This window comes from Helianthus annuus, chromosome 5 (assembly GCF_002127325.2).
Source record: "Helianthus annuus cultivar XRQ/B chromosome 5, HanXRQr2.0-SUNRISE, whole genome shotgun sequence".
NCBI classification, from domain to species: Eukaryota; Viridiplantae; Streptophyta; class Magnoliopsida; order Asterales; family Asteraceae; genus Helianthus; species Helianthus annuus.
In genome coordinates this window covers 164,669,532-164,741,620 of record NC_035437.2, presented here as the reverse complement: position 1 = coordinate 164,741,620, position 72,089 = coordinate 164,669,532, and the positions used below count along the sequence as shown (strand labels likewise).

Genomic DNA, 72,089 nt, shown 5'->3' with positions numbered 1-72,089 from the left:
GTGAAATGATAAGATTGCCCTCATGTGCAAGGCACATGATCAGATTTAACCAAAAAATCTAACTGGGTTTGGCCTAAAGGACAAAACGTGCAAGATTTTGAAAGGTAAAGGACAGCGCCTGTCAACTTTTGCGCTAAAGGACAGCGCTTGAAATTTGATGTAAACATAAAGGACAAAACTTGTAATTTACTCTTTTAATAATAAAAAAAAGGTAATCTGTCAAAAGAGTTAATAGCTAAAATGGTCTATCAGGTTTGCTCACTTTTGCCACTTTAGTCTAAAATCCAAAATTTTTAAATCTAGGTCCCTGAGGTTTGCATTTTGTTGTCATTTTAGTCCAAATTTCAAAAACTCCCTTTTTTGACTGTTGCAACCAGCCTATTTTTGTCCTTTTGTGCAGGGTATTTTCGTCATTTTTATGAGTTATTATAACAAACTCAGATCAAGAACCCAGAATACCCTACGCAAAAGGACAAAATAGGCTGGTTGCAACAGTCAAAAAAGGGGGTTTTTAAAATTTAGACTAAAATGGCAACAAAATGCAAACCCTAGGGACCCAGATTTAAAAATTTTGGATTTTGGACTAAAGTGGCAAAAGTGAGCAAACCTCAGGGACCATTTTGGCTATTAACTCCTGTCCAAAATGTCTGGTTTGATCACTTTTGTCACTTTGTTTCAAAACTCAAATCATTTCTGTCACTTTATTCCAAAACTCAAATCTTTTTAACTGAGTCTATGTAGTTTCAATTTTGTTGTCATTTTCATCAAAATCAAAATCTGATCAGATTTTTCTGTTAAAATCATGTTTTTTTTTGTCTTTTTTCTCCATTTTAATGAATGGCAAAATGGTCTTTTAACATTTTATTATTACAAATTAAAAAATCTGACAATTTTGCCCTTTATTAAAAAAAGGAAAAAGACAAAAAAACTGGATGTTAACTGAAAAATCTAATCAGATTTTACTTTTGAATGAAAATGACAACTAAATTGAAACCAATGAACCCAGATTCAAAAGATTTAAGTTTTGTACTAAAGTGAAAAAATGACCGAACCTTATAGACCTGGGACCATTTTTGCAATTTACTCTAAAAAAATCACTAAACTTAATTTCATTTTGCCCCAGTCTATACTTTATACAACCTAAATAATAATTCAAAAACCACCAAACCAAAATTACATTTCATAAAGTCGTTATATATATCTCTTCTCTTTTCTTTTCTTCTGCTACACGACACTCTCTCCAAATCTCAGTCATGGAAGAATCTGTCAATTTCGTCAAAGGCTACGGCAAAATCGATCCTTCCGACGACGATACAACCGCCGTTCACCGTCAATCTCCGTCACCTAACCGCCGTAAAACCCTCACCATCGCCGTTACCGTCACTCTACTCCTTTTCGCTATAATAATCGCCGTAACAATCGCCGCTGCTACAACGGCTCACCACCAACACACGAAACAGTCGCAACCGTCGCAATCGCCGTCGCTCAAGTCATCGGAATCGATCAAAACCGTATGTGCAGTCACGCAACATCCAGACACATGCTTCACCGACGTCGTTTCCGTTAATTCCGGCAACAAAGCCGTCGATCCGGTGGTGATTTTCAACCTAACGCTTCAACTCGCCGTGACGGAGCTAACGAACGTCTCGTCGTTGCCTAAAACCCTAATTTCGAACTCGAACGATTTACGAACCGGATCCGCGTTGCGAGACTGTGCGAATCTGTTTGATGACGCGGTGAGTCAACTGAGTCGGTCGGTTGAGTCGATGCGTGGTGAGTCGGTGTTGACGGTGGAGAAAGTAGGGGATTTGAAGACGTGGATTAGCGCGGCGATGACGGATCAGGAGACGTGTGTGGATGGATTGGAGGAGATGGGATCGACGGCTGTGGATGAGGTGAAGATGAAGGTGCAGAGATCGAGTGTGTGTATGAGCAACAGCTTAGCAATTCTCGGTCATATGGATGAGATACTTGAGAAATTTGGGATGCATTTGCATTGATATTGATGTTAAAATTGATTGTATTTTTGTGTTTGTAATTAGTGAATCAATTAATTAATTAATTACGGTTTTGCGTCATGTAATGTGTTGTATTATTATATTTGGAAAACGTGTTATACAAGTAGTCCATGGAGGACCTGTTATCATTATGTACATAGTAAATATTGATAATATTCATATTTTACTTTTTAATTAATAGTCTTTAGATTTGCGGTCAACACGCATGGGCTTGTTTAAGGGGTTGGTAAGAATTGGCTGTTGGTGCATATAGAAGGCGAGGAACAGGGTGGTTTTCAACAATAAAGAGACAAAGATCGAAGATATTATTAGTAATATAAAAGCTTTGGGTTTTCTTTGATGTAATAGTAGGTTAAAAGGTATATCGTGATCTTGGTAAGATTGGTGTAAATTTGTAATTATGTTGTGTGTTTATTGGGTTGGCTGTCTTGGTTTTGAGGTGTGCTGGTGTTTTAATGAAATTTTCCTTTCAAAAAAAAAAAAAAATTCACATCCTTGTGAAAACCTTGGATTGTATAAAGGAAGTTGGAATTCAAAAGAGTATCGAAGGGTTCCGATGAAAGCTTCGAATGGTTCCGATGAAAGCTTTATCGTGTTTGGTTGCTAAAGTTTTACTGTATAGATCGATTAAAAAGTCAGTAAGGAAAACTAGAAAGAATGAAAACGTTTTTTGTTTTCCTTTGATTTTAGAGAAAATTGCATTTTTCGTCCTTTATGGTTCAACGTTTCCTCAGGCGTTGTGTTTTAGTTATTAAAACTACACTCGTTGCTCTTTACGTTTGCACATCATAACAGGCGGTGTCCTTATCACATAACTTGGTTAATTTAACATCCAACATGTGGTTTGCACATGAGGGTTTTATGATCATCTCCTCTTTATATTATTCGAACCCTTTATTAAAAACATCCACGCTGATAAAACATTGAAACATAAAATTAAAAACATCCACCCCTGATAAAACATTGAAATATAAAGGACGTAAAGTGCAATTTTCTCTTGATTTTAAAATGTACCTTCAATGTGTGAAATGAATTGCCAACGAAAATTGGATTTATTCATTTCATCCGCATTCCTTTTATATCCGCGTTCCTTTTATATTTGAAGTAAACTAAATTTATAATAGGGTTTGTCATCATTCTTACAAATTTTGTGAACCAAACGGACCGATTACTTTACTTTGTTGTTAGTTTCATTGTTTATATACTTAAAAATTTAATTATATATATAATTAGTTTGATATAATTTAAGTTGTCAATATATATTAAAGTTTATAAAATCAGAAATGGTCAAAGTGATAATAATTTGTAAGAAGATGATGATCTAAAGTTTGTTGATAACTAAAAAATCAAAGTTTTGCAAAAGATTATAACTTTATAAAGTTAGAAATAGAGTAAGATTTGAAGCTTTAATTTGTGGCATAGTTTGATTTTTCTACTCCTGTGTTTGTTTATATCCAAGAACTCGCACATAGTTAAATTTAAGTTTGATATTCTAAAAACGTGGTCTCTCCAATATAGTTTAGTGGGGTTTTTTTTTTCTTTTAAATCAGTTTCATATATCCACAAATGAATCCAATGTGTTAATCACAATATCAATATCGTTCAGTGTTACGTAAGTGAATCTGTCAACCAAACATTTCATAGATACAAACACTTGGAAAGTGTTATTTATTTCACTATTTTTTTCTAACAACTCTAAGGTCGGTGGGTGTGGCTTAACGCAACCCCGCCACCTCATCCTCCATAGCGTCCCGGGGGCGCCAAAGACCACACCGAGCAAGTTGGGGGGGGGGAGCGCTATGATGTGTTCGCCAGTGTGTTAACGAGGGTTAAAGGTGTGTGCAGGTGGGGCCCACCTATTTTCAACCAATAATTTTTTTTTTAATTTTGTTTAATAGGGAACTTTATACCACACCATGCAAGTTAAAGTGAGGGGCTTTAACCTCCCCCCCCCCCATATGACGTGACGCCTAGGTGAATCTGACGTGGTGTGATAAAGCCCCTAGGGACTTTATACCACACCCTTCAGCATAAGGGGTATGCCTTACTTCTGACCCCTAGTATATTTAATGGGGCAATAGAACGTGAGCTCAACTTGCCCCGTTTTTGGAATCAAATTACGTCTTTGCACAAAGAGACTTTCAATATCACGGGACCTCTATATTGGAATTGAGTTGGTCATCTCCTTTCATTAGCATAAGACTTTTGCTATTCCTGAACGGCCTTAAGATAGCGCACGAATTTGTTTGATCTCTTCAATGGTAGTTTTCACATTCTATTTACTATCAAGATCACATTGACTGATTTCATCTCAACAACTCGAAGTCTTTATACTTTCTACCATACAACATTTCATAGGAATTCATTCCTATACTCGAATAGTATTTGTTTTGAATTTGATAAGAAAACCCTGCTAAAGATATGTCAGCTACATCCAAAATCAATAATATACACATGACGCATAAAACATGTATTCAAGGGTATAAATTATTCTTTCGTTATGAAAACAAAAATTTGAAATAGTATCATGAAAACAACCGTAATAGTTAAACCGAAATGTATGGAAATTTGAGGCTTAAAACCTATTAACCTAATTAAAGATATCACAAAGCTCTTGTTATTCTACAAATATTATTATTTATTACATTACAAGTTCTTTAAAAAAAGTTTGTGTTTCTTTAATTTAAAGGGAGGTAAGTGGGAAGAAGGTCACTTTTTGCTCCTCGTAAGGATAGCAATCGAGAGGATATCCATTAGTTTGTCAAAAATCACTATTTCAGTTCATTAGTTTAAAAATTGCGATTTCAGTCCCTGTGGTTTCACTTTCGTAACCATTTCAGTCCACCTCGTAACCATTTCAGTTCCTGTAGTTAACAGAATAATGGATTGAAATGGTTACGAAAATGAAACCACATGGACTGAAATGGTTACGAAAGTGAAACCACAGGGACTGAAATCGCAATTTTTAAACTAATGGACTGAAATAGTGATTTTTGACAAACCACAGGGACGAAAACAGTAATTAACTCTATCCATATAGTTTATCATGTCGCGTGCATATAAAGGGCTGGACCCATTTCTAACGGACCTTAAAATCCTATTACATATTTACGATTTAATAATAATAATGATAATAATAATAAATAATAATAATAATAATAACAATAAGAATAATAACAATAATAATAATAATAATAATAATAATAATAATAATAATAATCAAAGTTGAAAGTAAAAAAGTTGTAAGTTTAAATTGTAAAAGATGAAAAGTTTTGAGTTAAAAGTATAAAATCAAATTTTGTCAAGTTAAATTGCAAAAGAAGAAAAATTTTGAGAAAAATACCCAAGCATAAGGTACAACATAATTATACTCAAAAAAAAAAAAAAAACCCATACAAATTAATACTATGTAAATGCTCCTTAGTTAAAAATTTAATAACACTTTAAAAAAAATTAATAACACTTTAAGTTGTACATTTATTTCTTACCAATCTAAAAAGATGACTAACTAATAAAACTATTTCATAAGAATCACATATAAAAAGATAAATATTATATATGAACACTCATATCTATACATATAATAAAAGAAACCACTTTGAATACACTTGTCATCATATTAGGCTATGTCTTATGAATAATTATAATTTTAGTTTAATCTCTTCTAATTAACTATAGATAATCTTCCTACTAAATATTATTTAGTTTAATTATTCCTTTTATATTTACTTCAAATTTCAAACTTAGTTATCTAATTTAATATTAGAGTAAATTACGATTTTGGCCCTTGTGGTTATATCACTTTTACCCTTTTAGCCCAAAAAGGAATTTTTTAACATCTGAGCCATCAACGTCTTTTTTTCTAACCCTTTTGGACCCCAACGTCTTTTTTTCTAACCCTTTTGGTAGAGGTAAAAAAGGTTAGAAAAAAAGACGTTGTGGGCTCAGATGTTAGAAGATTCGTTTTTTGGCTAAAAGGGTAAAAGTGATATCACCACAGGGGCCAAAATCGTAATTTACTCTTGATATTAACTATATATTTGAACGTTTTGTTTAGTTTAATATCAAATAAATTTTACGAAACTTAAAATAAAATTAACTAATATTATTTATCATTTCTACATTTACAAGTTTTAAATAAATGGTTAAATTTATTGAGACTTTGTTGCATTTACAAGTTTTAAATAAAGGGTTAAATTTATTGAGACTTTGTTAACGAATTTACTACAATATAATAATCTATTTATATCAATATAAATATATATTTATACTATACTATATAATAAAACATTAATATGTAACACCTATCATTCATTGTAAGCATTACCTTTTTTATTATTTACTATACAAAATTACATTTATTCGACCCGTGTAATAGATGAGGTTTTTTAAGATATAACTTTTTATTATTTGATATATAAAATTAGATTTATTCAATTTGTACAATACACGGGGTTTTTTAAGGATATATATTTTTTATTATTTAGTAAATGAAATTAGATTTATTCAACCCGTGTAATACACATATTTTTTAAAGATGTAACGTTTTTATTATTTGGTATATAAAATTACATTTATTCAACCCGTGTAATAAATGAGGTTTCTTAAAGATGTATTATTTTATTATTTGGTAAACAATATTACATTTATTCAACTCGTGTAAAACAAGCGGTTTTAAAGATATAACTTTTTTATTTGGTATATAAAATTATATTTATTCAACCCGTACAACATGGTTCTTATAGATATAACTTTTTATTATTTAATATATAAAATTATATTTATTCAACCTGTGCAATAAAAGAGGTTTTAAAAAATATATTGTGTTATTATTTAGTATATAAAATTCATTTATTCGACCCGTGTAATACACGGGTTATAACCTAGTATCTTTATATGGAATAAGACGAAAGTGGATGTCACGTCTTTTAAATCGTGTAAACTTTAATTTATAAATTATTCAAAAGACCCACAAAATGGACTTAGGAATAAACAACACTTGTGACTTGTCCTTCGCAAACCCACATATTTTAATGGGTAGAGGTTCAACTAAGAATTTAATCTTCCCTAAGTTTCCTAAGAAGCAATCTTGAGCTTACATGTGGCAATCTCATTAATTTAGATGAAAGGGTAATATTGGAAAATGCAAATTTCAAACAGATCTGTACTTAGTTTTAATCACACGATTTTCATTGCTTCTTTCATATTTTTCATTCATTCATTCATTGAGCTTCATCATCTGACCAATTTCATCGAGATCGTTTTCATCTAAATCAATCGCAAATCTCAATCTCAATCCTGCTGAATCGTTGATCGTTTTCATCGATTTGCCGGTACCTGCGAGATTGAGATCAATCCTGCTGAATCGTTCATCGTTTTCATCGATTTGCTGGAACCCTAGCTCCTCTGTTCATTCATTGATTTGCTGATTTATCCTCCTCTATTTTAATGATGTCTACTACTGTCGATGGTAAAATACCTTCTAGTTTTAATTTCATCTACTTTTTAGGTTTTTAGTTTTGATCTAAGTTGTGCTGGTTTTTATTTAAAAGTGTAGTTCTGAAGTTGTGCTGGTTTTTTTATATTACATCATATTTTAAAGTGTAGTTTTGTAAAGTTGTGCTGATATCTTTATTTTGTGCTAGTTTGTCTGGTAAAGTTGTGCTTGTTTTTTGTGCTGGTTTATTGTAAAGTTTGTGCTGATATCTTTTATTTGTTCTGGTTTTTTGATTTGTTCAGGAGTTCGTATCTGTCCAACTACTGGTAATCAGTATTATACTCCTATTGTTCCAGATTCTTCCAAACCTGTAGTTGGTATGAATTTCCAGTCAATTGATTCTGCCTTTAATTTCTATAAGAAGTATGCTAAGTTATCTGGGTTTGAGGGTCGAAAGCATACTCAATCTTCAAAAAATGGTGTTGTGATTAGAAAGTACTTTGTTTGTGCGAAAGAGGGTTCAGCGACATCCTGTGCTGTTGACACGGTAAATGATAGTGTTGGTGCTGATAAAAAGTTAAATGACCGAAGGAGGAGACCTTCTAAACGTACCGGATGTAAGGCACACATCCGTATGTCTTTAACTCCAAAAAATACTTATAGAATTTCTCATGTATTTGAGGAGCATAATCATTCTTTTGTTGATGAAGAGGATTATCATCTTTTAGCTTCGTCTAGAAAGTTGACATTCACTGAAGAGCAACTGCTTTCTGTTTTTTCTGAGATGAATATTGGTCCAGTTAGGGCATTCAACCTTATGAGAAAGATTCGTGGTGGATTTGATAAGGTTGGAGTGACGTCTACTGATTGTAAAAATTTTAAAAGAGATATTAATTTGTTCATTGGAGAGTTTGATGTGGACATGGCTGTCCAACGTCTTATGAAGAAGAAGCTGTATTTGCCGAATTTTTCTTGTGAATTTTATTGTGATGAAAAAGGTGCTCTTGCTGGATTATTTTGGGCTGATGAAGAAATGAAACTGAATTATGAGGTCTTTGGGGATGTTATGTCTTTTGATGCTACGTTCCGTACGAACAGGTATTTTATTCACTTTTTGTAGATCATTTATTCATTTTTTTATTAAACTAGCACAATTCAGCAAGCAGTTGTAATATAATCAATTCAATTTTTAGCGATGACTTGGTATTTGTTCCGTTCACTGGAATCGATAATCATCATCACAATGTCACGTTTGCTGGTTCTTTGTTAGCATCTGAAACTGCTGAATCATATAAATGGCTTCTTCAAAGTTTTTTGAAGGCTTTTGGTGTTGCACCTAAGGTGGTTGTGACTGATCAGGACGCTGCAATGAAAATTGCCATCCGAGATGTTTTCCCAGATACCAGACATCGTTTGTGTATGTGGCATATAATGATCAAAGTTTCTGAAAAGGTAACTTTCTTAAACCAGCGCACTTTTAGCATATAAACCAGCACACTTTAAACAATCCATTTAAACCAGCACACTTTAGCATATAAACCAGCACACTTTTAAACCAGCACACTTTGGCATATAACTCAGCACACTTTTAAACCAGCACACTTTCTTTAAACCATCACAGTTTAAGCATCATAGTTTAAGTTTATACATCAACTAGCACACTTTAACCTATAAACCAGCACATTTTAGGATTTGTTTGCTGTTTTAATATACTAATTATTTTTTTTTGTTATAGGTTGGTACTGAGCTATCACAAGATGAGGTTTTTAAAGAAGATATATGTGCTGTTGTATGGACTGATGCTCTTGAACCAGCACAGTTTGAGACACAATGGTGTGATTTAATGATTAAGTACAACCTTACTAGTAACAACTGGCTGTCTGATATGTACAACCTCAGATCAGATTGGATTCCTGCATACTATCGTCATGAACATATGTCCGGTCTTATGCGTACAACATCTAGGTCTGAGAGTGAAAATCATTTTTTTGGTCAATTAACCAACACAAAATTGTCATTAGTTGAGTTTTTGAGCCATTTTGATACTGCAATGGAATCTCAGAGGTTTAAGCGCAGCAAACGTGATCATGATACCAGATACACACAACCTGCCATGAAAACCAATTATGAATTGGAACTGGAAGCTGTAAAGATTTATACTCGGGGGATATTTTTTGATGTTCAAGAAGAAATTCGACTTGCTTGCAAGAATTGTATGTGCAGGCGTGAAGAAGAAGTTGGTGATTCAATTAAGTTTTATATTCTACAGGTCAATCTTCCCGGCCTTCATGAGGTATTTATTTATACCTTTAGTAGCACAAACATGTTCTGCTTTTTACAATACATTTTAAGTAGCACAGTGATTTATATTTACAATTAGAATTTTACATATATAAACCAGCACACTTTGTTATAAACTAGCACAATATAAGCATTTGTTATTTGTGTAGGTTCTTTTTACTCCTAAGGATATGGTAATTAAATGCAGCTGCAACCGATATGAGCAGTATGGTTTGCTATGTAGGCATGCCTTTTGTGTTCTTCGTCTTTGTGGTATAAAGGAGTTCCCTAAAAAATATGTTATGGGGCGTTGGACAAGAGATGTTGTTCCAAAAAAGACAAAAGTTTCGAGTTTTGATCAAAATGCTGTTGGTAATCAAGTTGAGCGTGCTTCCAGCATTGTGCGTGAGATAATGACTGCAACTGAACATATTGTTAACCGTCTTGTTACAAATATGGACCTGTTATCGTTGTATAGAGACCAAGTGATCGAGTCGAAGTTGAAGGTTGATTCTGCTGACCTTCCTGCAGAATCACTTGACAAGAATGCAAGATTAGCTAATATTCTTCATGCTGATCAGCCATGTTCATCGTCTTCTGCTACCATTCTTCCACCTAGTGGTATTAGAAACAAGGGTGTGGTTCAAACAAACGCTTAAAGTCTTTTCGTGAGGTATCATCTTCAAGAATATCAAAGAAAACTAAAACTAGAGGTTGTTTGATATGTGGAGGTCATGGACATAATAGTCGGACTTGTAAGATGAAGACTACTGTTGCTGATTCCCAGAAGAGCAGTTAGTCGTGTGTCTTGGAAATCATGATATTTGGATTTGTTATTTTTTTCATTTCAGTTTGGATTTCTTGTATTCTTATTATGTTTACAACATTCAACCAGCACATTATTAGTTTTTGTTGATTTATAAATGCAATTGTCAAGAATTTGATTTTTCAACATTCAATATACTGTTTAAAACCAGCACAATTTTAAACTTTGTTCTTTAAAACCAGCACAATTATAAAACCAGCACAATTTTAAACTTCTTCTATGAAACCATCACATATTGTCATAGTGAAACCAGCACAATATTAATTGTAAAACCAGCATAAAATTAACTTTCCTAATATAACTGTTAAAGCAGTACAATGTAATTGTTAAACCAGCAGCATATTAATTGTTAAACCAGCACAAAATATTACAGACAACTACCAAACTAATGTTATATTGTTCAACCAACACAATCAATATTTCTTGTTCAATCTGTCATTGATTTTCTTTTCCGCATTTTTCTTGCATTCCTCTTTCTTTTCAGGCTCCATCTTCTCATACTTCTCTAACAGTTCCATCATTTCACCTTTCGCTAAGTTGATGTCGGATAAAAGTATTTTGCTTAAATACTTGTATCTCAGTTCAACCAACTCTTTGTCTTGTTCCGGTGACTCTTTCGACAGCCCACTATCCCATTCCTTCTTGCTCACATGCTTCCCTGTGTATGTCTCCATGTGTCTCATTGCAAAGACACCACAATCTACAAAGTTCTTTTCCGTTTGCCACGACATTTTCATTATTTCTGGTTCCAAGGGCGACATCTTTGGGTGCATTGTTGGGTATTCAACTTCAAGGTAATCACATACAATTTCTTTCTGTAATTTGAAAATTTTCAAAATCAAAATCCCTAAGCATCACAAATATAATTAAAATAAACAGCACAGAATTAATGGGCATCAATATATTACCACTCTTTTAGCACGTGCCATTTTTTGTGCTTTTGCTTTCCCTTTCATGTTGTCTATAATCTTGATGGCTTCTCCCTTGAAATCAAAACATACAATGTAGTAGTGCTTGTTTTGTAGTATTGGAATGAACAACATGTCCACTTTCCTAATAGTTCCAAACTCGGTAGTCATCAATGTCGCGGCAATGTTTTCTCTGAAATTTTGTGTGCATGTCTTTTTGTTCAGTTTTGGTTTGAAATTGTTTTCTCCCTGCACAGAAACCAGCACAATGTGTTATAAACCAGCACCAGCACAATGTGTTATGAACCAGCACAATAATAGCATTTCATATATTAGACTAACCAGCTATTAATAAAACATTAATATTTCAAAACCAGCACAATGTGTAATAATCCAGCACATTTTGTTAAATGTGCTTTTTCTAATCTGTTATTAAAACCAGCACATATTAGAAAACATACCAGCATGTTGCATGGGCAGAAAACTCTTGCCGGTGAACCTTTGCTTCTGTAGACCTCTTCACTGTTTAGTACCAATGACCAAGCTGTTAGGACTTGGACATGTATGTATAAGTTCGGGTGAAGCGACTCCAGAAATACCCTTGAAAGTTTTGTGCTAAATGTTGTCTCAAATATAAACACCCTGCATTGTTGTAATACACATTAGTTTAAATACTTATTTTTATCCAATTAAGATTTTGTTGGTTTTTATACTTACCAGGGGTCGTCAATTGTCGAGAACATCCATTCGGCTATCCTTACTTCAATTTTTTCAGTTTTTGTTTTTATTTGTACAACTCGCTGCATATATGGTGAACATAAAGGTTCGGCAGGGTGAGTTGTACGTTTGCTTTTCTTCTGGTCTCCGGCGTTTAGGTCTTCACCTATGAATTCTTGTTTTTCACTGTCTTTTTTGGTTTCCTTTTCTGGTGTTTTAAAAACCTCTCCTTGCTGTGCTGGTTGACCAGCAGCCTCATTTCCTTCTTTCTTTGCTGGTTGACCAGCAGTGTCACTTTCTCCCTTTGGTGGTTCATTAGCATCTTCACCTCCTTTCTTTGTTGTTTCCCCATCAGGTTTACCATCTTTAGCCTTTTCTCCACCTGCATCCTTTTCTTCTTCACCACCAACTCCATGATCAGCACCATCTTTTTTGCTGCTTGCTACTTGTTCTGCCTTTTCTATTTCTTTTATAACCTCTGGCCACATTGAACTGGTGATTCTGAAAGGAGTTGAATCAAATTGTGAGACCACCATTTTTTTTGTGATTGGGTAAGTTTAACTTCATTCCCTTCTTCCTTTTCATTCCCTCCTTCTGTCTTCTCTCCACTTCCTCCTTTTTTCTTTTCTTCATTCCATGCTTCTGATTCTTGCTTCTCGAAATTGTACTTTTCACCATATACTACCAATCTTTTTCTCCACTCATCCACAGCATCCACAACCTCCTCACCTCTGTACTTTGTTAAACATTTTGTAATCATTTCGTGTGTTTCTTTGACATGCATGTCCAGCTCTTTTGTTTTGGATTTTATCAGACAAATCCATTCCTGAAAAGATAACCAGCACATTCTTTTTATAAAGTAGCACAAATTGTAAAAGTAGCACATTTCAAACTAGCACAGTTTTACAATCCATTTAAACCAGCACACTTTAGCATATAAATCAGCACAATTTCACATTCCAAATTCTAACATTAAACTAACATATACTAGGTATAAACTAGCACAATTTAACATTCCAAACACTAAATGTCATAAAAGTAGCACATTTTTCAACAAATGTCATAAAAGTAGCACATTTTTTCAATAACCATCTAAACCAGCACTTTTTTCAGTAATACTACAGATAAACACAATAAAATAGAATTTACCACTCCACTTGTTGGATTTGTAGGTGGAATTTGTGAGAGTTTTTCCTGGGATTGTGGAATGTCCAAACTTTGTGTAATGTCTAGAGATTCTGGGAAGTCACTAAAGTAATGATTTCTAGCTTCATCAGTTTCCTTTGAGATTTTTTGATATGTGGATAGAGGTTGTTCAGCTGGTGCTTTTTTCTTCATCTTCAGTTTTACCTTCAAATTCTTTCGTTTTTCATTTTCTTCTGTTTCACCAGTTGTTGCTGCTTTCAAACTTGTTTTCTTCTTACTCTTCACCACCTTTTGAGTAGGTGTTTGTGTTGTCAAGGTGAGTTTCTGTGCTGGTTTCCAATCTTTTTCACTTCTCTTTCTTTTATTGCTTTCCACCACCGGACCAAGCTTTTTAATTGTATCATTTTTATGATACATTACAGCTGGTATCATCTTCTGTGTTGGATTTGTTCTTTGGTATGTATCATGAGCATAAACCAACTGATTGATTTACAAGTTAGTTTTTGTTATTATGTTTGATAAAAAACAATAAATATAGATCATTTTTAGATAACTACAACATACCACTAGAAATGTTATCGGTCCGATGTAATGTGCTGCTTTAGATTGGAACCAGCTTGTTGTCTTTCTGTTCAAGCAGTCGATCACGTAGCTGCACCAGTCAACATCCTTAATATCTACATCAGGTTGCAATGTTGTAAGGAATTTCATGTTGACGCTGCCACCGTGTGTGAGCTCTGCCATTATTGAGTTGAACATTACAAGAAAGTTCAGTTGAAATAGCCTTCCACTCTCCTTCTGTTCTTTCACAACATGAATAATATGACGCATTTTTGGCAGTTCATCATCAATTTCAAATTGATTTCTAAACTCTGCAACAACTGGATCACTCATTGATGGTTTAGTCAACTCCTTAACCTTCACTTTACCCATTGGTATGCCAAGAACTTCTTGTACTAGGTTAGGTGTTATCACTACATTATGTGTACCTAGATTCAGTGTGTTGATTGTAGGTTCATAATTGTTAGTGAGCCAGTATCCCAGATCAGTTGGTATATTTGTTATATCAAAGTTCTTCATGCTTTCAAATCCCATGTTATCTACTTCTGCTTTCTGTTCGTCAGATAACACTTGCATGAATTGAGCAAGGTTTTTTGGGCTGTTCCTGATTCTAATTCTTTTTTTCTTATCAAATTCCTTGAAAAGTGTTGATCGTATAGGTTCAACGTTTGTGGCAACAGCTTTTAGTGCTGTTTTTTGTTTCTTTTCCGGTTGTTCGAAGTCACTGTCTGATGAGCCTGCAAGTAATTTCAGAAGAAACATAGTAACCAGCACAAGTTATAAAGTGTACTATATATTAAAAAAACAATAACCAGTACCATTTTGATCATTTAATACATAATAAACCATGATTTTTATAATTCAAAACATCATTGTTACATAAGGTTCAGAAAAACATGATCATAATACATAACAACATTGATAACATTAGAAAACTAAAACAAACAACATAAACATGATGATCATAGCAGGAGCTGGCTAGATTGCTACTTCCTTCCAAAATTCTTGACTAAGATTATAGGTTTTTCCTCATCTTCTTCATGTTTAGGTTGTAGGATGGGGATCTTTTGTTTTTCATCATCTTCTTCTTTTTTGGGTTGTACAACTGAGATTTCAGGTTTCTCATCAATCTCTTCTTTTATGGGATCTGAAGGTTCACCACCAGAAGTAGGATGATTGGTATAGCTTGGCCCCCAGATTGCTACTTCATTCCAAAATTTTGGACTCATATAATATTCCTTTTTTGTTGGTCTTACAACTTTTAGTGGAATGGGATGCAAAGGTTCATTATCAAAAGTAGGGATTGGTTCTCCTGGTTGTACAATTTGTAGTGGTTTGGGATTATACAGCTCTGTTTTCACACACAAAAAAGCAACTGAAACTTATATTACTTATCTCCTGAATTTAAAAGTAGCACAGTCGGTAAACCAGCACAGATTTGGAACCCAAAAAACCACTTGTGCTAGTTTCTTCTAAAACACTAAAGTAGCACAGACGGTAAACCAACTAGAATTTGTGCTAGTTTACTAGAAAACACTAAACCCTTTGTGCTAGTTTCTTCTAAAGCAATAAACTAGCACAGACGGTAAACCAACTAGAACTTTGTGCTAGTTTCTTAAAAAACACTAAACTAGCACGGAAGTTAAACCAGCACCGATTTCAAAATCAGAAAACCAACCACAACTTTGTGCTAGATATTTCTAAAACACTAAACTAGCACATAGGTTAAACCAGCACAGAAAATAAACCAGCACAAAAAATAAACCAGCACTATTTCATTAAAACACAACGATCGATCTGTTTTATAAAATGCAGAACATGAATCAGTTTAGACATATTAAAACCCTAGAAATCTGTTCGTTTACAGATCCTTAACAAACCTTCGAAATCGTCATCAGGTTTTGTTTCTTTATGCTTCTGGCTTCTTGTAGATCTCTTAGAACCTGTGTAATCGATTTGATTTCGAAGAAACTTAGAAAAACCGTACAAAATTGAAACGAATACACCAAAATGCAAAAAAAAATGGAACGTACTCTCTGAATCCATCGTTGATGCTGTTTTTGTTGTTGTTTGTTCGATTTTCGTCTCTCTGATTGTCGATTTTAGGGGACGTTTGTTAGCGATTGGGAAGTTTTGAGAGAGAGTGAAGAAGAACTGTTTTGAATCGTCAATAACTGCTTTCCTTTTTGTCCAGTACTAATTTTTTTGTTTATGGCGAAAATACCCCCGCGCGTTTTATTTGTTTACTTATCTAGTTTAATATTAGGGATTTAATCTGGTCCATTGGTTGTTTAAAAACATGGTGTAGATTGCTTCTTAGGCAACTTAGGCAAAATAGGCTTCTTAGGGGAACCGCCCCCTATTTTAATGTCCCAAATTGATTCCGAATATCTTTTTATATTGTCTTGCAAATCATTATTACCCACCAAATGATTTTTGAGAAAAAGTAAATACTTATTTATTTTCTGTTATTTTTCTTAATCATTTGGCCTAGGTGTTTACTGTTCGATTCGTTTTGATTTTGAGTTAAAACAAATGACGTTAATAATGTTTTGAGTTTTAGGTTTGTGGTAATAATAATCAACTTAGCTAACACTTGAATAGAAAGATCTGTGTTGTGTTCATCACACATTTGTTGATCAATATATTGTGTTTTGTTTTATTGCTTTTGTCTTTCCTTTATTCGTTTATGACCGTTTTGTTACCAATAGTATATTTGGAAAACCGAAAACAATTCAAAAAAAGACCAACTTGATTGCGACCACTCTTAGACCATGCGTAGTGGGCAATATTCACCCTTGGGCGTTTTGCGCCATGTGACAACACAGTCAGCAATGGGCCATTATGGGGCGTTTTCTAAAATGGGTGTAGTGGGGATGTGGGGATTGTGGGGCATTATGTTTGTAATAAAATAAAATAAAAAAAACATTTAAAAAATCTTATTGGCCAAATAATAGAAGTTGAAATGTGATTGGACAACAAAAACCCATTAGGCGTGATTTAAAAAACGCCTCAACAACAAAACTGCCAAACACGCCCATACGTAGTGGGAACAGGGCGAGATTGGGTGTTATTCGTCACAAAAAACGCCCCTTTAGGCAACAACTACAGATGGTCTTAGACGTGGCCCACTAAACTTGGATCCGACAAGCTCCCTATAAAAGGATCACTCAAACCATCCCGCTTAAGTCGAGCCAAAACTGACTAAAATCAATACAATAACTAAACTACTAAAGCATCCTAAAGTATACCGAAACAATCAACTCAATCAAACTTAATATTTTGAAAAAGAATTTCTATGAACTTTTCCCCAAACGACTCCATGCCCACTTTTTTTTTTTTTTTTTTTTTTTTTTTTTGCTTTACTCAATATTTTATTTATAGGCTACTGGATTTTAATAATCCTAAGTTTCACCAGTTGGCCGATAATAATCTCAATTTTAAAATTTTCTTCAACGATCCCAACTTGTGATAACTTGGCACTCATCGATCCTTTCTAACTGCAGTGCACTTGTATCTATTAAGGAGGGTACATGTGCACTTCAATCTATTGAGGAGATCAAATTCTTACAAGTTGGGATCGTTAGAGGAAATTTTTAAAGTTGAGATTATTATCAGCCAACGAGTGAAACTTAGAATTATTAAAATCCAATAACCCTTTATTTATATTAACCATTTATACCTTTAGTACAACGATGAATTTTAGCAACGTTTGATGAAGATTCTTAATATTTATAGCGATAATGTGGAATGTGAAAAAAAGTGTACCTTCGAGTCACTAGTCGGTGGAGGTTTCACTTTTCTCACCCACCAACATGTGTTATATAGGTAAAATGTGAAGTGTGGATGATTGGTTGAGATAACATATACTCTATATGACTAAAAATAGAATACCGTTATCCAAATATTAAAAATTAATTATTCAAACAATTATTTCCAAAAGTCACATACAAACATCATCTACTTCAGAATATGTATAAAGAAGGCAATCTGTATTAGAGATGAGTATTTGGTACCGAACCGTACCGGATATATTTAGTACCGGTTCATATTTTTCCTGTTTTCGGTACTGGTATCGGTATTTACGGGTAAAATACCGGTACCGGTACGACTTTTCCCCGTTTTTCAGTACCGAACTGGTACTGTGCTCATCCCTAATCTGTAGGTATATACAAGTGAAGTGCCGGTTGTGGGTGGGACATAGTGGTTGTGGTGGGTGGGTGGCTGAATTGGAATAACCGAATAACCACGTAAACTTTAAGCAAGTGTAGATTGGGTCAAGATTGGCACAATTTGGTTTTTTAGGTTTTCCCAATTCATTTTTTAATGTTTGATACCACCAACCAATAGACGGTTTTGATCATTACTCAAAGTAACATATGTCTAATAATAAATTAACCTAAAAAACAATATAACTTATTCAATACTCCATACATCTTTGATCTTCTTAGTTTTGGACTCGCAAATCATTTTTATATCTACGCCGGTTTTCATGTTTCGAGTATTTTTGCTTCAAGACTAAACGTTTTGAATCGATATTAGTCCATATGGGCGTGTGCCCACTCGGTATTTTGTTTACGTGACTTAAACTAGCGATCATGAATGTCTTGTATCATTCCAGAATTAAACTAACATAAATTTCAGCAGAACTTGTTATATTTTATAAAAGTCACCCAAAAAACTCATTATATTGCAACTTTAAAAAGCAAAAACGTATTCAACACTAGTACTATGTGTCGTGGGTAAAACGCCTAAAGTTAGAAATTTGGACCCCATACTAAAGTATGAGTGTGACACTCTGGTGTCATTTCCTCTCAGGTTCTATGAAGTCTAGAAAAATAGACGGGTCGAGTCAGTCATGTCACGAGTTAAAATGGTTCTGTTCCAAGTATCAATAGGGCGCATCTAAAGGTTGTATCACTTGTGCATATTTCGTACGTATAGGTTGCAAGTATGGTTCGTATCATGTCTAGGTAATATCGATAGGTTGTGTGTATGTCATATGCATAGCCGCATAGGTTGTATGTATGCTGTAGGTACAGGCCTAATGTACATTAGAGATGGGCATAATAACCGGTTCCAAACCCGACCCGTTGGAACCTACCCGTAACCGGTTCCAGACCCAACCCGGTATAAAGCATACCAGGTTCCGGGTTTAAAAAACCCGACGGTTCCTATCCGGTTCCATATTTAAAAAAAAAAAGTTCCATACCCGGTTCCAACTTGTACCCGGTTCCTACCCGTACCTGGTTTCCATGCGTACCTGGTGCCACTTTAATTATTAAAGTTTAATAAAGCTGGGCTTTGTACTCTCAACTTTACAAACAGAGCCCATCAAGCAAAGCCCACAGACATCACTTAATACCGTTGGAATCGATTTCTTACCGTTGGAATCGATTCTAACGGTCAAATTCAACATTAAATACAAATGTTACCGTTGGAACCGGTTCCGCCTATAAAAACTTTGCCATTTTTCAAGATTATCACACAATTCTCCCTAATCTTCTTCTTCTAGCTTATTCTTCTATCTTATTCTTCTATAATGGCTACCAAAAATTCCAAAGTTACAAACTCCACATCCGTCAACAATGGTGATCAATCCGCTCCATTTGTCTTTGGAACATCGTTGCATGCCATATCTCTTAGCAAGTATGAAACTATGAATTAGAGAGGTTTAATAGTGGGTTTTTGGTAGAGGTTTGAAAGTATGAAACTATGAATTAGAAAGATTGATTTAAATAACACAACCGGTTATAATACGGCAGAACCAGTTCCACTAGTTCCAAATTCCAACATATTGATTTGAAGATTGATTTGACTGGACACGAGGACCCGGTTCCATGCAGTAGTATCAGCCTTTTTTCCTTCACATATACGACAGAACCGGTTCCGACCCGAACCCGGTTCTGTAGATAACCGGTTCCACAATACCCGTAACCGGGTACAACAGGTTCTGGTTTTTTGGGTAAATACCCGGGTATGACCCGGAACCGGTTCTGAGAGGAACCGGGTACCGTCAACTTTGAGGGGAACCGGGTACTAGTAGGAACCGGGTCCGGGTATTAAAAATACCCGATTATGCCCATCTCTAATCTACATGTTGTTTGTATGTATAGATAACATTAACTTGAAATAACAAAAGGCTTGTAGGTGGCACTTGCACATCTTCAGTAATTTATGAACAACCCTCATTCTAAAATGTACACGTGTCCCAATCAGGTCTTATTTAACACAAAAATGGGCCCCCAAAAGACCCTTAATTGGAAAGACCATTAAATTTTGTGGGCCCATAAAGTGCAGTAGAAAGAAACACTTGGGGCCCAGACCAATATCATATTTATCAGCAGCAGACAAAACAGCAATCTGCTGGTATATTATAGTTCTTTTGTAGCTACACATGTCTCCAATCTACAAATTCCACTGGCTTTTTAAGCTAAAACTGGTTACAAAACAAGTGAGAAAAACAAAGGTGAAACCAATCATGTCTAGCAGAAGAACACGAACTCCTAAGAACAGAGAACATGAGATCGATAATCTAGTGTCCAAGTTACAAGCATTACTACCAGCTTCGAGTTCTCGCTGCAGTAAAACAAGGGTACATTAGTAATTTCATTTTTTATCGTATATCTTTGGAACATGTCATTAAGCAACATTCGAAACGGATTCGTGTGGATATGATGAAATAGGTGCCAGCGCCGAAGATTCTTGAAGAGACGTGCAACTACATAAAGAGCTTGAGAACGAAAGGGGACAATCTAGGCGAAAGATTATCTCAACTGTTGGATTCCATGGAACACAATGCGGTTGATGTGAATATAATCAGAGATCTTCTGCAACAATAGGGTGTGTGTAAGTGAACCAAACGTTCAGCGAACTGTTCATGAACAGTTCGGCGGGAAGTTCGTTTGTGTTCGTTCATTTATTTATTAAACAAACGAACGCGAACAAGAAATTTCGTTCGTTTAGTTAAATAAACAAACACAAACAGAAGCCGTGTTCATTCATTTAAATTCGTGAACGTTCGGTAACATGTTCATTTATGTTCGATTGTGTTCGATAGTATATTAGTGTTTTTAGTTTTTATATTTTATTTAAATACTTCAAAATTCCGTCAAATAGTGTTTTTAGTTTTTATATTTTATTTAAATACTTCATAATTCCATCAAATAAAATATTTAAAAAGTGTCAAGTGTATTATATGTTCTATTCATGAACGCTTGTTTGTGTTCGTTTATTTCCATTTGTGTTCATTAACATTAGTTTGTGTTAATTTGTGTTCATCAACGTTCGTTTTCGTTCGTTTCTTGTTCGTGTTCGCGTTTGTGTTTGTTCGGTTCGTTTGCAGCCGTGTGTATAGGACACTGTGCCAAGCAGATGCATATTGTATGTCTTAATGAAACAGATAATATAAGAATTAAAAATAAAGAACATACCTGCGCATTCACAGAGCTTAATTGCTATAAACCCTACTTTTCAAGATTCTTTCCACCTCGGTTACCGTCAGATGCCTTATCATGTTCATCGCGATCCACCTTTCACTACCTTCTAGACCGCCGCGAATCTGTTTATCCTCCATTTTTAATAACTTCAATCCCTCGCTCAATTTTGGGAAAAACCCTTCGGGTCTCAAACACCAAGATTTAAACACGCCAAACAAAACCATCATATCGTTATCGAGTCTTTCTACACCAGCGTCATTAAACTTAGCATTACTCATAAAAATACCATTGAAAAACAAAGAATCTATAGCAGACGCAAGGCTTCTCCAAACCGCAACAAAATCGATCTTGTTTAAATTCGTTTCCAGTATTGACATTTTCGCCTGAAAATAATCGAGAGCCCCGATGAATGATTTCGACACTGCCCAACCTTCTTCCGTCTTTTCCGTCCATTGTTTTTTATTTTTAATATATTCATGACTAGCAGCATCGAAACCTCGGAGAACGACCTTCGATAGCTTCTCGACCCATTCGGTTCTAAACGTTTCCAGTTTACGTATTTCCTCGTCGATTATACCACCGGAGTTATACTCACCGTCTAATCCCATTTCTAGAAAAAATACCTCTTCACACCATTCCTTTAAAACCGACTCGAAGTAGTGCGAACCGTTGATGGATATCGTCACTTTAATCAAAGCATCGTCGTCGGTCAAAGCAGTCAGCCCTTCGGCTTCTTGGCATTTCAAAAGTAAGAAATCCAAAAACCGATGTATAATCGGTGCACCCGCCAATCTAATAAACCTTGATCTCAACTGAACACTCGGAATCGATTTACAACGTTCGATTATAGATGATAAACGCCGAAGAAACGCACTCGAAATCGCAGGTGACCTGTAAGCTTCCGAACCTAAAACAAGCGCAGATTCTTTGACCTCGGTTGACCATTTCTTTTCATCTTCAATTTCGGGTGTCAGCTTATCAATTGCATCACTGAGTTCTATTTCGGCCCATAAATCGAGCCAATCGGGCCTATCACAGAAAACCGATAAAGACGAAATCTTTTGCATGTTATCATCCTCGTCAACGGATAACGTGATTCCCGATTGCGCTACGAGAGTTTTGACTTTCTTATCGAAAGAAATCATTAAGTCAATGAAATGCAACCAAAATACTTTCGCTTGAGAACGATTTTCGTCATCTAGCTGATTTATATAAATGGGAAATAACTCTTCCGCCATATAAGTCGATAAAGATGTAACCATAGCCGAAATCCATTCTTCCCTACAAGAATAACCTGATAGCATCGCTTCATCAACGAGCGGCTGCAACAACTCATCCATCGAATCGACGTAATCCCGGGTTATTTTATGAACTAACGCAAAAATAAGCTCGGGTTTATCAACCCATTTCGCGAAATGTCGTTGAGACGCAATCGAAATAGGGTTCACAAGCTCTTCAATGGCCCAAAGTGGCTGATGCAGAGTAAATGTAAATTGACCGTCATGCCCCTGAAGTTGTCGGGATTTTCGTTGTTTTTGCAGTTCTTGTAGTTTGCATAGTGCGAGAAAACCGTCACAGTATTGTTTTTTTAGCTCACCGTGCATTGTGAAAAGGGGATTTGTGGATTCCGATGATGTTTTTTGTTCCGAATTAGAAGGGTTTAAAGTGGATAGAGGCGGTGGCCAGTTAAGTGAGGTCAAGAGAGATCGGTAATCAGCGATTGTTTGTGGTCGTAAAATGGCTAATGCTCGATCTACTCTGTGATCAACGGCTGAGATTAGGCGGGACCATTGTGGGCGTGTTTTCGAAACTGTGGTTAAAACATTTTCCGCTAGTTTGAGAGCGTTAATAGCAGCAAAATGCACTCCCTCCTACAAGTTATAAAAAAATATTAGTTTTTACCAAAGTAGAATGTAATCCTATTTTTTTTATTACTGTTTTACCGTTGAATTCTGGGCGGATGTTGGCTTCCTTAAGTTTTTATTTACACTAAACGAAACAGCATCTTCGATATCCCCAACCAAGGAGTCAAGTTTCAATGCAGTTTCTGCAAGACGTAATAAAATCACATTAGATGGTTAAAAAAGAAATCGATATGAGAGCCATAAAAATATAAAGAGTAAAATGCCATTTCCGTCCCTAAGGTTTGGCCAATTTTGCAACTTTCATCCAAAGGTTTGTTTTCCGCATCCAAAAGGTTTGAAATCTTGCCAGTTTCATCCGGCTCGTTAACTCCATCCATTTTTCTCCGTTAGTCATCGGTATTTCCGTCTTTTTAGTTAAGTTAAAGAGCAATTCGGCCGTTTTCACTTTATGTAAAAAGACCGAATACTCCCTGAAAAAGACTGAATTGCCCTTCAAGTTAACAAAAAAGACAAAAAATACCCCCTGATGTAACGGAGAAAAATGTACGGAGCGAGCAGAAACAAAATTGGCAAGATTTCAAACCTTTTGGATCCAGATACGTAAAAACAAACCTTACGTTAAAACAAACCTTTGGACGAAAGTCGCAAAACTGGTCAAAACTCAGGAATGAAAATGGCATATTACTCAAATATAAAAACCAATTTTTTTATTAGAAAAAGATTTTAAATAAAACAAATTACCAGCATACACTCGAACTGCCTCAACCCGAGCCACTTCGCGAGCAAGTGCGGGTAACTCCTTCCCCAAGAAAGTTTCTGATCTTTCCTTTTGCTTTCCTTCGTCACCATCTACGCACGTTACAAGTAAATAAAAGCAAAATATCAAAAATACAATGATAATGTGCATGAAATAATGATATATTCAATCTCTATATTAATATGTAGATAACTGACCTGATATAGAAGATCGGAAACTGTTTATTTTGGCGTTTATATTGTTGAAGAGGATGCCTACTTGATCTGAGTGTGTAGAGTAAGCAACCAAACAGGAACCGAGCTTTTTGTTTAAATCTGCGAGGTTTTGATCCAAAAGATGACAGTCATTCTGCAACTCAGAAACAAGTCTAGAAGCTTCTAGAAGATTGTAAGGCGTGTGTAGTTTGTTGTCTAGAAAGGTGAGAACAGAAGGAGAGAGAGACGAAACTAACGGTAGAGGTTCAATCATAGTCTTTGTTAGTCTTGATGACTATATCAGATATCGATAACTTTAATCCTGCAAAATGGATTTAAAATACAATATGTTAAATGGCCGAAAAGCTTGATGAGATAAGCATTAAGTTATGTAAGAAAAATTACATCCATGAAAAAGATATTTACCATATAAGTTATAGAGTTAACTGCCATTTTCGTCCCTGTGGTTTGTTCACTTTTGCCATTTCAGGCCAATTTTCAAAAATGCACCAGTGTCCTCCTTGACATGCTGGAAACGTGCCACTTCAGTCCAAAAATTAAAACCCAGTTAAGTCAGACAGGTTAAATGAAGGGTATTATTGTCAATTCATAAAATAAGGTGAAAATAAAAGATATATGAATTGACAATAATACCCTTCATTTAACCTGTCTGACTTAACTGGGTTTTAATTTTTGGACTGAAGTGGCACATTTCCAATATGTCAGGGAGGAAACTGGTGCATTTTTTAAAATTTGCCTGAAATGGCAAAAGGGAACAAACCACAGGGACGAAAATGGCAGTTAACTCTAAGTTATAAAAGTGGAAGCAATTGCCACTCATTGTGATTTGAATGAAGTACAGAACATATTAGATGATGCAAAGGAGGGTACCAAACTGCTAAGGCTAAAGGGTATGGAGAGCCTCATCCCCAAGGGGATGGGCCGCCACGTCACCGCCACGTAAGCGGGGCTTGAAGGGGATGGACCTAGGGGGGTGGGGGGTGAACCCTTTTATATATATGTATGTGTGTATGTATAGGTGTGTGTGAGTGGGTGAGGCCCGGCTTGGGCGTCGAGCAGGGGACGGCGGCGACGGGGCTGGGGCGGCGACGGGGCTGGGGGGTGGAACTTTTGGGGCGGCGGCGGGAAGACAAGCATGGGGACGGCCCCCATACCCTCCGGTCTAATAGATCAAGGTTCATTTACAGGTTGAATTAACAAGTAAAAAACCAAAACAACAATACTCAAGTACTCAACATCAGTATCAAAGACTACAACATATCAAAATAACTTATTAATAACAAATCTCAACTCATACATAGGAGCCATGAGTGGAAGTGCAGTGAAGGACAAATAAGCTTTTAGATGAAACTAGAAAACGCCTTGGTTTTAAAACTATTTCTAAACTTAAAATGCAAGAAAGAACTCAGTTAGCACTGGACATTTTTCTCAAATTTGCAGGGTATAAATCACTGGTTTTCTCCAACATTTTGAGTCAGTATATACAAACATTGCAATAACTCAATAAATTTTAATATCAACTGCAAATCTGAATACACAAAAGAAATAGCTTTACCCTTTAAAACACAAGAGCTGACACTGCATTAGGAGTTAGGACACATTCAAGGTTATAAAAACTAGTGCATGTTAATAGAATGCTAATATCAAACAAGATAACTAAAATATGAAAAAATAGTAGTAATTAATGGCAAATTTCAGCACTGTAAAACCACAACAAATTTGTATATTTCTTTTTGTTCATGGATGGCACATCAAATTCGTAAACAAAACCCTACTTTCTAGTTTCACATTATCCATTTTGAACCCATATTTGTTTTTAAGGATAACTCAGATTAAATCTTGAAGGGCATTCTGTGAAGACTCAATGAAACAAGAATCAAGCGGAGTGTTGAAATTAAACCTAGTCGATGAAAATTGTTCTGTAAAGACTCAACAAAATCGCTTCTCGTTCTCAGTTCCTTAGTTCAAAAAGTATGCCACTAAAATTAACTACACTATTCGTTGATAGGTGTTTTAGATATTGCATCAAGTTACATAAAGTAGATATAGAAATCCCATGTAACAATAAATAGAAGCCCGTCTTACAGAACTGAACACTTCGATTTCTATGTGTTCTTCTATCAAACTATCGATTTAACCGCCCAGACCGAATCATCTATTTATTTGAACTATACACCTCATCTACATGGGATTCACCAAATACCATACATCTCACCTTCAACTCCAATCCCAAATTACATATCCATAAAAAGAAAACTTAAATTGCTTGTTTCACTCAATCCCTTTGGGTCAACCCTAAGCAAGGAATAGTGGAATATAATTGATGGGTATTAAGTAAAGATTTCAAAGATGATGGCATATCATTCCTACAACCAACACATACTCTTTTAAACTAAAAAACATATTTTTTTCACTCAAGCATTTCATCAAACACTTGGTATGCAAACAAACTATCACCACAACCGTATAACAAGGCAGTTAAATTTCAACCTGAACAAACAAAAGATGGTTTATAACTCAACCATCCACCCAGAAAAAAATCACAAATTTATGAGATTTGTGCTGAGTGAAGTCGACTAATAAGGTTTATGAAAAAGGGGATAGTTACCTGGCACAAAGATTGTGCTAGATTCAGTTCAGATCCCGTTTGATTATGCAATAAAGTATCGAGTACACACAGAAGATTAAAGCCGATGATGGCGTCAGTCGCCAGAGACGATTCCGTTCACGATCCGCTCACTTTCCGGTATCGGATTTGGTGTTTCTGCAGTGAATATACTGGTGGTGTTGTGTTGGTTTTTTTTTTTTTTTTTTTCTAATTCTGTAAAACATAAGTATGGGCCTCAAGGAATGGCCCAAATGGTTAGGTTTGGGTTCCTCTTCTTGAAACTGATTTGAAACCGAACCGAATTGTTAACAAGCAGTTAAAACAACTCAAAACCGGTTTGAACCCAAATCAAACCGGTAAAAAACTTGATAAAAAAGACAAAACCAGTCAACAAACTGAGTGAACCCGAATTGGTTTGAAACCCAAATTGGGGTTGACTTTTTATTGACTAACTCGAACCGGTTTAGGGTTATGAATTGTTTTGTGTACCTATAACGTTAAGTATTCTTTGTTTACATATATTAACGATAAGAAAAAAAAATAGAAATGTAATAATAACTTCCTTCCAAGGTTAAGTTTCGATCTTAATCCTCTTGAGATACGTATGAATTTAGTTGTATCATAAGGTTATCTAATATCTACTATGGTTTCACACATTTTCACTCCACATTACATCATAAAGTAACTGTCGCCTTACTAACACATCCCCACATCACTTTCCGTCACTTTTTTTTAGTTAACTGCCATTTTCGTCCCTGTGGTTTGGTCACTTTGGCCATTTCAGTCCATTTTTAAAAAAATGCGCCATTTTCCTCCCCGACGTTCTGGAAAGGTGCCATTTCAGTCCAAAAATCATAACCCAGTTAAGTCGGTTTGTAAATAAGGACTGATTGTGTAAATTTGTAACATAAAGGACCATTTAAGTAAAATGTATAAATATTAATATAATTATAAAATGTATAATATATATATATATATATATAATGTATACCTGCATATTCACCACCACCGCCGGAACCGGAGCTCCGGTGGTCACCACCACCGCCGCCGGAACCGGAGCTCCGGTGGTCACCACCGCCGCCGCCGGAACCACCACCATCAACGTCATCATCGTCATCATCATCGACCTTCATCATCATCATCGCGATCTTCATCATCAGACAACCACCATCACCTTTACCTCTCTGGCAGAAGTGCAGAACGATTGAAGGAGTGAAGGACGATTGAACGTTTGAAGGTCAATTCGATTGAAGGCGATTCTGCCATTCTGGATTGCTGGGAACGAACAGTCGAACACACTCAGTCACTCAACACAGGTCTGTTAATCTATTGAGTTTTGAAACTTTGATTTCATGATTGAATTTCCGATTTCATCATTATCATATTGCATTATTGTGAAACTTTGATTCTGATAAATTAATCTGATTGAATTTCCGATTTTAGAAGTTCCAGAATTCAGACTTTCAGAAGTCAGAACATAACATCAGGTCTGTTCCGACTGTTCTTTTAATTTTTGAAGGTCGTCGGAGATGATTATGATCGGCAGAGAACGGTGAAGAAGATGATGACAACGATAACAGATGATGGTTCGCCGGTGATACGGTGGTCGGAGGTGATCAGAGGACTCAGTGGTGAGACGATGAATGATGGAGATACAGACCGAGACGAAGAACGACGAGGTTGAACGGTGAGGATGATGACGGAGAAAAACAGAGATGATGACCGGAGATGAAGATGATGTACGGCGTTGAACGGTGAAGAAGATGATGACAACGATAACAGATGATGACGATGATGACGTTGATGGTGGTGGTTCCGGCGGCGGCGGTGGTGACCACCAGAGCTCCGGTTCCGGCTCCGGTTCACCCTCTCCCTCTCTCGTCTGATCTGTATATATATATATATGTATACATTATATATATATTATATATTTTATAATTATATTAATATTTATACATTTTACTTAAATGGTCCTTTATGTTACAAATTTACACAATCAGTCCTTATTAACAAACCGACTTAACTGGGTTATGATTTTTGGACTGAAATGACACCTTTCCAGAACGTCGGGGAGGAAAATGACGCATTTTTGAAAAATGGACTGAAATGGCCAAAATGACCAAACCACAGGGACGAAAATGGCAGTTAACTCCTTTTTTTTTCACTAACACGTGTTATGTTTTCACTAGTTTTCAACTTACCCCAGTCATTTATTAATCATTATCTATTTATTTAAATCTTTTTTATATAAACTAGTATAGTCAAATAATGAAAAACAAATCACACTAATATTAAAATAACTAAAATAAAGATGCATTAAAATTCCTAAATTAAAAAATACATTAAATATAAAAGTCCTAGAATAAAAATACATTGAAATTAAAAGTCATAAAATAAAAATACATTACATAAAATCGTTCGCGAATCATATTTTTTTATGGTCGCGTATTTGTTTGTCCATCTCGTCCATATTGTTGCCTTTCATACCAAGAACAATAAAATCGACGGCATCAGTCTTTTGTTGTTTGAGGGCTAACAATTGTTTGATACTCTCATCGATTTATCCATTTTGGCTTCGAGATCCACTTGACTTGGAGACGAACGCGCACCTCTGTTTTTTTGCTTTTGCGCGATCCCTCCCAATAGGGTAGTTTACATCAACCGGATCATCCAGAATATAAAATTCTTCGTCCGAATCATTTAAATTAAAATGAGGTCATGCATTACGTCGGTGGACGATAGGCTCTTCGATCGTTCGGACCGTGGCTCCCGCATGTCCACAAGCGGGACAAGGTGCCACTTTGTGCTTTTACTTAAAATTTGCCATGGTTGATCATTGTATACGTGAGGGCCTTATTTTGTTTGTAGGTTTTGTGTGCCTCGATAAGCAAATCTACATCATTGCACCGCTCGCTCGACCAACGCATTGGTTAGCGAGGTTGTTGAAGATGGCGTTAAAGGTGGTTACTTTTCTCCGCATTTCTCTCCATTTACTGGAATTTTGATGCGGGTTGCGATAAGGATCGTGTTCCAAGATGTTGTGGAAGGTTTGACAAACACGTTTCTTAGAATCGGTTCCGTTTTTTATGATCCCCTATGAAACATCATGTGTTGCAAAATACTATCATTTATCCACGTTTTTAATCTTTATAGGCTTGTATTATATTATTTGATATTTTATAGGTCCCGGTGTGAAAAGAAAGTAAAAATGAGTTAAAACGGTTATTAAACGAGCATTCAGGAGCTAGACATAGAAGTCAAGGGACTAAATTTGCATATCTTAAAAGTTGTTAAAAACCACATTTTACAGACTTGCACAAAGAAAAAAAAGCAGCGGATCAAGATGTATGGATTTAAGTAATATGCACATGAAATTACACGAATGCCCCTAAAGAATAAATCCAATATTGAACTTGTGCCATCGCCTACATTTTTGTTAATTTGGGTTTTTGGATGCTTTGCGAGGGTGACCCATCTGACTTTAGTGATTCGCTAAATGGGGCCAAAGTCATGAGAGTTGTGTTTTAATCCAAATCAAACACCGTATCATTATTTTTTAATCGGTATATACAATGCGTTACTAGGTAATAACCTGTGTGCAACACAGGTAGAGAAATATATAATTATATCAAATAATGTTTAAATTAAAATAAAGATAAAACAGTATTAAAACGATTTCGTCAAATCGACCCAACAAACAACATGAAAATAATGTGTAAAATTTTTAATCGATTTCGAATAATAATCTAGACAATAAAAACTCACAATTCATAATATTGAATTACTAAAATAATAATCAAATACGACAATACTGAAAATAAGTATTTTATACTGAAAATAAGTATGTTAACGAAAACAAAATACATAATCACATAATTACACATTCACAATACATGTAATAACAACAAAGTGATTTCCCATCATAAGTCATAACCATCATATTCTTCCGACCAACATGATTGTGATATATTGGCAAAGCTCCAACATATTCTAGGTGCAGTAATAGCCATTTGTTAAGTGTTAACAACCTTGTTTCCAATTGTAGAAAGTTTAAGTAGTTTTTTTAAACTAACCTTTAAATCTAGAAACTAATCATGTTTATAGAGTTCAATTGCTTAGAAAACAAAAGGGTGCAAGACCCTACTACGTTTTGTGTTTTATAACTAACTTCAGAACCACCTTAAAGTACTACCAAAGTGAACCCTGTACTACCAAATCTAGCGCAAAAAAAAAAAAAAAAAAGATATCAAATCGATTATTTTGGCTATTTATTTATTTATATATTTATTTGTTGAAAATAGGATGTACCTTTATTCTCAGTAAAGGTATCAAAACGTTGGTTCAAATCGCTTGAAAAGCCATCAAACGTGTAAAGTGCTTGAATAGATTAAAACTAAAAATAAATAAGTAATGAAAAATGAAAAAATGCTCACCAAACTACTATCATCAAAGTACACATCTCCACACGGCTACAACAACCAATTTCAGATGGCTAATTGACAACGTCTAAGAAAAAATAAATGTTAGAGAAAATATAAAATATTTGAAGTGAAAAAACTAAAATGAAATAAGTAGTCAAAATACGTGGGCAATGTGTGTAAATACAAAATCCAAAATTTGCAGTAACTGTTGTCTTTATCTGTGATTATGATAAGTAGTCAAAATAAGTAGTCACACTTTTATTTTTTTTTTATTTCTTTTATCGACACCATCTTTAGTTGTACAAAAACTTAATACGATTTCCAAAGTTAGGTGACCTGAACTGAGTATAATCACGTAAACAATGAAATCAATAAAAAATGAGCTTATGAATCGGCCTCATACCAAGATAAGCAGTGGTCGTTGCGGCTTAGAATGGAGTACGAACAATTAGCTTGGAAACGGAAAACTGAATTGAACCAAGTTTTGTCTCATTTAACCCTTTAGAGAAATCATAATTGTCAACACATTCATAAGTAAATGTTAATTAAATACGAAAAAGTATAAATAAAACACTCCATAATTCTTTCTTTCTGATGTAAAACTACAACAATTTTCTTTGATGGTATTCCAAATCTAAGTTACGTAATTCGATTGACAATACTGAATCGTATTCTATGATATTATTCTATTTTATAGTTGTAAAAGGATATTTGATATTTAAAGGCTGCTAAAAGATATTTTAATGCAATTTTCCTATAGCGGAAGCATGATAATCTTACCAAACTCCTCCTTGAGTTGTTTCTTGTGCTTTTAGTTAATATATAAGGTTTGGTTATGGGTGGGATGAACAACCTAGAGGTGAGCAAAATGCGGATCAACACGAAAATACCCAAGAACCAGACCAAGAATATCCTGAAACCAAACCGATATTATGTGTAACACTTGCTCGTAGGTTCTTATTTTAGCTAAAAAGGGAGTTAGTGTAGGTCCTCGGTTTTGGACCAAAGGTGACCAAAATTTTTAAAAATGGACCGAAGTTTCACCAACTTCGTCTAATTCTGCTCTATATTGACTAACTGACTAAAGCATTAACAATGTGACTTATCCAATTAACCAATTTATAAGCCATTTTGAATCACGATCTACACAGCTTCAGTTCAGGATATTATCATTAAAGAGATATGAGAGAGCAAAATGAACCTTTATGGTGGAAGGAAGGCTCTTTCTTTATAATAAACTCTTCACTGATGAATGGGTCAAAAATGTCCGATGTATTCATTTATTTATTAATACATCCTTAAATTGTTTTGCTAAAAGATTTACATACTAATAACTAATGTAATAATATTGTTTTCATAATCATAACCAACATGATAACAAAATCTACAAAACCAAAAAAAAAAAATTTGTTTTCGGTCAGCCCGGCTGGCTGGTTTCAACACAAAACAAAATGAAGTATCTCAACCTGACTCGTCATGTACCTCCATATCAGCAATTGTTGCATCATTGGCCAAGATGCATGTTTGTCACGTTACTTAGAGAAAAACAAAACACCTAATACAAAATTGAATACATGATCACAACAATATAATAAAGAATCAAAGATCATAAATAGCAGCAACAATTATTTAGTGAATACTAAAAGTAGGTATAAAATAGAATTGGTGCTTACCATAAGCCATAGCATAATCTGGTTTGGGCTTAAGAGCTCGCTAATAACAGATGATAGCTTCAGCAGCCATTCCCAAAGCATGTGAAGTGCAAAAAGACACTTAATTTAGCAAACATCTTCATCAGAACCAGAAATGTTAGAAGGGAGGCCATAGAAACTTCATCTTGTATATATTCCCAAATTCAAATACGCATTAGCTAATGTTGGCTTTAGTTTCACCATGTTCTGAAAGTGTCAACAACAGCCTCGAGAGTAAATTCAAAGATTACAATAAGAAGTTACATGTGATGTGTAGGAGTGTCCACGTATATACAAATACCATCAACATAAAGAACATCAATAGATAAAAGGCGTATGTAAAGCTTCTATTACAACTCATAGTATTATTTAAAAAGCCAAACCAAAGGTGGCAATGTCGGCCGATTTATATATGAATGGGTCAACTCGGGTATGATTTATGTCAAATACGACAGATAGGTCAATCAGGTTAAAAAGTCACCAAAGTGTATTTTTAATGCACAAAGCCTCCTAAAGTATTAAAAGAACTTATATAACTATTGTCGTAAAGTAGTTTCTGTAATCAAATTTAAAGCATCAAATATTTATATTGAAAATACAACCCATTACCCAAATTGCCTGAACTGTTCATTTTGAACCACCTCCAAGCCAAAAACGGTAAGTTTATTTTTAAATTCAAACTTTTATCCAAACTCCCCCTACCTTGTAACTGAAGAGCCCTACAAAGATTGCCAGACTCCATGAAAGGGCTAGAAAGATTAATCCAGGCAATGGCAAAAGCTGGTTGTCTACGTAGTACCTCTAGGTAGAAATTGTATGCGTGTTCAAAAAAATATTGTGGATATATTGCAAGAAACCCTAGGTCTTGCAATTTCAAATCGGTTGTGCACCTTGTTTCAACATTATAGTTTTCAATCAAGTAATTGAATTCTTGTTTTCATAATCACACAATCGTTTTCATAGTTATTAGTAATTGGTCGGTTAAATCCGACTTTCTCTCAATCCAACCAAACAAACAGTAAGTATAAAATATCAAGCTTCATATTTTGTTTCAAAGTATATAATCAACTGAATCCTCACACAGACCGTGGTTCGAACACCTGACTGCCACTTTGTTTGGGGTAATTAGGACTTATAAAGATTATCTTTGACCGAACCACGATACTTTGATCGTGTGTGTATATATATATATATAATACAAATAAATATAAATATAATAAATTATATTATATATTATAAATTATAATTATAAATAATAAAATATTATAAAATAGTAATCGTTGGGAACAATAATATACGCCAGGTATCGTTTATAATTATGTACAAACTTTAAAAAATAGTTAATATAATAGAGTAGGGTTCCTGCGCAAAGTGTGTTTTTCTTACAAAGTGTAGGAAACGATCTGAGCCATCCGATGGGTGTGTTTAATGGTTGAGATCAAGTCAGTGGCATTTTTGTAATATTTGTTTGTCATTAATTAATTGTCATAATAGGTTAGGGGTAGTTTTACATGTTTTAAATCAATCAAATAACTGTCATAAATAACACACCCCCTACAATCAATCTTGTGATTTTCCCTCCCTCTCTCTCTCTCTCTAAAACCAATTATAGAAAACCCTCTTTCATAGCAAAAATAGCTAGAATCATGGATCGGATAACAAATTCGGATTGAAATATATGCACGACTGATACCATGTTTATCATTCCATTCGCAACTCATCATCTTCTTCTAAAGCACATTCAATTCGTATTTCATCTGATTCGTCACATTGTGTTTTATCACTAAAACACACTGCTATGAAACACATCCAGTATCCAACTTCAAGTGTAGTAAAGCACAACACTATGATAAAACACAATGTGAAGAAAATAGAAACTGATAAAACACAGCGTCAAGACAGTGTATTTCATCTGGTTCGTCACATTGTGTTTTATCTGGTAAAACTCGTCAATATCTCTCAGTGAACTGCGTTTATTAACTGTGACCTACTAAAACACAATACCAATATCTCCCAGTGATCTGCGTTTCATTAATTTAAAAAACATTTAATATCAAGGGAATTATAACACATTAACATTAAACTTTTAACAGGTAAAACACATCATCAAGAACTTGTTGAAGAAGCCATAATTTTCGATCAGGCAATTGATTTACGAATAAGATATGAAAATCGCATGAAATGATAACCTCAAGTAATTTTGATAACCTCCAATACAAAATCAAGGAGATATTAAGTTTTCTTAAAATTCTCATGAGTTAGTTAATAATAAAATAAATTCCATAAATAAAATAATTATCAAATTACCTTAATGCCCTTTTTATAAAAAAAACATAATTGCCACATGTCACTCTCCTAAGGCTTCCTACACTTTGTAGGAAATATTGGCTTTGTAGCCAACTCCTACAAAGTATAATATATGTAATTAAGTTAATAAACATATAAAATTTATTGTTTATTATCATTTTTACTTAACTTTTGTTACAATGGTAATCAATCATGTTCTCGCTACGTCATTATAACAATATCATACCTACAATTAGAGGTGTTCAAGATTTGATATGCGAAAATTTTGGATACGGATTCGGATAGTAAAAGAATATCCAAAAATTTGGAAAAATTTTGTTTTTTAATTTTTTTTAAATACTTGATAACTAAAAGAATTATTTCGAATACTTGAATTATCCTAAATATCCGAAACTTTTAAAAAATTTATTTGATATATACCAAACATCCGAAATTTCTAAGTAATATTTATTACTTAATACTTTTAAAAATATCTCGGATAATTCAGATATTCGAATATCTGAAATTTTTTTTAAAATACTATCAAAATCCAAATTCAAAATTTTAGATATTTCGAATTCGGAAGTTTGAATAATTCATGATTAGTTCGAATTCGGTTTTTTGCACATCCATAACAATACTTTATTTTTGCTATGTTCTTACAACCTCCTTATGTAAGCTTATATAAATAAATTTGAGTTATAACTTATAAACACTAAAATTTGAACTTAACTTGAATGAATTAAACGTGCGATATTACCTTGGCTTGAGCTCACTTAATCCACTTAGGCCGGATGGTATGGGCTAGCGCCCCTGTCCAGCTCGGATCCATAGCGGCCTCTTCACCATCCCGCTGACGCAAAGAGGGGCGCCATGGTGAGGTCCGCCAAGCCTTTTGTGGGCGTGAGAAGAGAATGGGGACTACCATGTCACACCCCAACCGATGGCGGAAACATCAGGGCGCGACACTAAGCGAATCAGATTGCTCAAGAGAATCCACAACACTAAATTGTTTCAATAATGATTAATTAAATTCATAATATTGTCTAAAAGTCAACACGATCCACAACCACATAAAGTATCAAATTACATCGTGCTTCAAATAATGTTTAAAATTTCCTGATTAACTAAGATGAGTTTCTAGGCAGCATCATAGCTTATTTCTTGATTTCCTCAGCTACTATCAACCTGCAACATGTATTAAAATACTATCAACAAAAATGTTGGCGAGCATACAAGTTTGAATACGTAGCATAATAGTTTAACAAAAACTCATATCCATCATAAAAACATATAAAAAGTTTCACCATGCTAGTTTACACAATCCAAGTGATAGCCCAAGTTTCAAATGCGTTAAATGCCTTTCCTAAAGACTAACGGGAGGTTAAATGTCTCATCCTAACAATACCCCAAAGACTAACGGGGAGGTGCATTACCCCTATAGCGCTACCATTGTTAAGGCGGAACTACACACTAGGATTAAACGTTCACATAGCATAAAAAGTCTCAAGTATCAAGTTTCAAGTTTCATGTTTAATGAGGATAGAGTGTGTTTCAAATAAGTTTCAAGTTTCAAGTGTCAAGTGTCTTGATATATAGAATACATGTTGCATCCCAAAAGTGTTTAAAACAAAAAGGGATCGAGTATACTCACAGCGGGTGCTTATAACCAACAGTGCTGAATTGGATCGAAGGGAGCGCTGGATCAGCCTGCGTGCGGGAAGCAGAACATAAGTTCTCAAGAGCTGACCCGGTAGGGAACAGAGTGTCGAACGGTGCGAAAATCGAATAAAAGTGTCTGATAGAATACCTGAGCGGATGGTCATCCGGACGGATGGTCATCCGGTCGGATGACCATTCGAACAGATGGACTCCATCCGATCGGATGGTCATCTGGACGGATGACCATTCGAACGGATGGCCATTCGAACAATGAGTAAAGTTTGCGAACTGTTAAAATTTCAAACGTTGTGAGCATAGTGTCCTATAAAACAAACAAGTGTCAACATACTCAGATCATCTGGACGAATGGTCATCCGATCGGATGACCATTCGGACAGATGGTCAGTGAGTGTAGTTTTTGTGAAATTTGCTAAGTTTCGAGTTAACAGAGACGGTGTGACGACGCATCAAACAACGGCAATGCACCAATCCCAGCTCGTTCAGTCGGTTGGGAACCACCCCTTCTCGAATCGACGAACTGCTTATGGTAGTGTTTCATGTTTGAACTTGTCACACCCCTATTTTCCACGTGTCACCGGTGGGCCCGGTGGGGAGTATCATGACGTCATTGATATCATCATAGTCAAACAACACAACATATAAAATGCACAGCGGAAACAAAAGATATAGATTTATTTCAACTGAACAAAATGTAATGTTTAAGTATTACAACACAGTCGAAACAGATCCACAGGCGGATCAAATAATAAGGAAAACTGTTCAACAGACTTTGACATCTAAAGCTTGCGAGACTTGAGTAATGATGCCTGGAGTAGCCAGCCTATTTCGTCTAGCACCTGCACTTAGCCTTTTTGGAAAATACGTCAGTTTTCACTCGTAAATACAACTTAACTGACTCATTTTGAAAAGAGTTTGAAAATTGATTTAAATGCACTTCGGCCAAAAATATTTTATAACTTGGGACAATTATTCAAAATAATCTTGTATACAGTTTTACTCATTTGTCGTCCATTAGGGCCGGTTTGTAGGGCCGGACTTAAGTTAACTGACACGCCACAGGTATAATGCCCACAAGGTTGATTCCTTATAGTGGGATACCGGTTTTTACATAAGGCAGCTGTCAGGTGTACGCCTACACCTCGTGCTTAGGTCGTGGCCATTTCTTGAATGATGCCAAGGATATCCGGGACATGGTCATTTAATCCCCAAGGGCCATACACCAAATAATACATATTAAACAGGTTATGTAAATACATCAATCACAGTACGATTTAAATGACTACATACACCCGACCAAGCGGTACTTTTATAGTACCGTATCCCAAGCCCGTATAGGGAAAATAAGTTAAGGGTATTTACCTGAGCAATAGTATAATTCAAATACAGCAAGTGCACGTAGCTTTTAATGGGCTCCTAATCTGGAACGAAGGTTTTAATAACCTATTAGAATCCTAACGGGTCTTTAATTAAGTTTATACTTAGACCGGTTAGTTTTCAAAAGGAAAACACGGTTCAAACGCACGATAAGGCGAAGACCGGTTTAGAATGTGGTTTTGACCCGACAAGCTTGTAAGCTCGTTTAACATGGGTAACTTAAACACATTCTGGGTTTTGAGACAAAAACGATATGGTTTGACCCATTTCGGCTAATATATGTAAACTAGTTACATAGACCGATCCGAACGCGAAACATGCGTAACGGGTAACCATAAGAGTCATGAACATGTTCCACAAGTTAATATGCCTTAAATATGTTGTGACATCAGTAGGATGTCTTCTATTACGCCCAACACGAATTTTAAAACCAATTTATGCCTCGCAGGGCATTTTGGTCATTTAAAAGGTTATAAAAGGGTTTAAATATGTTTCTGAGTTTCGGGTCTGATATAATTAGTAAAAATACTCATTTTACTAAGTTATATCAGTAGGGTATAACCTATATGTGAAATTTATCATTTCTAACCATTCTATGCACCGAAAGGGCATTTTGGTAATTTCACCTAAGGTTTAAAGGTCAAATCCGGAAATCTGACTTCAAAACTTTTACCTACTGTTGAAACATAATTGTTAACTTAAAATATCAGTAGGTATCAAGTCTTATATATCTAATATGGTTTTAATACATACTATGTGTTTAAAACGCTTAAAAAGACGATTTGGAGCCATTCCCGGGTTTTCAAAGGAAAGCCGATAATTTTATTATTCCAGAAGGCTCAAAATACTTTATTTATCATATTAGATCAGTAGAAAAAGGTTTGGGGTCAAAAGGATTTGTAAAACTCATTTTATAGCCTAAAAGGCAAAACTGGCAACTCCCGAACCAAGCTTAGAACTCTAGGTTATGATCAGCCTAAAAATAAATAAAAATCTCCAAAAATCTCGAAATATTATTTTACATCAGTAGGTATAAGGTTTGGCATCAAAAATTGGGTTTAGATAGGCTATATGCTAATTACGCCATTTATTTACTTAAAAGCTTCTTAATTACGCTAATGAGCATAACTCTTAATCTAGACCTCAAACTGATGTCAAATTCTAGGGACAAGTTTATAAATCAGTAGCTAAGGTTTCTATTCTTTCACTTTATCAAAAATAATGTTTTAAGGTCAAAAGAGCATAATAGTCAACATTTAAGCATTTAACGGAATCATGTATATGAATTAGATAACCAATGAACCAAGTTGTATAATCACAGAGGGTTATACTTGTAGGTAACTTGGTCCTAATAAAGCTCTAAGGCATTCCTAATTCATGCTTAAACGGGTCAGAACTAAAAGTCAAAGCATAAGTCAAACTATGCGACTTTCGGCCCCGGACCGAGCTTAAACTGAAAATTGTCAAGTCGAACATGTTTAGACATGTTCTTATATTAATTACCAAGTTATATGAGTGTCAAAACAGGTTTCATAGCTTACACATTAATAATTATGTGTTTATTTACAAAATAGCTTCCTGTTGACTTTTTGTAACCAAGTTTGACTCGACAATTAACCTAATTAAAGTGGGAATCAGAGGGAAACCTTTTTGGGGTTTAATGCCCACATAATTACCAACTCATAGGTACTTTCATATTGACAAATTACTGGAGCAATTAAGATTAATGACGAAGTCAATCCTTAATTACGACGGTTTGACTAAACGCTTATAAACTAAGCAAACCTGAATTAAAGGAGGTTAAGCATACTTACAATAGTCCTAAGCACAACTAATGGTCACTAGGAAGGATGCTTGAGCTCCAGGAACCTCCAAGAAGAGAGTTGTGAAGTTTACAAGTGAATGAGCAATTGAAGATCACAACCTCATGGCCTTATATAGGTTTCTTGGATCAATTTGATCATGCCAAACAAGTCTAGGGAGGTTATGGGATCATTCCAAGTGTCCCGACACCCTTTAAAACCATCAAACAAGCTCCAGGTATGAAAAACCACGTTTCTAAGTCGGTTAAACCGGCTGTACAGACACCTGTGATGTTTTTCTGCATCTGGTAGTCCCAGGCGGCCCGCTTCAGGATATGTAAGGGTCTCACGCGGGCCGCATGGCCCTTCTGATCCGGTTACCAAGTTTCAATAATTGCAGTTTTGGTCCCTGGTCCTTCCAAACTTGATTTTTAGGTGGTTTCTTGCACTATAAACCCCCAAACTTGACTTTTAAGGACCCCAAGTCATAAACAACTTTGTTTAGTCCCCGGTTACTCATACGTTCACCGAAAAGTCTTAAATTTCAATATTGACGCTTTTAACCCCTCGCATACGAATATTGTCATAACTTTCTCATACTTAATCGAAACCTTGTGAAATTTTTATCACACACTCTTGTGAGTATAATTTATCATTACAAAGCTTCGGGTCCGCTAAAAGATCACTCAGAGGTATACTTTAAACATGTTGACACATTTAGCCCGTGCAGTTGGTAATTCCTCACTTTCTTTCACAATTAGCTTCGTATGATCCATGATTTATTCGTTTAAGGGTATAAACATCTTGTAGGGTTATTAAAAGATATATTTATCTGTTGTTGACATTTTGAACCCTTATATTCACATACTTTCTCTGTTTGTCAACTTTAGTCCCTCTAATTCAATCCTTTACACGTTTTAAGTCCATGACACGTGTCGATATAATATTGGACATGAATTTTCGAGGTGTTACAGGACTCGTCAGTCGGTCCATTTTCTGGTGGAACTCAGTCTTCTAACCGGCTTTCGACTAAGAAACGAGTCGAAAGTCTGTTTGAGTCTGATTCCACCCATGTTTTGTATAAAGTTAAAGATAAGTTCGAAAATCAAGTGTAAACTGTGAAGTTCATCAGATCTGAGCCGGAAACATAAGAAATTCCGTCGAATCTGGTATAAGAGGGCGACATTTCCTTAGATTTTGTTTAAAACTGTGAAAATCTGTTAGATTTGAGGCCGATGATGCTCCACAATAGATTTTACAAACAACTGAGTGGAAAACACCTTCAAGAGGCCCCAAAACAGTTGGTTTTCATGAAATAGTTTAAGTGTTTGTGTGATTTTGATGAAGAATCTTGTGTAGAAGTGATAATTGATGAAAGTTGTACAAGAATCAGGGAAGAATACTTACGATTTGCCTTGAATCTTGCTTAAAATGACTGAGTGTGCGTGTGGTCGGATGGTAGAGAGTGAAAGTGTGAAATGAGGGGCCTATTTATAGCTAATGTTGACAACTAAGGCGGTGTAAGTGCGAAATGGGTCGGATGGCTATTCGGACAAATGGTCATCCGATCGGATGGTCATCCGATCGGATGGCCATTCGGACAGCCGAGACCCGTTTGCTAGTTTTCCGACTTTGGTTCGTTTTGCGAGCTAGATTAAGTGTTGCATTGCGTATTATTGTGAGTAACCACAAAAGTTTCCAAGTTTCAAGTCTGCGTATAAGCTAGTTTCCCATTCAATAAGTATCAAGTATCCAAGTCTCTCATTCAATAAAGAATCGAAGTTTCTCGTTCAATAAGAATCAAAGTTTCTCGTTCAACAAGCATCAAGCTTTAACTAAGTATCGAAGTTTCTTGTTTAATAAGTATCAAGTAATAACAAGTGTCAAGTTTCAAGATTCGAGTTTCAAAGTATCACAAGAGTCTAGTATCACATGAGTCAAGTTTCACAAGAATCGAGATTCATAAGAGTCTAGTATAGTTTCAAGAATCATGCATAAAGTATCACAAAAAGCATCATAGAGTAAAAGTTTCACATAGTTTAACATAGTTAAGACTCAAATAAGTATCATTAAGTATTTACAGGGACTAGACTTGCCAAAAGATAAAGTTTAAAAACGCAGGGCATTACATACCATGTATCATTGCTTACTGCCATTACCCACACCTTTTTTGGCCTGAAAAAGGTCTGCCAAAGGCCATGCCGGCTACCATCTCCAGCGGTTTCTTACTGCCACTGCCCACTGCTTCTTGTGTTTTCTATGGAACGGCTAAGTATGTTGTAGATATGGTTTAATGTATACAAAAGGGAAAGAAAAAGTTATTGGGCTTATGGGTCAGTATTTTAAAATATATATATCGGCTGGTGTTTGGTTTTAAAATGGGCCACCAGAAATATAAATTCAACATATATGGGCTTATGCTATTTTTAAAGAAACCGAAACATTCTCATCTCCCATTTGGTCGTTTATTTTATAGGTTTTTGTTGTTTTTAATTTAAAAAGAAAGAAAAAAAATAAACAATGATTGGAAAATGATAGCATGGGCTTTATGGGACTTTATCTCACTTCATGACAGTTAACAATAAAGTCATCTACTGATTTGTCACCTAGGTGACGCTGATGTGGCGTGATAAAGCCCACTGGGGCTTTATTCCATACCATAGAGCTTTATAAATAAGCCGATTTCAAGCAAGCTTCGAACGACCTGTTTTTTTAAACAAACCCAATGTGAAACACTTTGCTATTCATAAAAAGACAATTTTTTCACTAGTCAACATACAATCACATTACATTGTTCCCTAATATAAAGGACGACATTCTTCCTTAATTAAAAGATGATTGATTTGTAATAGTGTGTTTATTTTGAGGTTTTTAAAGAATTAAAGTGAGTTTATTTTGAGGTTTTTAAAGAGTTAAACAACAAGCTTCCAAGTTCCAACTTATTAACTGATGTAATTAGGGTCCAATCAAATCATTTGAATTATAGCCATTCATTTTTGTTCATTAATTTTGTTAATTAAATAATTCTTTGGGTTTTATTGTCCCTATTTACATAGATAAGGCTTATGACTCTTTAAATTGGGAGTTTTTGAATTCGGTGATGGATCAGATGAACTTCCCAGCGAGATAGAGAAAGTGGGTTATGGCCTTGGTAACATCGGTTCGTGCTTCGGTTTTGGTTAACGGGTCCCCTACAAGGGAGTTTGATTGCCATCGGAGATTGAGGCATGGCGGCCCCTTATCTCCAATTCTCTTCTTGATAGCCATGGAAGCCTTAACGTGTGTGATGAAAAAAGCATGTGCTACCGGCAGATTTCAAGTTATATAATGAACGTCAGAAGGTCCATTATTATCACACTTTTTATATGCGAATGATTTCGTCTTCTTGGGAACTTGGTCGACATCTAATGTGGTGATTTTGAGGAGAATCTTGTGGTGCTTTTTTCTCACGCTGGGGCCAGTTGTAGGGCTAGCTCACTCCCATTTAAAACCTTGGGTTGATGGTAGGGGCGAATATGACACTGGTGAGAAGTTGGAAGCCGGTTTTGGATATTTTTAGAAGTCGTCTATCCATTTGGAAGGCGAAAACTTTATCCATCGGGGGGGTATTACACTTTCAAAGACGGTTTTAAACTCGATTTCGACTTACTTCTTCTCTTTATACCGGGCCTCGGTTCAAGTATTAGAGGCGTTGGAAAGGCTAAGGCAGGTTTTCTTTTGGGGAGGTACGGAGAAGAGGGCAAAAATGAACTGGATCGCTTGGGAAAATATGGTGTTGCCTATTAAATTTGGGGGCTTGGGTTTAGGTTCATTGCAAGACGCTAATTTAGCCATGTTGACTTAGTGGTAGTGGCGTTTTAAGGTGGACCAAGGCGGATTGTGGAGGAAGTTGATATGGGCACTGCATCACAAAGCGAGGTCGTGAAACTTCATTCCATCTAAACCATCGGTTCCAAGTCCATGGAAGCATATATGCAATATTTCAGGTAGTCTATTGCATAAGGGGGTAGACTTGGTAAAGAATATTAGAGGTGTCATTGGGAATGGATGGTCCATCCTATTTTGGTGGGATTACTGGGTTGGGGCCGGGCCTTTATATAATATGTTTCCAGCTTTATATGCATTAGAAAGGCAAAAAAAAGCATGGTGGTGGACCGAGTGAGAAGGGGTAATGGGGAGATTCAGTGGGTCTGGAAATGGAGGAGAGCTCCGGTAACTGTCGAGGAAATTTTAGAACTGCAGCACTTGGATTACCTGCTGACATCAGTTACGTTTGGAATGACTGAGGATAAATGGGCTTGGGCTGGGAATAATAATGAGGGGTTCTCAGTTAAAAGTGTTAAAGTCCTAATCGAATCGGGACTCGGTCCAACGGTACCGAGTGCATTCTACTAGAACAGTTGGGTTCCAAAAAAAAAGTGGGGTTTGTGATTTGGATGGCACTCAGAGAGAGACTTCCTACTCAGGCATCCTTACACAAGCATAACATCTCTATACCTTCGTTACAATGTGTGTTTTGTGGTCTTTTTGATAAAACGGCATAACACTTATTCGTGAATTGCGGATTTGCTCAAACAACGTGGCAAATAATTGCAATGTGGTGTAAAACCCAACCCATTATGGTAGCCGATCTCCAAAGTCTGTTGCAAGTGCTGCATCTTCTAACAGGTTCGTCGAAGAGGAGAAATATAACACCCCTCCTAAAATATTTCCGACATCCCTAATATATTTATAACATCCCTATATGCCTTAAAATACACCTCGTATATAAGAACCTGTCCCGAATACCTTTAATTTAATAAAAATAAAATAAAAATTGTCACACCCTGATATTTCCACGTATTACCGGTGGGCCCAGTCGGGATTATCGTGACGTAGTTGATATCATCATAGTCATATAATCACAGTTCAATGCACAGCGGAAGTCCAAAGTAAATATATTACAAACCGATTCAAAAGTAACATCAATATTACAAACGGATTGTAAGATGGATCCACAGGCGGATCTTAAAACAGAAAGATAAACACTGTTCAACAGACTTTAGACGTCTAGAACTTGCAAGATTCCCTATTAACGCCCTAAGCTCCCAGCCAATTACGTACAGTACCTGTCACTTAATCTTTTTGGAAAATACGTCAGTTTACACTGGTAAATACAATTAACTGACTCTTTTGAAAAGTTGTTTAAGAAAATTGATTTAAATGCACAAGGCACAAATATCCTTTTATAACTTGGGACAATTATATAAAAATAATCTTATATACAGATTTACATGTTTGTTATACATTCAGGGCCCGATGTAGAAACCGAGTCAAGATTAACAGACACACCACAAGTATAGGCCCACAAGAGAGTGAGATACCGTTTTCCTTATGCAACTGTCAGGTGTATGCCTACACCCCGTGCTTAAGACGTGGCCATTTTCTTAATAATGATGCCAAGGATATCCGGGACATGGTCATTAACCCCCAAAGTCTTTATCTCAAACAAGACAGATTAAAATGGGTTACCTCAATAATTTAATCACAATCCGATTAAACATTCAATACCCGACCAAGCGGTATTACTCTAATACCGTATCCCAAGCCCGCATAGGGAAAATAAGTTAAAAGTATTTACCTGAGCTTAAAATGCAATTTATACTCAGTCGTATATTCTAATCAGCAAGCATAAGTACCTCTACTGGGGCTCTCAATAAGTGGTCCTTAGGACTAAAGATAACTCAAAAGGAGGTTCCAAATGATCAGGACCCTCAGATTTGAGTAGGAGAGCAAGAATATCAAGAAATGGGTGAAATGAAATGAAGTATTTCACCTCTATTTATAGTGTTTGGAGGGTCTTTTGATGATCAACAAGTGTTATGAGAAGTTACAAGATGATTACATGTGTAATACCATCTTTCCAAACCATCAAATGATCCATAGATTCAAATATGTGAGATAAGGAAGCAAAACCAAAGTTGATTTTCAAATTTCTGTTACTGGGATGGTATACGGACCATAAGGGTCTCTATACGGTCCGTAAGGACCTAACCAGCTCACCACCACTTTCAATTGTTGTCACTTTTGGTCCCTACACTTGATAAATGCCATTTCCGACACATTTAAGGCCCGTTAAACCATTTTTAAGGCTCAACAATGATGCCTAAACATAGGGAACATGAAACATGCTAAAAAATATGCCGGATGTTGGTTTGTTTGGTCGTACGGTCACGTTGTTCGGCTAATTACGACGAAACACGAACGGACGCGAAAAACGAACCAAATTACGCGACGAATGGAATTCTATCAAGCCAAACACTACAATAAAATATTTTAATGATTACATAAATTTTGGATGTCCGGATATATTCAGAACGTAAGACATGCGCGAAAATGCAAACTTATGCACTTTTTGACGCTTTTAGTCCCTGATGATCAAATAAGTTTATTTTTGCGCACCAAACACCTCAAAGCCTATTTCCAAGATATATAAAGGATATTTAGGGCATGTTTAACTTATGATCATATTCCGGAAGGCTCAATACCATACGAATCGGTATACTTTTGCAGTTTGACGCAAATAGTCCCTCTAATGCGCAAAATTGCACATATCATCGTTTGATAGCATCGAAGCCTTATCTAATCCATATTAGGAATTCTTGGGAGTATTATTAAACATCACGATGCTTCAGATTCGTAAAAAGGTCATTCAGAGGTATAATTAAACATATTGACACTTTTAACCCCTTAAATTTGCAAAGTTGCGCGTAACATCACTTAAAGGCATAGAAGCCTTAGACGGCAAATAATTAGCATTCCCGAGAGTATAATCAAATATCATGAAGCTCCCGGTTTGTTAAAAGGTCACTCAGAGGTAAGAATTAACATGTTGACGCTTTTAACCCTTCATCGCGCAAACTTTCAATTAATTACGTAAACGGCTATTCTTGATCAACAAGTGGCTCATTTGTGGATATGATTACCGAGTAACGTTATTCAGAGGTTTATGTTAAGTATGTTAACACTTCCATAATCAAAGTTTTTGATTTTTCGCAAAATTAGTCCTTCATAGTCAACGTTTGACTTTATTAGGGTTTATTACACGTGTCAATACAACATTGGACGTGTTTTTACGAGGTGTTACATCCTCACCCCCTTAAAAGAAATCTCGACCTCGAGATTTGCTAATGTAATTGAAGTACTTTCTGATATATCATGGACTTAACCTCCATAGCATATTTGGGCCTCTAAGGGCATCTCAGTTGACCTATACAATAGGTACTTACTTTCTTTCGGAGCTTCTTAACCTAACGATCCTTAATCAATACAGGTTTCTCATTAAACTATAAATTTTCATTAGTCTGGATATCTTTATGTAACAATTCTCTCGACTTATCGGCGAAACACATCCTTAAATCATTAGCGTGGGACACATTGATTTCCATCAAGTTCCTCAGGTAAGTTTTAGCTTATAGGTTACCAACCTTGATATATTCGATTTCCTCATATGATTCTATATATCAGAGCTTAACTAGCCTGTTGTATCAAATTTTCAACACACCCTTCCAGGGTGATACTTTCTGTTGAATCTTATTCCTTAACAAGAACTTAAGAGGTTTGCGACTTTCATCAATTATTGATTTTCCGCCGATTACTGGCAACTTTCAGATGATTATGAATTTGTATGATTCGTTGTTTCCAAGGTGATACTTTCAGATCCTAGCGATTTGACTTACCCAACGTCCTGCCCGTCAAACGGACGTCCGACGTTCCATCTATACAAGGTCTTCAAAGGAGCAGCCTTGATGCTTACATACTAACTATTAGTTACATGAGAGCTTATTTAAGGTGAGATGGTTATTCCAATTACTGCTTAAAACCAATCTTAAGGAATAGCTAATCCTTACAGTTAGTCGAACAAATCAACGATCCTGGGCAGCTGATGGCGATCCTTAATTGTTGCCTATATAGCGTTAAGCAAAATGAACCGTATTTCTTAATTAATGATATTGTACTCTCCGAATATTGAATTAGGCTTTATGAACCTTTATCTTAGAACTCATTCGATTCTTCTGATAGTGATGGTACTAATCATCATTGAGATTTCACAATAATGTAGCCCTATGTAGGATGTTAATCTTAACTCTACTTGCCTTTCAGGAGGTAAACAGGGTAGTCTTTAGAGAAGATAATCAAGACACAAGAAGATTACAGAGATTTTCCAAATCTCAGGCTCTGGTTCATCTATCATTGCCTGTGTCAGATAAGTGGCACATTTACTTCACAAACCCATGGATACCTTATTCAGTGACACTTATTTGGACATTTCCCTTCTGGATATCTTTTTTGAATACCATTAGCTGACTTTAGTACAATATGACCATTGGGATATCTCAGTGGTTCCATGCATTAAACCTCCATACTTATCAGGCATGGAAGAAATCTATGGAACATATTAAGATACACCAATTCTCATATGGCACTTTCATCATACAGTCTGGTATTTTCAATTGATAGAAATCAGTAAGATATCAAACTACATATGCTGACGTACTTCATCTGGAGAGAGGGTACTCTAGAATTTTACGACTGAAGATTTCTGACAGAAACAGAAGAAATGGTTCCTATGATTTTTGTCTGTAAGTTTTACCTTACGCTTAATATCTAGGGTTCTTGTAGAAGATCTTGAAAGTTTGCTATACTTAAAATTTATGAAGGATTTATTGGTATCCGAATCCAAACAGAACTCTTAGCATTTATATTCCAATAAATGTTAAAGAATGTACCTGATGTCATTATTGATATGAACTACCTCTGGCACTCTTCAGGAGAGTTTAAGCGATTTCATTCTTAGGCTGTCCATCCTTAGCCGCATTTCCCTTGACAGATGTAGGGCATGTAGTCTTGATGTGGCCTTTCTCACCACAGCCGAAACAGACTACATTCTTCATGTCCTTGCAATCCAACGTTCTATGCTCTCTTGATTTGCAGATCCTACAAGCCCTAGGCTGCGATTGGGATTTTGATTCGAACCTGCACTTCCCTAGATGGCGCTTCTTGCAGGTCTTGCATACAGGTTTCTTGTTGGACTCTTGCTTACCCTTTTGCTTAGAACTCTGGGAGTTATCTTCCTCCCTTTTCCTTTTTTAGTTCATCCTTTGCATTTGAGGCATGAACAAGATCCTTCTCGTGAGTAAGGAAGTGCGGTCTTAGATGAGATTTGGAGCATGTAGCATTTGGCTCCTTGAACTTTTTCACGGCCTTCCTCACAGCCTTTCCAACAGCTGTGTCTATCATAGCTTGGAGAATATCTTTGTCAATTCTGAGGTTCACAATTGTAGCATCTTTAGCATGTGTCGCATCATCAATGGCGCGATTGACGGTTGTCTTATCCGAGTTTGTCATACTCGAGATTTGGTTCCTAATACCAAATGAAACAATTACTTAGTTGCAATCCAACAACCGCTATTCATCATCTTGATGACCTAACATATACTAGCCATGGTATCATTAAACCATACTGGCTAATATAGTACGAACATTCTTAATGAATGTTATTTAAATATATATCAATTATACTTAACCTAGGCCATAAAAGACCATCAATGGCATTTAAGGTTTGGACCTAGTCCATCACCTTTTTGACAGGGGATCAAAATGTCACATCTGTCTTGATCATATTGATGATTTTGGACAGCTTGAAAGCTTGCCATAAGGATATAGGAAAAGAGTGATTCCTAACGGATATAAAGCATCCATCTAAAATTGTTGAAGCAGTCTCTAAAGTATCATCGACCAATTCTACCTCGCGTTATAAGTCTAGAGTCCTAATCAGGCGAATATAATAGTTTACAACATTTATTGTCCACAATAGACTTATCTGCGCCAGAATCAAACAAATTCCGGCATAATCATCATTGATAAGGAAAGATACATGTTATGATGTTATCTTTCTGTACTGCTTCCTGGGTGTTCATCTGGAAGACTCACGCGTTTGTTTTCTTGGCCTCTTCAGGCTTCTTCTGATTCCTAGGGCAGTTAGTCTTGATATGCCCCTTCTCGTTGCAACCATAACAGGTCGCATCTTTCAACTTCTTGCAATCCAAGGTCTTATGTTCCTTAGACTTGCAGATTCCAGAGGGCAGAGGCTGAGATTCAAATCTACACTTCCCGAGGTGGTATTTCCTACAGGTTTTGCACCTGGTCTTTTCACCCGACTGCTAGTTGTCCTTCTTATAACCCGGAACTCTTCTTATGATCAAAGCTCCCCTTTTTCTTCTTATCGGAGCAATGAGAATTCTCATCCTCCCTTTTTTCGCTTTCCATCATCAGAAGCTTTGGCAGTCTTGTTTCTGACTACATCGAGTGTGAGAGATAGTGACAGATCTGCCGCTTACCTGAACGTAGTAGGTCTCGATGCTTTCACACTTGCCTTGATTTCTGGGGCTAGACCCCCAATAAAACGAGCTATACGCTTTGGTTCCGGTGTGATCAAGTAAGGAACCAATCGAGACATGGTATTAAATTTTGTAAGATATGCCTGACAATCTAGGTTCTTCATGACCAATGTCAAGAAATCAGTCTTAATTTTCTCAACTTCATGTTGAGGACAGTAATTTTCTTTGATAAGAGCAACAAACTGATCCCATGTCAGATTATACAACGGGATCTTCCCAGTAGCTTGGATTAGTGACCTCCGCCAAGCTAGAGCTTCTCATTTAAAAGATTGTGAAACAAACTTCACAATGTCTTGCTCTGCACACATCCACTAATATCAACAATGGTGTCCATCTAATCGAGCCACGTCATGCAGTCGATGGCTCCCTTTTCTCCTGTGAAGTCTATGGGCTTGCAGGAGACAAAATATTTATATGAACAGGTTTTAACATGTGGCTCCTAATTAAGCACCACCTGTCTAGACGGAACACTCCTCTGATTTGATGAGTGATGAGAATCGTCCTTATAAGATACATGTGTTTGGGAAGGTGGTTTTGCATGAGGCACAGACTGGGTCTTGGTGCGTGTACCACTTGATTCATTATACTGTCTGTCAAGAGCTCGAGTAACGGCATTATCTATTAATGCATGCAGTTCTGCACCAGCTATATTGACTTTGGTAGTATCATTATTCTCCATCGGGTGGCTATTAACCTCATCTGATCCATCCATGTAGCTTGATTGCTACATAAATATTGACGATGATTTATTCAGAGGTTATTATGGAATCATCATTTTTGACGATTCATTAACCACGGTAATATAAGCCATATTGGTTAATTTGTTAATTATATTTAATTAGTATTTTCATTACAATTTATCCTAGTTATAAAACATTAAGGATATTAAAGTGGCACAAAAGGCCTAATCACAAGGACAATTTTAAATTTATAAGCCACGATTTCAGAGAATCGAGGCATTAAGGTTTGAACATAGTTCATTACCTTTTCTTGACAGGGAGTCATAGACTACCATTGTCTTTTGTCTAAATAGACATTGAATATGGCCCGTAGGCACTTCATCACAAATGGATGTTTGTAAAAATGATCATCTTAATTAATGATGTAAGCCATGATTTCTAGATCATTGGGTTATTTAAAGATTTTGGAAGAAATCCAGTGTAAAGATGACATGTGTGATTTTATCGTATCACTATTGTCAGGAGTGCTAACATGTTTTCAGATGTTAACATGGATTTGAATCTTTTAAATAGGTTTTACCATTATGGCCATGTCTAAAACGACATATGAGCTAGCTTATACCTTTAAGATTCCTTTCAATATATAGGCTGATCAATTATAAAAAGGAAGGATAATATGATTTATTTTATATAATATATTCATTTATATATATCGGTAATGAATTTTTGAATCATCACATGAAAGAAGTACATAGATGCCCCTAAACGGGACTTTTATACAAGAAATTTGTCCACATAGGAACTAAAGGATAAATATGTCCTTATAAGGGCTAATAAATAAATGAAATAGCAACAAAAGAGTTTCTTCTTTACTTTATTTCTGGAAATTTTCTCCTTGGTTCTCTGTGTGAGGTATGAATACCGAAGGTTTTGGTGGGTAATCCAAATCTTCTATTTTAGGAATTTTTGCAAACGTGGAATCCAAGGATTTTATGGTTAATGAATAATACGAATCACGAATAAGGTCAGGACAGGTATAATCCAAGTTTGGGATTCCAAGACTTGGAGGTAAGAAATATGAGTCCTTTGGGTCCGTAGGTATTATCTTTGGAGCGGGAGCTTCAGGGACAACTTGTATGAACTCCTCCGATGTTGGCTTCTCATTTGAAGTTTCAAAAGTCTTGGGTATAGAATTTAAAATATTGTTAATGGGTTCAAAAGGTCCTTTCTCCATACTGGTCGTATGCTAATTCGAGCTGTAGTACGAAGCTTTACATTCTTAAACTTCGGATTTGGAGAGCTTCCACCAATGGCAGCTTTGCTCGGCGACATGTTCTGGAAGTACACAAATATCGAAAAAAAAATATACATATAACAGGGATGAGATCATTCCTAGTTCAAGTCTAGACTCGGAAGTCAAGGAATGTGCTACTGTGTCATTGAGATTAAACACAAAAGGCTAGTGTTTAATTCACTCAATGTTGGCTCTGATACCAACCTGTCACACCCCAATATTTCCACGTATTACCGGTGGGACCGGTGAGGAGTATCGTGACGTAGTTGATATCATCATAGTCATATAATCACAGTTCAATGCACAGCGGAAATCGGAAGTAAATATATTACAAACCGATTCAAAAGTAACATCAATATTACAAACGGATTATAAGATGGATCCACAGGCGGATCTTAAAACAGAAAGATAAACAATGTTCAACAGACTTTAGACGTCTAGAACTTGCAAGATTCCCTATTAACACCCTGAGCTCCCAGCCAATTACGTACAATACCTGTCACTTAATCTTTTTGGAAAATACGTCAGTTTACACTGGTAAATACAATTAACCGACTCTTTTGAAAAGTTGTTTAAGAAAATTGATTTAAATGCACAAGGCACAAATATCCTTTTATAACTTGGGACAATTATATAAAAATGATCTTGTATACAGATTTACATGTTCGTTATACATTCAGGGCCCGATGTAGAAACCGAGTCAAGATTAACAGACACACCACAAGTATAGGTCCACAAGAGAGTGAGATACCGTTTACCTTACGCAACTGTCAGGTGTATGCCTACACCCCGTGCTTAAGACGTGGCCATTTTCTTAATAATGATGCCAAGGATATCCGGGACATGGTCATTAACCCCGAAAGGCTTTATTTCAAACAAGACAGATTAAAACGGGTTACCTCAATAATTTAATCACAATCCGATTAAACATTCAATACCCGACCAAGCGATATTACTATAATACCGTATCCCAAGCCCGCATAGGGAAAATAAGTTAAAAGTATTTACCTGAGCTTAAAATGCAATTTATACTCAGCTGTATATTCTAATCAGCAAGCACAAGTACCTCTATTGGGGCTATCAATAAGTGGTCCTTAGGACTGAAGATAACTCAAAAGGAGGTTCCAAATGATCAGGACCCTCAGATTTGAGTAGGAGAGCAAGAATATCAAGAAATGGGTGAAATGAAATGAAGGATTTCACCTCTATTTATAGTGTTTGGAGGGTCTTTAGATGATCAACAAGTGTTATGAGAAGTTACAAGATGATTACAGGTGTAATACCATCTTTCCAAACCATCAAATGATCCATAGAATCAAACATGTGAGACAAGGAAGCAAAACCAAAGCTGGTTTTCGAATTTCTGTTACTGGGCATGGTATACGGACCGTAAGGGTCTCTATACAGTCCGTAAGGACCTAACCAGCTCACCACTACTTTCAATTGTTGTCACTTTTGGTCCCTGCACTTGATAAATGCCATTTCCGACACATTTAGGGCCCGTTAAACCATTTTTAAGGCTCAACAATGATGCCTAAACATAGGGAACATGAAACATGCTCAAAAATATGCCGGATGTCAGTTTGTTTGGTTGTACGGTCACGTTGTTCGGCTAATTACGACGAAACACGAATGGACGCGAAAAAACGAACCAAATTACGCGACGAATGGAATTTTATCAAGCCAAACACTACAATAAAATAATTTAATAATTACCTAAATTTTTGGATGTCCGGATATATTCAGAACGTAAGACAAGCGCGAAAATGCAAACTTATGCACTTTTTGACGCTTTTAGTCCATGTTGATCAAATAAGTTTATTTTTGCGCACCAAACACCTCAAAGCCTATTTCCAAACTATATAAAGGATATTTAGGGCATGTTTAACTTATGATCATATTCCGGAAGGCTCGATACCATAGGAATCGGTATACTTTTGCTGTTTGAAGCAAATAGTCCCTCTAATGCGCAAACTTGCACATATCATCGTTTGATAGCATCGAAGCCTTATCTAATCCATATTAGGCATTCTTGGGAGTATTATTTAACATCACGATGCTTTGGATTCGTAAAAAGGTCATTCGGAGGTATAATTAAACATATTGACACTTTTAACCCCTTAAATTTGCAAAGTTGCGCGTAACGTCACTTAAAGGCATAGAAGCCTTAGACGGCCAATAATTGGCATTCCCGAGAGTATAATCAAATATCATGAAGCTCCCGGTTTGTTAAAAGGTCACTCAGAGGTAAGAATTAACATGTTGACGCTTTTAACCCTTCATCGCGCAAACTTTCAATTAATTACGCAAACGACTATTCTTGATCAACAAGTGGCTCATTTGTGAATATGATTACCAAGTAACATTATTCAGAGGCTTATGTTAAGTATGTTAACACTTCCACAATCAAAGTTTTTGATTTTTCGCAAAATTAGTCCTTCATAGTCAACGTTTGACCTTATTAGGGTTTATTACACGTGTCAATACAACATTGGACGTGTTTTTACGAGGTGTTACAAAAATGAAAATGAGTCTGTCGCGGGCCGCGACAAACTACCTTTGGTTCTACGCGGGCAACGACCGATAGGACAAGAGGCGGCACCCGGAGCTGCCACGTGTCGTATGCACATCGAGTCTAGTCCCATGACCGGGCCAAGCTAGGGCCTACTACCCCTAGCTCGCGGGCCGCGAAGGCCCTCTCCTTCTCTTACGCGGGGCGCGACAAAGTGTCGAACAGACACTATAAATAGATGGCTTCGGCTATCAATTGGAATTCGTTCACAGATTTCATTCTCTCTCAATTTCTGTATAGCTAAGTGATACTCGGGCATTATACCGCCCTAAATAACGAAGTTCTGCCTCGTTGTAAGTATCATAACCCCCGGTTACGTATTAGATACACTGCCCGATTGATCTAGTGCACTGTAACGCTGTCGATGTAACGCCTCGTTTTTTTAAACTTACTTCAAATAGAAAGATTATTCATGTACCTATTTTTGGAAACTTACATTAGTATTGTATTCGTATTTCACTTATGTTTTCGTGATTCGTAACTTCGATCGTAATAAAATTTAGTATTTCATACAAACTATACTTTGTTTAGTTATTCATGCTTGTACATTTGAATCCGTTTATACATTTGATATAGACATTCATTCGATACACATTCATGCTTCTCGTAACGAAATGCATGACTTTAGACGTTGATCTCATACAAACACTTGGTTCTACATTCACGATCATGAACCTATACTTTTATTTTATTATTTATTAACATGTAGATTTAAACATTAATAGATATATATGCTTAATGAGTTATTTGATTACATATAAAAATTCCATACTAGTATCATATAATATGCCACTAATATGCCTATAGTAGACTTACACTTATTTGTACTATATTTTTAATTGGCTAAATTATTCCAAAATCTATGTTTAATCGTTCTTAAATTTTCCCTAAAATTTTTGATCCAAAATATAATATATTAGTATTAGAGTATTACAACTTCTAACTTATAAAAATACCCTTTAAATAAAAGGGAATAGTTTGAATAATTGAACATATCAAACTGAGTTTTTGTAAAACTTCATACATGGTGATTCAAGCATTATGTAATCTAAACATTATAATATACATATCACAACTTACGGCCCATTCTATTGGTTGTTCCTTTTCACTTTAGTTATTAATTGTTAGATAACACCACTTATATATTAAATACATTAGTCATCAGCTATAAGGGACCAAAAAGGGACGTGAATGAAAAGATATTTAGCTGGCCTGGGGCCAGCAAAACTTACGGCTGACCTTCACTGCAGCCGAGACATGGCTGATCAGCAATTGGCTGACTTTTATAGCTCTCATCTCCCACCTAAATCACACTTAATACCCTCTTAACACCAACCCATTTCCTTAATTCCCGAGACATGTGAATTCTTTAATAACCAAACCTCCACAACCATTATACAAATCCTGTTCTTCCACCCTCTCTGTTCTTATATGTGTGCGACACCAAGGGACCATCAACTTGTTTGCCATCTCTTTCTACTCCCAAACAGTTAGCAAACCACCGGAGTTGGAGGTCTCGCCGGAAAATATCACGTGTTATCGACCACTGTGAAGATCGGAAAACCCGTACACAACCTCAACGCCCTCTCTGTTTCGATAACCAGCTGTCAGGGAAACCGAAACACACCGGAGTTTCGTCGGAAGAACTAGTCGGAGATCCACTCACGTCGTATTCGAATTATAGCACATCGAAAACACCGTCGGAGAATAACCGAAGCCACCGGAGCCGCACGGGATCGACTGCAACTCGTTCCTTCCTCGTTTTCGTTCACCGAGCACGTCGCCGGAGTTCGAAACTTGCTGGAGATTGGAGTTCCACCGGAGCCGTACAGAGATCGACGGGAATCCTTTTTATGTTTCGGTATAACCCCTTTAACTCGATCAATTTATTTCTTATATTTCTACATAAATGGAACAACAAACGAACTATAGCTGAGTTGTGATTTTGTTTTTGGGATGGTTTTGTGTTGTTCGATGGGTTAACAATGGGAAAGATGACCATGTTGTTCATGTCCCATGCTTCTTTTCTTTCTTTTCACTGATGTAGTTAGTTAGTTATTATTATTATTATTATTATTATTATTATTATTATTATTGTTATTGTTATTATTTTTAAATAAATCAATCAGCAAGATGTACAATTTTAATACATAAATTTATTTCACCAAATTATTAAGTCACTAAAAATACGTGAGGTCAGGGGTTCGAACCTTTGGCTTCTGATTTTTGTCTCAGTTAAAGCATGTAGACTTGTTTTTATTTACTTAAAAATATGTTTCTTTCATCTAAAATTTACTTACTGTTGTCTTGTAGCACAAATCTTTAAATACATTATATGAATCATACATTAACACATAACTGAATGTATAAAAATAATAAATGTACATTATAAGTAATGTGTGGAAGCAATAAATATTAGGAACATTTATCTAACCTGTAAATATTAACGAATCGTTATGTGATATTTTAATTATTTAGGATAACCATTACGTTCGTTCTCTTGGATTCACAATACTTACTCGTGTGTTGTTTCAAGAATTCTCACACGCAACCAATGTGAGTATACTCGATCTCTTTTCCATTTTACCATTTTGGGATGCAACATGTATATTGTACAAGATGACACTTAAACTATTTTTAACATACTCTATCCATGCTTAACATGAAACTATGTGTGGTACTTGTTATTCTCGTATGCTATGTAAACTATTTGGTCAATATATGCTCATTAACTTTGCTAGCCTCCCTTAACAATTATAGCGCTATAGGATTAACGCACCGCCCGTTAGACTTGGGGTATTGTTAAGTTAAACATGTTACCTCCCGCTACTCTATTGGGATTAGACTATTTTAACGCGTTGTATACTTGGGTTTGAACATATTGTACGCCATATTTGCATACTAGTACTCACATATTATGAATCATGTTGGATATGAGCACTTTTTATTCTATTTATGCTATGTAACAAAACTTGTATACTCGTCTTTGCTTTTGCATTGAACTCTATTTTAATACATGTTGCAGGTTAATTGATGAAGTGATGTTACAAGATGAAACAAGATTTAGGGTGGACTAGATACACACCTAGATTAATCTATCTTTTGTTGTTATATTACAATTTGAAACAATGTTGTTATTGTTATTTGAATCTTGTATGACAATTACTCTTGAAATGAAATTTGAATTAAATTAATATTGTCACATAGTGTTATGAAGTCTCTTGCAATCTACGCACTTCGTCTCATCCCGATATTTCCACCATCGGTTGGGGTGTGACAGATTGGTATCAGAGCCATAACTAGAGGGAATTAGGAAAAGTAGGAATGCTTTAACCTAGTCTATAGTTTTAGAGCTTTATTCGTATGTTTTGCTTGAAACTACTTGCATGCTACTTTATTTGCTTGTATTTATTCTCTTTTGATCTTTTAAGCATGATTTGTCACTTGTGTGCTAACACTTGACATGCTATACTTGTTTTATTATGTGTTAATATTTGTTTCATTGTTCTCTCATTTATGTGTTATTCGTGACATACTTTTTATGAGTTAAGAATTGTTTCATTATTCAATTCTTTATGTGCTATTCTTGACATGTTTATACTTGTTCGTCTAATCCTTAACATACACTTTTCCTCATACATTTTACTCGATTATTCTAAATTCGACAACACTCATATTATACAAACGAGACGAGTTTACCAAAAAAAAACGTGAAACACACAATTTGGTAAACGACTCTCATCTCACTTGATTCTATTTATGCACGGAATTCACCATTAAGTTAGGAGTGAAATCCACATCTTAATGGAAATTTCAAATGCAAATTCTTGTGGACCCTCGTCAACGTGTCGAAATTTAATTTGACCCAACGAGTGCCAACTACACTTAGGGTACGAAGTCGTCAAGTTAGGGGTGAAACCCGCACCTTGTCGACGAGTCCCACTCCTTGATTTTCATGAATCCCGCCAAGTCTCGAATTTTCGATTGAATTGGAACGTGTAGTAACCGGAAGGGTAAATACCGTTAACCGACATGTCAGCGAGAGTATTTCACCTATTAGGCCAAAGCATGTTCTCAATTTCAAAATACCTTTCGACCACTTTGGTTAGTCAACGTTCCGTTCAGGAACCATCCAAGTTTCATTTTATCAAACTTACGCTTTATTAATTTTCGATTTTTTTTTGATAAAAAATCTCTCTTGTCAATTTTGAACCATTTTTGAGATTTCACTTTTGCGCATACACCATACTAATAATTTTCATACGATTATACATTACTAGCATGCATAATCCCATGTAATTTTATTTACACTTTTGCAACAACGAGTGGAGACATATCATCAAGATGGGGGTGATTTCCTTACCTTGACGATTAACTCCGCTTCTTTCTCATCATACAACGACCTCACCAACGGATTAGGGGTGATTCCCTTACCTAGGTGATCGTTACCAATAGTTTCTTTTAATAGACTATATTATGTAAACACGATCATGTTTATATTTAAATTGTTTATCATTACAAACCTCTACTTATTTCAAAACGCATTGGTTATATAAACGAATTTCTTATTCCACGATCTATTTACATACCGCTAACATACACAAAATACTTAGCTTTTACCATAAATGCTTATTCCCTGATATTCAAAATTTCACGAATGCTACTCATCGACTTAATCGGTCCAACAAAACCATTGCCCACGAAATTTTGTATTCAATGTAATTATTAAAACACGCTCCTCTCACACAATTAAACTATAGATTTTTATTTTCAATTGAGAATCAAACCAACTTTTTCGCACACACCAAAAAAAAATTACAAATATTGTTCCATCATTCACTAAAACTCCTTTTCAAAACCAATAAAATATTTTTTTCAACAATCACTAAGTTCGTATACCAAAAATATTTAAAACGATGCAATCTTATTCTACTTCTAGAACCTTTTTCCACCATTATTCAATATGCTAATTGAACTTAAAACACGTGGGCAAGGAATCTTCATGAGAACCGACAATTTTCAACGTATGTAAATACAAAAAAAAAAAAAAAAAACAAGAGTAGCATTTCGAAATTCTTTTACAAAGTACCCTATCAAAGATGTTTTATATTCTATTTACATTCACGACCTAGATTCTACGTACCATGCCAACTCAATCTAGTTTGACAAACTTCACGTTTTACTCAAACCATTATACATACATAACATATTACATGTTTTAGTCGATATCTCACAACAATCCCTCATGTATCACTCGTTTTCTATTTCTTTTATACTCAAAACTTTTAAACCTTTTACACGCATAAACTCGTGTATTTCGATTTATACTATAGGCAAAATCATTATTTCCTATATCCATACTTATACATTTTATGCAGTCACTTATGTTCACACTTACACATTTATGTTATACTCATGATTCAAAATTCATACGTTTTACGTTTATACATACACTCACAATTATACATTTACGTTGTACTTACATTGATATTCATATTCATGTTTATACATTTTATGTTTTCATTTACACTTATAGAACTTTGTTTACACTTATATTCATACGCATATAATTTGTTCATACTTAAACCTTCATATTTTACACCTATATTCACGTTCACATCTATGCTCGTACATCTTATGTTCACACTTATACTCGTATTCATACTCATACGCTTTGTGGTTATACCTATACTCATGTTTGTACTCACATTTATACTCATTTTTCATACACGTTATACTTATAATCCTACTCTTGTCATGCGATTTGTGTCTATACTCACATGCAAATTCATGTTTAAACTTATACCATGAACATGCTTTTCGTTTACTCAAAATTTATACACTTGCACTTGTACGCGAGCGAAACCCGAGGGATTCGCTTACGTTAGTCTTATACTATTTGGAACGCAAACGTGCTTACATGCTACATTTCTATACACACACAATCTTATTTTCAAAATTTATGTATACCATGATTCATACGCAACTAATACAAGCTATGCGGATCATGCGACGATTGGTATAATCGCGGGTGCACACGGGATTATAGTAATAACCGCATGAAAACCATAGAGTGTACTACTGTTTATGGTAAGACACGGAACGTAACATGACACCGAATACGGAAAGGACGCAACATGTTGGATACGCCGCTAGTACTTCCCATATATAAGTGTTTTCACCATCAAAACTTTCGTAAAACGTGCCATGAGAAATTCAGTGTTTTGCAGACCTTTTGGGCCTAATTCAAACTTTAAGCAACTCACAAACGCACCATATCCGATTATCCACGACGAGACCTCATTCTTAGCATCGCTTTCGTTTACTCTGTACTTATGATATTCTTATACTCGCATTCGTTTGAGAGATCAATCGTTCACTCTTATACATCCATCCCCCTCCATCATTCTTTGTCTTTTATCCAAACCTCGTCTACGATCAAATATGTTTACACGTTCGACTATTAAAATACTTTCTTACTATTTAAGGCTATTTTCCATCCTTGTTTATGTGTCAAAACGCAATTTAGCAATCACCTTCAAAACCATTTTCTCATTATTAAAAATACCTAACTTCCTCGTTTTTCACCAATAAAGAATTCTCTACAAAACTAAGATTTTTCTATACTATTTAGAACCAGCGAAACTTTCTTACGATCTACGATGTAGGCCACATTTTTCAAAAAAAAAAAGTTTCATACGAAAACTTTTCTTCTTAGGTAAATCGTTTTGAAATATTACTCCTTTCGGTCTATTCAAACGTAATCAAACTCACTAAGCCTATATACACGCATGCACGTTTTACTTACGATTAATGCCTCGATAATCGCCCGTATTATAATCGCCCGTATTATAATACAAGTTAGTAATGTCCTTTAATTAAAACATTCACAAAAGTTAGTAATGTCGACTTCGATAATCGCCCGTATTATAATACAAGGCTTTTTCTACTATACGCGTTAACGCGCGTATTTTCGTCAACTACATCAGTCAGTTTAATTTGGGGTAACGTGTATCACACGATAGCCCTATGTGTTGTTTACAACACTTTAGCATGCTAAACTATTAACATACATGTGCTTACCGGATTTGCGATCAAGCCTCGAACCGAACACTTTATTCTTTTAACCTTGCGCTCTGATTACCAACCTGTAACACCCTTGCTTGATTAATACAATACTTTATATAAGTTTCGTATAAATAACGAAAATAAACATGTAATTACGGTTAAGTATCCTTAGAAAATACGAGTAATCTAAAACTTTTACAATTTAAAAGGTTTCAACATAATATAAATAAGTTCGTCGTTTAACATAACAACGATACACAGTGCGGAAGCTTATTTCGCAATCGTGTTCGGTTCTTGCTCGTCGCTTGATCTTCATCCGAGCACTCTTGGCGATCACCTATGATCAAAACCAACTTAAAAGTTAGTTTTGATAGTCAAATATTAAGTTCAAACAAGTATAGGGGTTAAAATGACAAAAATTAAAAATTTTCCGGAGTTAGGGGCGTCGCGTGACGCCAAGGGCCTAGGCGTCACGCCTAGCCCTTGTTTTCACAGACTGTTGCCTTCAGCTGTTGCTGTACATTCCCAGCTCAACCCGATTTCACGGAAACGGCCATAACTTCTTCGTTATTGATCCGTTTCACCCGATTCTTTTTCCTACGCGTCCGTAATTTAATTCTCCATCTTATGGAGTTAAAATCCAACATCCAACATAAATAAATTTTGAGACTTTCAAGCCTTCGACTCGTTACCTTTTTATCAAATTTTACCCGTTTATGCATTTTATCAAACAAACATATTTGTTTGATTCCTACATCACCTACACTTCTTCAAATAAATGTTATATACCATATTAGGTTCTAATCACAGGTTTATTACACAATTTAAACCATTTTCGCTCGTATGCTTATTTTGACCCGTTAAGGGTATTTACGCACTTTAAAGCTTGAAATCGCTTTCATTCATTTCTAGCATCTTATTCCTACATTTCTTCTCAAGTAATCTTCAACTACAACTCTTTGTGTGTTGGATTACAATGTGTATATCTATATGTTCCGAGTTTTGCCCTTCGGATTGCTATTTTACGGCAAGACTCAAATAGAGCTATTTGACTAACATATTACATCTTTCAACTTCTATACTTATTCTAAGTATCTATCTAATCATGAAATTCGTTTCCAAACAAATCTTAAGGGTTGTTTGTTCAATTCAGCCTACAAGGGCGTTTTGGTCGATTTTGGTCCTTTTATGACGAAGGAGTCTCTCTCAAATTATTCGACCAAAATAACACTTTTAACTACAACATAATTATGCGTACCTGGCCCGGATCAACAAGTAGACCCGATTTATACCTTGTTTTCATTATCACACCATCAATGGTGACGCAATTATCCGATTGGCTAATCGGTCCTGTTAACACAAGGCTTGACAACCACATTAGTCGCTATTGTCAAATGGTGTTATCACCACCATTCGACCCGTTTGGACTATATGCCCAACGTTATCTGTTTAATCAAAAACATCGTTTTTGATTTCCAATTCATACATCCATCCCATCCCGGATTTTATTGTCATACCCCTTTTCTTTTAAACTCTTTTTTTACAAATTCAACCCATTTCGGCTTACGCCATGGATATTCTTTTAACTTCGATTTACACTAGTCAACACTTGACAAATTTCCATTTTATCCTTTTTATCATTATTAGATTACACTACAAGGTAATCTTAACGGGAATTCATAATTTCTTAAAATCATTACATGATTTATTTACCGTTTTGCCCTTTTTGCCATAAACCAAGGTTTTTATCATCTTTATATGTTCCGACTCGTATCGATCGCGTCGGAAACTCATATTTTCTATATTATCGTTATCGCATTTATATCGTATAGAATAAACAAGTATTCTACAAAATTGTGTAAGCTTCACTTACCTTGCATCCCGAATACGCTTTTCCTTTATGCTTGACTCGTTCGACCCGCTTCCTCCCCAAGCTTCACCTAGCTTGTTAAGCGCCAACTATCATTCATCATTCACAAGGTTGTTAGATTAGTCATTCTAAATCATGATTTCACACCTTATGAATCTTTGACTACTTTTCTTATTGAACTAAATCATAAATCATGAGTTTAATTCTTGTGTCAAGACCCACTTCAAATCAAGTATGAACTCTTAACAATTCCCCATTTTGTTCAAGTAGTTCATTCATACAAGTTAGTATGGTGTTTATAAACACCAATACAACATCAATTTCATTAAATCATCCAAAAACCCATTTTTCAAGTCATGTATGATCAACACTCAAACTTGGAAATTGTTCAAGTATCTTGCATCAACTATCAACTATGATGATTTCTAGCATAAACATATCCTCATCTTCACTACACAATCAAAACCCACTTGTCTAAAAGTGGTAAATCATCAAATTATTCAAATCATAGAAATTTTACTTCAAATTTCTACTTAGGGTTTGTTCCTAAGCAATCACACTTCACTAATTCGGCCATAGCCCCTACGATTCGTACATAGATTGCATCATGCAAAGTTAATCGATTTTCACAACTTCAAGAATCTTAGAAATTCGACATACCTTACGATCCCCTTGACTTGGTGACCGTTTCTATGTGTTCAAATCCGAATTTGGCCCTTGTTTGATCCTCCAATTTGAAGATCTTGTTGAAATTAGGGTTTGGCTCCATGGCAGCTTGCTCCTGTCGATTACAGAACACACACTTCAAGTGTGTGTTTTGTTTTGATGTTTTTTTATTTTATAACTTGTTAAGTTATCCCAGTTTAACCCCTCATGTTTGGTTCGTTATTAAGTAGGCCACAACCTACTTATTTTCCACAATATTCCCACTTATTAACTAGGTTAAATATTCCTAGTTAACTTAGCGGGTTTGGGAATATTTATGACTAAGTTTATTTTAGGTCCCGTTAACTCAGGCCTTCTATCATTTTATTTCTTAAAAGCTTTTATTCACTTTTTATTTATTATTAAGATTAATTATTTAAACCCTAATATTTACCGGGTAAACTTTTTACCATTAACGGTATTTTACCCGTCAGTAATATTAACGTGGTTTGATTACCAAACCCGTTTTTTGGGGTGTTACAAGTCTACCCCCCCTTAAAGAGGTTTCGTCCCCGAAACCTTATTTACGTGGTTCATTGGTTTAATTAAACGAACCTAGTTTCGTTTTTAAGGCTCCCGTTTCCTTTGGTCAAAAGTTTTTGTGTATACTGACGCGTACGTCTTTCATGTGTAAGGCCTCGCGGGCCATTACTTACAGCTTTTAACCCTTTATCTTTATTGACTGAGTTGTCACTTGACCACTTGGTCTCGTTAGTCTTTTAACAGGTCTATCCCGCGCTTGTGTTATATTAACATGCGCTTGTATTTGTTATGACGCTTTCTTAACTTTGAATAGTTTTACCGGCTATACTAATTAGTCGCCGTTACTTCGTACCTTATACCCCTTCGCTTGGGTGTATCCATTTTGCCTTCTCGAGGCTTACAAACTTTTATTATTCTCATTTCATCGTTCGCACTATAACCTGGTTATATTTCGTATTACTTTTCCTTGACCGTACCCCTTTTTATTTGTTCGACCCGTTTAGTTTTGCATCATACTTTCTTACTACTTACAATTTATGGCTTCTAGACATGCCTACCGATCCCCTGGGTTTGTGGTCTTCGGCGTATCATTACCATTCCATGCTTTTACGCCCTCATGATCCATAATCATCAAGTGACGTTCAAGTCAATTCTATATTACCAAGACAACCTTTGTTTGACCCATTTGGTTGTCTATTGGTAGCCACCATTTCAACGACAACCAAACATGCCTTAACGAATCTTCTGACCTGTATTGATTATCTAGTGAACTTCGTCGCTTCTACAACACACTACATTTTCTCATATCACTATTTCGAGTTACTAATCTACATTCAATATCTAAGCATAATGTAACGGAACCAAGGTTACGTACTTGCATAATTCATCAGCATTGGTTTTAATCCATAATTACCCATTCCCGGGCTTGTTTGTTTTTAGCGTATCACTTCCATTTCATGTTTTACGCTTTTATATCTCAAGTTTAACGAGCGACTTTCATGTCACGTCAGGTTTAAGTTTATATAACCTTTCATTATCGAGAATATTCTTTTCAAACATTTCGTTTTTACACCTATCAGTGTTAAGACTGAAGTCCTTTAATATTAATCCTTTTCTAATTTCTCTCATAATGCCCGTATTATTAAAACGTTATTTCTTACTAAAACTGAATTTTAGTTTAACGTTTTCCTCTTTAACTTACGTCAATTACTCATGTTAAAGAAATTGACAACTAATAATTTATTCTTTTCCGTTCTCGTTTAACGCGGGGGTTCGTAACAAGTTCCCTCACCTTACACTATTGACCCATAGGTTTTTCACTTAACCTCGTAGGCTATTTCCTTAAGCTTTCACCTCTTTAAGGCGAGTCCCTTATGATCCCTTTGCCTCAATTCATGACCCGTGGGTCATTTTGGCCCCGTAGACCTTAACACTAATTAATATCCCGTAGGTTATGATGATCCCGTAGATCATCTTTTATTCGAGTCTTTATTCAAATGTATATACGTTTATATACGCATATGACGTTAAGGCACCCCTTTTTATGTTTAGAATTATTCACTTTTACTTTTTGGATTTCGTTTGACCTTGACCGTAGTCTAAGGCTACATTGTTTTCTTTCAAATTATTTTTCCGTCTTTGTGACTTCTAACGTCATTTATACGTCGGTTTGTCCTACGCTTACCGTTAACCGGTTCACACTTATACTCCTTTACCACCCATTACCCGGGTCCTTCTATCTTATTGTTTTTAGCTTTCCGGTTTCACCGGTTTGCGTTTTCCTATTATATTAAGCGTTATTTCTTAATTGACTCGTTTGACTCATTTTGGGTGAATTTTCATCACTTATCAATGTCAAACTTCATTCTTTATTTGACCCGTCCAACTTTGAAATGGTTGAACGTAATTACCAAAATTTATGTTTATGAAAATTCTTGTCATCTTTTAGTCATGACTCGTATTCCGAGTCTTTTGACTTTATATTTCGCGTTCCCGTCTCTCGGTTTACGCATTCACTCACAATCCTACCCGTCCATCGGGTATCTTTACCGTAATCATTATTAAGTAACCATTCTTATATGGTTTTAGACATCATTTTAATTTATTTGGTCGTCTTAGCGAAATCCATCGCTTTTATTCAATTAAGTCCTTTATTCATTATTTAATTCGTTTGACTTGCCCACGTGAATTTCATCACTTATGTCAGTCAAACCTTTATCCCCATGCCTTAGCATTCTCATTAGTTGGTTTGTATTTTCATTTACTTCGATCTTTGTCCCTTCTCTTGGGCTCGTCATTTTAACGTAATATGCTCCCGTCGTCCGACTTGCGTTTACGTTTACTATCAAACATCTTATTTATTTGATTCATTTGGGTACCATTTAAGTTAGTCCCATTCATCCCGCCCTTACTACATCGGATGTAAATGTGTCTGCTATAAGAAGTTCATGGTATCATATGCCACTACTTACTTGGCCAGAGTAAGCGATTAACACATGACACGCATGACCTTTTTATAGTTTTCACATCGCGCCCTATGTAAGTAATGCCTCTATTTGTTTCTCTTGGAAACAATATCCCGAATACATTTTCTATTCGGGTTTTTCCAAGTTTTTAATCCACATATGCAACATTTCAATTTCTACATATTTGTTGCATATTACTATTTGTGCAATTAAATTTAAAATGTGCACCTGGTAATGCTTGCCCTCACGGGCTTCTCTTCCCATTAACCTTGTTCGCGATCGCTACGCGGTTTAGGTCCTTGATGAGCATGCTCTTCTTGTCATATCTCGGACCATTCCATCATCATATCCACAATTCGTTCCACTCTGGTCGTCTTCAAACGCGAGTGTCCTTCAATTAAAACATTCACAAAAGTTAGTAATGTCGACTTCGATAATCGCCCGTATTATAATACAAGGCTTTTTCTACTATACGCGTCAACGCGCGTATTTTCTACTATACGCGTCAACGCGCGTATTTTCGTATAGAATAAACAAGTATTCTACAAAATTGTGTAAGCTTCACTTACCTTGCATCCCGAATACGCTTTTCCTTTATGCTTGACTCGTTCGACCCGCTTCTTCCCCAAGCTTCACCTAGCTTGTTAAGCGCCAACTATCATTCATCATTCACAAGGTTGTTAGATTAGTCATTCTTAATCATGACTTTCACACCTTATGAGTCTTTGACTACTTTTCTTATTGAACTAAATCATAAATCATGAGTTTAATTCTTGTGTCAAGACCCACTTCAAATCAAGTATGAACTCTTAACAATTCCCCATTTTGTTCAAGTAGTTCATTCATGCAAGTTAGTATGGTGTTTATAAACACCAATACAACATCAATTTCATTAAATCATCCAAAAACCCATTTTTCAAGTCATGTATGATCAACACTCAAACTTGGAAATTGTTCAAGTATCTTGCATCAACTATCAACTATGATGATTTCTAGCATAAACATATCCTCATCTTCACTACACAATCAAAACCCACTTGTCTAAAAGTGGTAAATCATCAAATTATTCAAATCATAGAAATTTTACTTCAAATTTCTACTTAGGGTTTGTTCCTAAGCAATTACACTTCACTAATTCGGCCATAGCCTCTACGATTCGTACATAGATTGCATCATGCAAAGTTAATCGATTTTCACAACTTCAAGAATCTTAGAAATTCGACATACCTTACGATCCCCTTGACTTGGTGACCGTTTCTATGTGTTCAAATCCGAATTTGGCCCTTGTTTGATCCTCCAATTTGAAGATCTTGTTGAAATTAGAGTTTGGCTCCATGGGAGCTTGCTCCTGTCGATTACAGAACACACACTTCAAGTGTGTGTTTTGTTTTGATTTTTTTTTATTTTATAACTTGTTAAGTTATCCCACTTTAACCCCTCATGTTTGGTTCGTTATTAAGTAGGCCACAACCTACTTATTTTCCACAATATTCCCACTTATTAACTAGGTTAAATATTCCTAGTTAACTTAGCGGGTTTTGGAATATTTATGACTAAGTTTATTTTATTTCCCGTAAACTCGGGCCTTCTATCATTTTATTTCTTAAAAGCTTTTATTCACTTTTTATTTATTATTAGGATTAATTATTTAAACCCTAATATTTACCGGGTAAACTTTTTACCATTAACGGTATTTTACCCGTCAGTAATATTAACGTGGTTTGATTACCAAACCCGTTTTTGGGGTGTTACAGTGTGCGACACCAAGGGACCATCAACTTGTTTGCCATCTCTTTCTACTCCCAAACAGTTAGCAAACCACCGGAGTTGGAGGTCTCGTCGGAAAATATCACGTGTTCTCGACCACTGTGAAGATCGGAAAACCCGTACACAACCTCAACGCCCTCTCTGTTTCGATAACCAGCTGTCAGGGAAACCGAAACACATCGGAGTTTCGTTGGAAGAACTAGTCGGAGATCCACTCACGTTGTATTCGAATTATAGCACATCGAAAACACCGTCGGAGAATAACCGAAGCCACCGGAGCCGCACGGGATCGACTGCAACTCGTTCCTTCCTCGTTTTCTGTCACACCCCCAAATTCCACGTGTCACCGGTGGGCCCGGTGTGGGGTACAGTGACGTAGTTGGCATCGTCATAGACAATCAACACAATATAATAATGCACAGCGGAAGCAGAATAGAAACATTTCAACTTTAATTAAAGTGCAATAATAATTATCACAGTCGTTGAAATGGATCCACAGGCGGATCAAATAAAATAAGAATAAAATAGTTCAACAGATAAATGTCGTCCGAGTTTGCGAGACTATTGTGGACGCTCTCTAGGAAACAGCCAGCATATTTCCGTATAGTACCTGCACTTAATCTTTTGGGAAAAATACGTCAGTTTACACTGGTAAATACAAATCGACTGACTCATTTTGAAAATGATTGAAAATTTATTTAATGCACAAGGCATAAATATTTTATTAACTTGGGATAATTATAAAATATAATCTTGTGAACGAATTACATGCACTTATATCTCTGGTGGCCCGGGATCTACTGTCCGGGCTAGAGATTTAATTGACACACCACATCAAAGAGTTATACACGACGGGTGTACGCCTACACCCCGTGCTCTGGTCGTGGCCATCTCGTAAGATAATGCCAAGGATATCCGGGACATGGTCAATAACCCCCCAAAGCCTTTAAGTAAGACAAAACTGTTTAAACGAAATCACACAAGCTATTCAAGACTGAACACCCATAGGGAGCAGGACTTGTGCGCCCGATCAAGCGGTATTTTAAATACCGTACCCCAAGCCCGTATAGGGAAAATAAGTCAAAATGTATTTACCTGAGCAAGTATAAGTCACAAACGATAAGTGGCGGTAGCTTTTACCGGGCTTCCTAATCTGGAACAAAGGTTTATAATTAACCTATTAGATTCCTAACGGCCTTTTATTTAAGCTTAAGCTTTGACCGGTTAGTTTTAGGAGTGATACGGTTTACGCACGATTAAGCGAAAGACCGGATAGAATGTGATTTAGACCCGACAAGTTCGAATACTTGTATAATTTGGGTATACTAAATACATTCTGGATTTTGAAGCAAAAACGATATCGTTTGACCCGTTTCGGTCAATTTACGCAAACTAGTTACGTAAACCGAACCGAACGCGAAAAGGGCGATACGGGTAGCCAAAAGATTCAAATGCAAGTTCCCTGAATTAATATGCTTAGAATATGATATTATATCAGTAAGTTATGTTCTATATTGCTCGGGATAATTTTAAACTCAATTTATGCCTTAGAAGGGCATTTTGGTCATTTAAAAGATAATAAAAGGATAAAATTAGAAATCTGAGTTTCGGGTCTGGTTCATACAGTAAATATACTTAATATAACATATTATATCAGTAGGGTATGACCCATATACCAAATATATCATTTAAAACCAAACTATGCACCGTAGGGGCAATTTAGTAATTTCACAAGGGCTAAAAATGCCAAAACTGGAAACCTGAGTTCAAAACATCATACTTACTGTTATTATATGAAAATATGTGATTTACATCAGTAGGCATAAGTTTTATAGGTTTAAAACAAGTACAACGCTTACTATGCGCTTAAAATGCTAAAAATACGATTTAAGGGTGTTTTCGGGTTTTCACAGTAAATCTGAGATTTTTATATTTCCAGAAGTCTTATAATAATTTATTCATCATACAAAATCAGTAGAAAAAGGTTTCGGGTCAAAAGGATGTGTACAACTCCTTTTATGGCTAAAACGGTCAAAACCGACATAAGCCGAAGTGGCTAGGTGATCGAGGATCCGTTCAGCCAAAAATTACTTAAAAATCATCAAAATTCCCAGAATATTATATATAATCAGTTGGTAAAAAGTTTCGTACCAAAATGTGGCCAGAAACGGGTTCTACGCAAAAAGGACCGTTTATGTAAATTTATAACATAGTTTACGCTAATGGCCATAACTCACAATCTGGACCACCAACTGATCCGAAACTTTCGGTGCAAGTTTATATTATAAAAATAAAGATTTCTATCCTTTCACTTTTCCAAAAATCCCGTTTTAAATCAAAAAGGGCAAAATAGTCCACTTTATGCATAAACCGGAAACAAGCATTCGAATAGGCTAAGCATAGACTCAATCAACGAAAATTCCAGAAAGTTTAACTAAAATAAAAATAGTCAAAAATACTTTCCAATGCAGATCTCGAACATGCATGTATGAATCCGAATCGATAGTCTACGAAATAATCGTTTTACAAGACTTTCGGTTCCGATTCATGGCTATACTATAGATTGTCGAGTTGATGATGATTAAAAACACATTTATATATATATTACAAGTTATTTTCAATGATCAATCAGGTTGCATGTCATCTATATCATTAATCATGTCATTTTTCGCAAAAATCACTTCTGTTGACTTTTTTAAAAATAGGTTTGAC

The 72,089-nt window shown here is 35.7% G+C and overlaps 4 protein-coding genes and 1 long non-coding RNA gene across 7 annotated transcripts; 3 read left to right on the top strand and 2 right to left on the bottom strand.

Moving 5' to 3' along the window:
- Positions 1 to 1,253: 1,253 nt before the first annotated feature.
- LOC110944002 (pectinesterase 1) lies at positions 1,254 to 2,000 on the top strand. The gene has a single exon (XM_022185731.1). The coding sequence runs from the start codon at positions 1,254 to 1,256 to the stop codon at positions 1,998 to 2,000; it is 747 nt and encodes a 248-aa protein (XP_022041423.1).
- A 5,254-nt stretch (positions 2,001 to 7,254) lies between these two features.
- LOC110941962 (protein FAR1-RELATED SEQUENCE 5-like) lies at positions 7,255 to 10,643 on the top strand. The gene is made up of 5 exons (XM_022183662.1): positions 7,255 to 7,488; positions 7,758 to 8,553; positions 8,649 to 8,907; positions 9,191 to 9,748; positions 9,906 to 10,643. Exons 1-5 carry the CDS (start codon positions 7,467 to 7,469, stop codon positions 10,392 to 10,394), a joined length of 2,124 nt encoding a protein of 707 aa, XP_022039354.1. The 5' UTR covers positions 7,255 to 7,466; the 3' UTR covers positions 10,395 to 10,643.
- A 4,236-nt stretch (positions 10,644 to 14,879) lies between these two features.
- On the bottom strand, positions 14,880 to 15,939 carry LOC118492202. The gene is made up of 3 exons (XM_035990049.1): positions 15,927 to 15,939; positions 15,774 to 15,836; positions 14,880 to 15,244 (listed from the first exon to the last, which is right to left on the bottom strand). The coding sequence occupies exons 1-3, from the start codon at positions 15,937 to 15,939 to the stop codon at positions 14,880 to 14,882; spliced, it is 441 nt and encodes a 146-aa protein (XP_035845942.1).
- A 4,226-nt stretch (positions 15,940 to 20,165) lies between these two features.
- Positions 20,166 to 26,994, bottom strand: LOC110941961 (RINT1-like protein MAG2). Of its 3 annotated transcripts, none has more exons than XM_022183659.2 (6): positions 26,778 to 26,994; positions 24,152 to 24,470; positions 23,939 to 24,046; positions 23,276 to 23,379; positions 21,327 to 23,203; positions 20,166 to 20,723 (listed from the first exon to the last, which is right to left on the bottom strand). In XM_022183659.2, exons 2-5 carry the CDS (start codon positions 24,420 to 24,422, stop codon positions 21,344 to 21,346), a joined length of 2,343 nt encoding a protein of 780 aa, XP_022039351.1. In that variant the 5' UTR covers positions 24,423 to 24,470; positions 26,778 to 26,994; the 3' UTR covers positions 20,166 to 20,723; positions 21,327 to 21,343. The 3 variants fall into 3 exon arrangements, with proteins under 3 accessions (XP_022039351.1, XP_022039353.1, XP_022039352.1); XM_022183661.2 differs by having other exon boundaries at positions 20,166 to 20,720; XM_022183660.2 differs by having other exon boundaries at positions 20,166 to 20,472.
- A 29,273-nt stretch (positions 26,995 to 56,267) lies between these two features.
- On the top strand, positions 56,268 to 59,903 carry LOC110941960. The gene is made up of 3 exons (XR_002594531.2): positions 56,268 to 56,880; positions 57,498 to 57,575; positions 58,045 to 59,903. It is a non-coding gene; the product is annotated as an uncharacterized LOC110941960 (long non-coding RNA).
- The last annotated feature ends 12,186 nt before the right edge of the window (positions 59,904 to 72,089 follow it).

Coding starts and splice junctions, on each gene's coding strand:
- LOC110944002 (XM_022185731.1), top strand. CDS start 1,254: ATGGAAGAATCTGTCAATTTCGTCAAAGGCTACGGCAAAATCGATCCT.
- LOC110941962 (XM_022183662.1), top strand. CDS start 7,467: ATGATGTCTACTACTGTCGATG. Junction 7,489..7,757: donor GATGTCTACTACTGTCGATG/GTAAAATACCTT, acceptor TGATTTGTTCAG/GAGTTCGTATCTGTCCAACT. Junction 9,749..9,905: donor ATCTTCCCGGCCTTCATGAG/GTATTTATTTAT, acceptor TTATTTGTGTAG/GTTCTTTTTACTCCTAAGGA.
- LOC118492202 (XM_035990049.1), bottom strand. Junction 15,245..15,773: donor ACCTGATGACGATTTCGAAG/GTTTGTTAAGGA, acceptor GTGTGAAAACAG/AGCTGTATAATCCCAAACCA.
- LOC110941961 (XM_022183659.2), bottom strand. CDS start 24,422: ATGATTGAACCTCTACCGTTAGTTTCGTCTCTCTCTCCTTCTGTTCTC. Junction 24,047..24,151: donor TTTCCGATCTTCTATATCAG/GTCAGTTATCTA, acceptor TAACGTGCGTAG/ATGGTGACGAAGGAAAGCAA. Junction 23,380..23,938: donor GGCAGTTCGAGTGTATGCTG/GTAATTTGTTTT, acceptor TACGTCTTGCAG/AAACTGCATTGAAACTTGAC.